Genomic DNA, 72089 nt, shown 5'->3' with positions numbered 1-72089 from the left:
CACATGTGTTCGTCCCATGCTGCAGGCCATTCTTTCGCATATGGCCCCTTGCCATGAGTCAGCAGCGGCGGTCAGAGGTTTCCACTCCTAGACACAACAGTCTGTCCGGGAAAAGCAACTCTCTGATGCCTCAGCCTTCCTATGTTGTCTGGGATGATTCCGAGTCAAGAGAGACTCATTGTTTGGACGTCTTTGTAGTGCAGGTCCATTGCAGCAGGAATGCGGGGATTTCCTCCCTCGTTTGTATTTTTAGATCTGTGTGTGAATTCAAGAAAGCTGTGCAGACGGCTGTGCAGTGTGGGGTCCAAGGGTGGGGTCCGTACTTCTATTCAAGTGTGGGAATCTGCTCATATGATAGCAACGCGGGTGTGTGAGTGAATGTGTTTTGGAAACCGGCGTACTGTTTTCCCCAGAAAACTATTGCGCCACCAGGCACAAGGACGGGGCATCGGTCTCCGATTAGTTCTGCCTGCATTTGAGCGTCACGTTCTGCCTCAGATCTGACAGCTCAACATTGGACTCAGTCGGAGAATCTGGTCTTAAAGGGGGCTCCGCTGGGTCACCTGGGGGTCTCTGACCTCCCAGGGTAATGTTCTTCTTCAGGTCCCCCCTCTTTGACACCGGTCAATGGGGGCTTCTGTGCAGGCGGGTGGATGGGGTGAAACTGGGGAATGGACGGGTCATATCCAGAAGGACCTGTCACCTCCGAATTTAAACTGAGTGGGATCTTCTTCCGGGTCTCACTCACATCCTGTCAACCCAGCTGACATCTCCTGATACTTTGGCCTGACCTATTCCCCGCAGAGTACACATGTGGTTGTAAGAATCACTGTGTGAATGCGTGGGGATATCTGTGTGCATGCGTGCGTGTGTGCGTGTGTGTGTGTGACTGGACATCTGTTGATTCCTTTTGAATCACACACACTGTGCCGTCACATCCTTTGTCAGGAGAAGCTACCATCTGATAGTTTAGGAAAAGAAAAATAAAGTCGCAGCAACATAATATTTTGTATTTTATTGGGATTTTATGCAAGGTAGAGAATAACTGTAAGACATAATTAACATACATGATTTTAAAAGGTTTCATAAATAAAAATCTTTAATGTGTTGAGTGTATTTTACCTTCGCCCTCCTTTTACTTTTATACAGTTAAATAAAAATACCAACTAAAATGATGATAGATTCAAAGATTTTGCACAGTTCTCACCAAACAGAGAAATCAAATAATAATAACTGTGCCATTTTGTATATGTTGACATGACAGCATTACTTTGATCAGCATTAGGCATAGTTTTTAATGGCATTCAAGCATTCATACAATATATAAAAAAGGAAAAAAGTGAAACTATGAAACTATCTTAAATACTGAATTACATTTTATTTAATGGCCCAACTGTCCTGTGTTGAAGTAATGAGTGTTTCCAGCGAGCCAGAGAAACTGTTTGAACACATCCGTCTTTCATGAACGACTAAATCTGAAGGCTTTAAGCCAATATCTGGCGAAGAAGTAACACTGCACATCATCTTTAATATATTGTTCCATGTTAGAACATGATGTTGGCAGCATTATTCTGTGGTGACGCTTTTATTCAGAAGGGAAAGGAAGCAGACAGGATGTTGTTGATGATGGATGGAGCTAAATAAAGAGCAATGCAGGAAGAAAACCTGTTAAGAGAGGGCAAAATGCCTTAGGCAGGGACAAGATATTCTTCTTCTGGCAGAATAATTCATAACACTCAGCCAGAGATATATTGGAGTGGTTTGGATCACAGCACATTTGAATGTTAGAAAGCTTCATAGATGTTTAATTAATGTTAAGATCTGCAAAGCTGCTGAGACACTTCCATAAATACTCGCATTAGTAATTTCTGCAACTATTGAATCAGGACGCTGAACACAAACCACCATCAAACTTTCCAAATATAATTGTTTGAAACAATGGATCATTTTCTTTACATTTCACAATTTAGCAGTCTTTTGATGTTCATCTATCAAACAAATCCTAGTAAAATAAAGTTCAAAACATGCTAATACTTTTGCAAAGCACAGGATAAAATTATTGGTAAATGTTGCTGTAATTTAGCAGAAAGATAGAGGATTAAGTAATGAGAGTTTTCAGCTTATTTCAGTTAAAGGTTTAAATTCGTAAACCTTTTACGAGTACATTTCATCTTTATAATTTTAGTAGGTATCTGTGTAATTTCTGAAAGATCTACATCCAGAGACCTTCACTAATACGAATGATTCACCGAATGCATCATTTGAAGAAATAATCACACGCATGTTTTAGCATAATTAGAGCGACTTTGCTTCAAGAAAAAGTCCCACCATGTGAAGCCTGTGATGACATCATCACATAGTTTAGCGGTGAGTAATGAAACAGATCAATTTTTAATCCCTTCCTCACACTGCTTCTGTTTTGAACTTTCTTCATCTGTTCTGTGAGATTTGATCAAATATCAATAAAAAGCTTAAAAATATTCTTTTTTTTTGTTTTTACCTAAATGCATCACTATTTTAGATCAAGATAATAACTCATCCGAGTTGAACGTGAGCATTAAGCCTAATCAGTTGCATGTTAGAAACATTTGGGGTTATGAAATGAATAAAAATGACTCTGTGTCGCAGTCTTTTTGGGTTTTTGCCCGAGTTCCTATCTGGTGGGCTGTTTATGTTCTGTCAGGTCTTGCCAGATTTTTTTCTGTTTATTGTTTTGAGGTTGCCATAGTACTTCATTCCTTTGTGCTAGTTTCTTCATCCTGTCCTTTGTTTCTTGTATTTTTGCATCCATTTTTCATAGATTGTTGTCAAGCAGTTTCCTTTCGGGTTTCTAGATTTTTGATTCTTGTTTTAGTTTTTTTTCTGTGTTTATTTTCCCTCTCCGCAGTTTCCTTGCTCATCAGATTTATTCATCCCACCTGTGCTTGACCTGATTGTCTCTCTGCTTGCCTCAGCTGCTCCACATTTCCACTGATTTATTTTGTCCCTTCCTAACTTTCCAGCCCTGCCTCGAGTTTTAATCTCCTAATTTTTTGTCGTTTGGTGCCGTATCCAACTGTTTTATGCCAAGGATTGATCTTATTCTCTCCGTTTTCTTTTATCATTCAAAGAGCAATCAGCAAGTTTACTTTACACCAAGTCAGTCAGTCTATTTTTATCTTTTTGTTGGAGTTCTGCCACGTCCACTCACAAGGACAATTTAAAATGTTTTTTTTGTTTTTCAACATAAAGATACAGTTAATTTTTCTTTTTTTAATCAACCTTTATCAAGTTAGACATACAGTGCAGTCAGTCTTTCACTTTGCCACTGCAAACGTGATGTTTTATTTTCTTTCTAATCACCTAAAATACTTTGAATTTTCTTTTCTCTCTGTTTCTTGTGAGAGAAGAGCGTCCTTTAATGTCCGTATTAATGGTGAAGCAGGTGGTAAAGAAGCTTTTGTTAATCACTTAATAATGAATTCCCCCATTTTACATGGTGGCTTTTTTCTCCCCCACCGATTCGTTTACTTCTCGTGCATGTGCTGCGGATACTTTATAAAAAGTTTATCTTACCATGAAATGAGTAAGCACGGATAAATGGCTAACGCAGGGTTTTGTCTGTCAATGCAGTCGACCTTTTTGGGGGTCCAGCGACTGGGCAGGTTCGGACCATATGTCACCATTCCGGCCCTTTGTGAGGGCGTGTCTCTGTGGCAACCGCATCAGCTGTGGCCATTGTGCGCAGGGACTCAATGGCCCATATATTCATTGCCGGCCTGGCTTGGGCCTCGCAACAGAAACAAATTGATACATACAAGCTCCCTGCCCCATTTGGCTTTGCATGACACATTTCAAATAGACAAAAAAAGAAAAAAAGAAAAAAGGACATTTTACTCTGCTGAAAATCTTGAGAAAAGCTTGGTTACCATAGTGGTCATGCAGTAAAAGCAGCCATGGGCCATTAAACTCCAATCAGATGTAAATTTGGGCTGCCCCCACACACACTGAAACAAAACCCACTGCACACAGCAGACACACATTAAACAGTTTGTTTGCCAATTCACATGTCAGCTTAATGAGTTTTTATTCGCTCGGCCTTTGTTTAAATGAAGAGAATTACAAACTGTCGTTGATTTATATCTCTGGCCACTCCAGTCGCCGCCGCGTCGCCTTTTCATTACTCACTTTGAGTCAGGTGGTTAAAGGACACAAGGGATTTATTTTTTTGTTTTAAACTTGGAAATTGATCGTCTTGGAGCTAGGAAACCATGTCTGACAACGACAGTAAAGCAAACGAGATACAATCTTAATGCAATTATCACAAACAAACGTATCTGTTCTTAACAGCAGATCCTGATTTGCTTGTTTTCTGTTCGCCGTCCCCCGTAGTTAATTTCTCATCTTAAGACGCACTGTTCTTCGCCTTCTCATGCTTTCCATTTCGGTGTTGTGAACAGTGAGCGTATTATGTGAGATCATACTGTTATTATTACCCCCCCATAAAAATGTCCTGGAGAACAGGAAACAAGTTCTAATGGAAAGCGAGGAGCCAGTGGGTGTCGCGTCTCCGGGACGGGAAGCAACGTGCCCATGTGATTTGGGCAGAGAAAATATTTTTGCCTCACTCGATGGCTGCAGGTCTGTCTGAGCTTGTCATGCCACGCGGCCCAGTTCAGTGGCGCATGTGGTGCTGGCTGTTGTTGTAATAATCAGAGGTATTGTGTTTAATGTTGCCTGGCCTCTGTTGAAGTGCAGGCAACCGGCGGCAAGAGGATGTGTCTCTAGAATGCCTTCATTTCTCAGGCCAACAATGTCAGTGTTTATTATTGTGGAAGGGGGAAAATCCTTCAATATACAATAATAGAAATTTCTCTGTGACAGCGAGTAGATTGTGTTTTATTGTTGCAACTTTCAGCTGTAATCAGGCCGCATCACACGAAAGGAAGAAAATCTAGAAAACTGGAAACGTGTTAATTAGAAGTTAGTGTTAATTTGCTCTGCTGTGACACCACCAGAAACGACAGACTGAAGAACGTAGTGGACAAACCGAAGCCTCGTGTTCACCAAACACTAGAAATGGTGATGCGTGGTGTTATGGCTCTCACTGCTGGGCTCTGCTTCTACTCTCAGGTACATGAGTTTGCATCATTTTGACAACAAACCATGACCAAACATATAACAGTACAAGAGCTGATACACCTCAGAGCTTTGGAGCTGATTAAGGAGCTAAAGCTACGCTAGTAAACAGAGCAGTCCATCTCTGTCCAGGTCTGACCACGTTATCCTGCTTAAAGTTTAAAAATGTATGCACAACCATGTTTGTAATGTCATATCCATTATTCAGATTATCTGTTATTCTGTTTGCTGTATAATCAACCTAGCATAGACAGGTTTGCTAAGGCTCTTAGGGAGTTTCAGCAACGTTCACTAACAAGATAATGCACATAATTAGTGCTTTATCTAATAGTTTTTTTTTATTTGTCTGGCACATGGTAATGACTATTTTAACAGTTTTCCCAGTTCAAAATGTCCAAAACATTGGTAACACTTTATTTGAAGGGGGGTGAATAAGACTGACATGACACTGTCGTAAACACGAATAAATCTTCATGAATATTTATGACTGTTGTCATAAAGCGTCATTTGGTAAATCATGACACCTTTAATACAAAGTTGACATTATTCAAAATGTCTTTGTTATGAAAACTTGACATTAAGCAAGAAATTATAACTTGTCATGAATGTCATAACAGGTGAATTTTAAAATGTTATCCTTGTAAGACAGCATTAACAAGTCATTTGTTGTTACACATACCTTTTGCGTCAACTTTGTATTAAAAGTGTCATGATTTACCAAACGACGCTTTATGATAACAGTCCTAAATATTCATGAAGATTTATTCATGTTCACGACAGGTGTTTATTACAGTGTCATGTCAGTCTTATTCACCCCCCTTCAAATAAAGTGTTACCAAAGCATTTTTTAAAACTTTTTAAAAATGTTCCCCATGTGAACTTTGGTGGTAAAGATGGTAATAATCAGGACCTAAACTTCCTGACTGGTGCAAATTATTTCTTCTTAGTTGTTTAGTGTGTTAGACGTTTTGGTAAAAAAAAAAAAAATTAAACCGCTAACGGGATATTACTTACTAATCTCGTATCAACTTGTCTCTACCGATGTTTCCCACTTTGACAACCAAATATTTAAAATATTTTTTATATTCCACTGTTAAGAAATGCTATTGTCTTGGTCCAATAAGTTATTTTGATCGGGGGTCAGAGTTTGTCCTATTTCATGAGCATGAACTGGCACAACCTGGGATCAGAAGCAAAATAAACATAATACAAGTTCCAACAAAATTTTGTGCAATAAAAAAAATGTGACATTTGAGTGGTTCTACAAATATTTATGTCTATAAGTTAATGTAATACAGCTTCAAAGAGGAGCTAAAGCGATGCTGAAATGCAGTGGCTTAGATAAAACTGGACAAAACAGTTTGATTACAAAATAAAAGGAACGAATTATGAATTCATGGACACAAAATGAGAGTATATATTGTTGGATGAACTGCTGAGCAGACACATGAAAAGCAAAACACGGCTTGATGCAGATTTACAAAAAGGTTCTCTGCTGCTGTCGAAGGTTTCGATACTTATTCTGTACTCTTTGCTCTGACACCAGCTGCCTTCGACTTACTCCCCCCCTGCTGCTGCCTTGCAATGAATCCGCAACAATTCAGGAAAAATCGTTTCAGCGAGAGTTAAAGAGTCAGGAGCAGAGATAAAGACCGAAAAGGAGGCAGGATGGCGTACTGTCTGGACGCCTGGTGTCCGCACACAAGTCTGCCTTGTCCACTGGTGGCTGTGGAGGATTCATTGCTCCATGTCCTCCCACTGCACATGAGTGACAGGTCCCTGCAGCTGGCGTCGCCCCTCTCTCCATCCCACACTCCTCTTCTACCACATCTGTCCGCCTGGATCTAACAAGGGCTGTCCTCCCCGTCATGTGGGCGCGAAGAAAGAAGAGAGGAGGGAAAAAGTTAAAGAGCGGAGTATCCCATCAGATTCTCTGTGGTGCATGGACTCCAATTATTCAGAGCTTATCTTTTCAGCTCGGCTGATCCCGAAATGAATAAAGTGCGGGGCACATTACTGCCGGCTCGGTGCACCTCTAAAAGGACTGAAGGAGGATCAGGGATGTGGGTTATAGTGTCAATCTGGCTCTGACCCCGAGGGTTAGGGAGGTGACGTTATGTAGTCGGAGCAGCGCGGCTTTCCCTCGCGGCGTATCCTTTTAAAACCGGTCTTGTGAAATGGGAAAGGGCAATCACATTAGAAGAGGTTTCTGTCTATTTTAAAGTGAAAACGGAGGGAGAAAAAGAAATCTCTAGACACAAAGTGAGTGACTCTTGACTTTAAAGTCAGCTCCTAGATCAGCGCTAACTCCGAGTCAGAGGGTTTAGCTGGCACACCAGGTTCCTGAAGAGCTGCGTGAAGTCGCCTCAGAGCAAAGCGACACCATTACTTTACTAATTCAGGTTTAATGAGAACATTTAGGATTTCTGGGTAATTCAGCAAAAGTTGCAAAAAAAAAATTTTATTAAAATGAGAAAATATGATGTTATATTTACCTTATTATGAAGCAGGTGCTTCACCAAAAAAAATCTAAATTAACCAGATTTTTGGTTTAAACTTAATCTTTATGTTTCCAGTTAGAAACTTTACAGAGATATTAGAGGATCTTTATCATTTTAAGAAATTAAAACATACCAACTTGAACATACCTCAGTAATATGAGGCAGTATTTTCTCCCTGTTCAATTTCTGTTGTTTTCCTCTCTTTTTGTCACACTTGAATGATCATTAAACTAACAAGACGACTTGAGTCAATAACAAAAGCATCAGTCAAATAATGACAATTCATTCGGAGAAAAAAAGCTAAAAACCTTTTTGTTGAAATTCAGCTGCAGTGCCAAGTCATGTCTTTGTGAGCTGAACATCTTGTTGAAGGACTTTAACATAGTTAGACTTATTTATAGACTTATAAGTTCATACATAGATGTATAAACTTATTCCTAACGTCTCACACATCGTGAGAAGAAACAGTTTGCTGGGAATGTTAAACACCTTCTTTTCTGACTACCTTTACTTGCTAGCTGTGCTGCAGTCCTCACATAATCCTAAGCACCTACAAATGGTAAAGATTTGATTTCTAGTTTGAGATCTAATTTTGTTGCCTTTTGCTTCCTGCTGACAGGCAACGTTCATCAGCTCTGCTCGTCAAAAATACACAATTTACATAAAGCTACAGTTGCTACATGCCCTTCGTCTTTGACAGTTGCGCAAGCTAAATGTGACTGAAAGAATGATTCAATACTGTTTTTTTTTTTTTTTAATAATAGCAGAAATGTGACCAAACGAAATGAAAGCCGCAGATAATTTGTTCAGTGTGATGGAAAGCTTCCAAAATTACAGATTTGTTTGGCTTCCTTTTTCATATCTAGTTCAGAGATAAACATAAATCTGGCACGGTCGAGGCTTGAGGCTGGTGGTCCTCTGGCTGTGAGAAACCCTTCTACTCCTCAGACTCTTAGATCTGCCGACAAGTGTTACTGATCCTCCTTTTTTCTCTTGCCCTCATGGAGATGGCTGGGAGATTCTCATGCCACCGCACAATACCTACACAAGCTGGTATGTCTAATTCAATTAAGTCCGCAGGGCTGTGCCAAGTGGGCCTGGTCCTGTTTGACGGGGATAATGAGCAGGCAGAGATGAGGAGGAGGAGGAGGCAGAGAAGGAGGAGGAGGAGGAGGAGGAGGAGGAGGGCTCGTCCGGGTTTAAGATGGAGTTCTGGACTCTTTCAGATGTTTGCACCTCATTCCTTTTGTTTTCTGCTCCTACACTCTAATTTTTCCAGATGACCCGGCTTATTTGTTGTTGAATGGAATATGTTGCATTCCAAAAATGGCTAAGGAGACGGGAACAAAGAGGAAGGGGACTCTGATAAATGTGACCCCTGAATTCCAGAAATTCAACTCTTAGAAATGTTTCCAAATCTGCATTCTTTCCCAGCTGCTGAGAATAAAAATGTCACGTTGAGGTTGAAAGCAGTAAACCTAAAGACCTGACTCACCAGCTCGTCATGTACGAATTAAGTGAATACAGGCTTAAAGAGTAAATGTTCCACTAAATACTTTATTGTGCAACATGTAGAGAACAAGTGGACAACTGGAAACCATCGTCAGTCTTGATTACTGTTCTTGACTCACAGCAGTACTGATTTGATATTTTTGTCACATGCACTATATCAGTTGTTATAAATACTCCATGTTTTTACTTGTTACCTGCCTCTTCTCTTTTTAAAATAGTAATTTTGCCTCTACTATAACTTCAACTAAACCAAAAACCATCTCAGTATTTAGTATCGTACGACTACAGAGTTCTCCAGACAAATTAATGATTTGTACTTTAGGCATTGTACTTTGTTAGAGTATTTTACTCCCTCTTGACTTCTTTCATTTTTGCTCTTTTTATTTGTCACACTTGAATTGTTCAGATGATCAGTCTTTCTACACAAAAATGCGACTGCTAAAAAGATGTTTTTATTTCAAATGGTTTATGGTTTACTTCTTTTTTTCAAACATAAACTCTTACTTTCAGAGCTAACTAAAGTATTAGGACTTTTTTTTTTAGCTTACACAGCATCTCTGCTGTAATTTTATGTTCCACTCCATCACAACTGAACAAAAAACAATTTTATATATAAAAAAAAGTCTGGCTTTTGTAGGATTGGCTTATGGGAGTTTTGCTGCTCTTGTAAATTCCTTCAGCAACTAGCTGTGCTGCAGTGCTAATGTTTGGACCTTAAACCAATTAGTGGACATTTTATTTTGTGCTGGTTTATTTCATTTAGGTTCTCCTCGATAATTGTATCACAGTTTACAAAATGTGCATATTTGCATTCAAATAAACTTTTTTTCTGACTTTATTTGGTTTTTTAAATAAACTTTTTTAAGCAGTGGCCATTTCTAGCTTTCTTTAGCATATATATATGCTTTCAGTGCTGACATTAGCTTGCATTTCTACTGTCATGTCATTATTGTGTTCCTTATTGTAGTACCATAGTAAACAAAATACCTAATAAGAAAAGCAAATCAAACTCATTTTTGTTTTAAACTCGGTTCTGTTTTACTTCTTTCGCTTCAGTGCTACCGTTGGCTTGTGGATAAAAATAACTGATTACAGACTTACTCTGAGACTTATTATATTCATATAATTTAGCATTTTCAGACAGTCTGTGTGGTTATTTGATTTTAATTGGGTTTTTTTTATTTTCTCCCCATAGCAGTGCCAAAGTTAATGCATATGAAAATTATGCAATGTTTGTTACTGCAAGTGTAAAGTTAAAAGTGAAGCTGTCAAGACCGTCCGCATCAACAGTCTAAAAGTTTCATGAAAGAATTTCAGAAATAAGTAAGTTTTTTTAAAGACTTAAAGATTTTTTTTCAATAAAGCAAACATATCTCTATGTATTTGTTTTGTTTTGCTCCATTTGTTTTAAAAATTGAGGTGTGTGTGTGTGTGTGTGTGTGTGGGGGTGTGCGTGTGTGTGTGTGTGTGTGTGAAAGGCTTAACGACATCCACTTATCCAGTGTCAGGCGAGAAAGTTGCTAAATGGGACGGCAGTCATGGTTGACAAAAAGTCAGATGCTGCTTCAGAAAACCTGCTTTTCTACAACTTTGACACTTTTTTTGATTTCAGCTGGGAAACTATCTCAGACCTGAGAGGCCTTTATTTCCACTGAAGCCTCTGCTGGACCCCTGCTGCTCCTCCAGGACCCTTGTCCCCTGACCAGCACACACAAAAAAAGCCCCTTAAACGTTTGACTTTCTCACAGAAACAGCTTGCTAAATGGTATTTCTGTAATGGACTCCTGCTAGGGTTCATATGCGTTGTATAGCTACGTCGCACAAGTTGAGTCAACACAATTACCATGAGAAAGCTCCCAAAGAAATCCACCAAAAAGAGGGTTTTTTTGAATAAAATCTGAAACTATAGAATTCTTTGTTTTCCCATGAAAAAGATGAAAATCAAAGACATAGATGGTCATTTTTTTCTATTGCCAACGTGCTGCCGAGTGAATGTCTTATTTACATGCCAAAAGAAACGGCCGTCGTTCTGAAGGGATGGGAAATCGGGGGCCCTCCATTATGGCCGAGCAGGTTGGAGAGGCAGAGGCGGCGGCTGCAGCCTCCCTGCCAGGGAGCGGTTAACAAGGCCTCGGCTGAATTAGAGAATGGCAATGAGTTTTTAATTGGTGACACATTATATTTATCAAGCTGACAGCGGAGTGACTGCGCCGTAGCCTTTCTTGTTTTGTCCTTGTGTGCGCATTACTTCCCCCAAGTTGCCCCTGTATGATACCCCCCGTCTGCCGGGGTCCCTCGCATTTGAAGACAGAAGAAAAACATAATAATTGAGCATCAAGTTGAATGATAACACTGAATTATTCATCAGGGTTTCTTAAAAGTGCTGGATAAAACAACCCCACCCTCCCCTCTTCTAGTTTTTTTTTTTTTACAAAAGCTCCTTTTTGTCCCTCCGTCCAATCACACCAGTTTAGGGCTTCACATAAAAGCAAATCCTTTTCAGTCCATTTTGTCCGTCGTGACAGAAGTTCTGCTGCCGGGCTGGAAAAGCCATTAACAAGTGTTTAATATTTGGATGGGAGTGTTTGGTCACCTCTTGTATGGTGGTGTTGATGTGTGGGCTTACATGTATATTTAGCACTTTATAACTCTCTCCGTTGCTGTTTGATCATGTCACTATCATGTTTAAAATTCAATCAAGATTAAGGCTAACACAATCAATACTCTTAAGAAGCCATGGTGACGTTTTTACAGCCATGATAAAAGGGAAATGTGTAAAGTTTTATTTCTAGGGTAATACTAATTGTGGACACATCTTAGTTTTTTCTCTTTTTTTGAGTGTACTATATTTTGTAGGTTACCACATTTAATGTTTTTTTTCCCCTGGTGTTGTTTAAACTCATACAATTGTTTAAATATGCAGCAGAATTTTCTACACATACCTTCAGATGTACAGCCTATGAAAAAGCCTCAGAACGATCATTTCATGTCCATATTCTGCTGAAAAGCTGCTACATCTACTGTAAAGACTGTCAAAGAGAAAAAGAGAGAGGAGTCACAACTGATTTCAAACCATAAGTAGTAGTTATATGTGCTGTCAATTCTTACAGGGATGTAAACTGCTGGAAACATGATGTGAAAGGCTCCTACATGCAGCACTTTTACTCCACAGCTGTGCAATTCAAGGAGTCCATTTGTGTTAGCTGTTAGCAATTAATCATGCAGCTACCTTACTCTGTGTATGAACATGAGATTGATAGTACATTACTATTTTAGTACACCATAGTACAATACAATAGTGGCATTTGTAAAAAATGTGTTTAACAAGTTTTATTAGCCTCTATTAGCACCATTAGTATGCTAACTGTGATAGCTGCCTGTTCTTTTTTTTCTGTATTTCTATTCCTGTCAAAGCCTTCTGACAGGCTGCCAACATCCTTTAAGCTTGTGACGTAGTCCTAGATGATAAATATAACCTGAAAGCTCAAAACAAACTTTAGGTAATCAACTTAGCCTTCCTGTTGTCCCCTGAATCCACTTGTTGCTTCTCTAAAGAGCTCCAAAGGTTTCACCTAAGTTATTTTTGAGTTGAGAAGGAGAAAAGACAGAAAAAAAACATTTTGAGCACTTAAAGTTGTGCTGGACTGTTAGAATAATTTTATCTCCACAGAAGGTGATGATGGGCATCAGAGTAGCAGGAAAACTAACAGGTATCTGCAAAAAGCTCTATCCATTTAGATTTAATGCCAAAAAACAAAACAATTACCCACAAATAATTATTTTAAAGTCAACCAAAAGCTAACCTGTGGAAAAATAAGACCATCGAGTCTGAGTATTGGGTCCAGGACTGATACCGGTCTCTGGTGTTTGCTAACTTTTAGATCATGGCTACGTTTTTAAGAAATTCATAATTACAATGTTGACTCATGGTGATTGTTTAAGTGAACTTGAGTTTAGATTTGTAAACAAAATTAGAGCGTGGAAAAGAACAGATTAATTTTGCTTGAACCGACAGCGTGGGAAAGGTTTTTTTTATGGCTATATGGCAACAGTACGTTAGCCATATTTCAACAGAGATGCCAATCTTAGTTAGGTGTATAAAGTACCTCACATACAAGATTGGATGATTATTTAAAAGCATTGTGATTAAAAATGGACTCATTTTGTGAGTTTGTTCAACTTTAATATTCAAATGTAAAGCAGGTAGAAAGCATCTTCTGGAACATTACCTTCTGTAACAAGATCTGAAATACAACCAGAGTTATCCAAAAAAGACATTTTAACAGCAAAATGTTGTCATAGAAATATGCAGAAACAGTTTAATTCAACTTTAATGTGTCCTTAATGCCTGGAACCAACCTACTGATTTCTGCTCCATTATAACAAATCAAATTCAGAAGCTTAGCGCGATGGAAGAAAGACGGCTCCATTGTTTGGCATTAAACAGTGCTTGTTTGTGTGCAACAGCAGGTCCCCAGAAGTTTCAGAAGAAACCTTTTGTCGTCTTCGGGGCGTAACTACAGCAGACTGGAGGTCCTGGCGATGCTCTTCAAATGGCGGTGAAAGAGGGAGTTTGGGGCGAAGGAGGCCTAATGAAATATTTAAGATTTAGGCTAAATAGGAACTCTGAAAAACTTCTCAACAAAAGGGGTCGGCCGAGGGCCCCCATTGTCCCTGGGACCCGGCGGAAGCAGGGGCCAGGCGGCTACAGATGTGAGGGGAGTCCGTATTGAGTCGGGACGTGTAGGCTCTGCTCACAGCTGTGTTGCCGCGCTCCCGCCCCAGCCACCAGCCCCCTGCCTTTGTCCGCCTTTGTGAGGGTCGATTTTACACCGAGCTGATTGCACGGCAACGGCTTTGTGTCAGCAACAAGAAGGCCCGGCCCATTGCTGACCATCGGCCGTCGCTCCCGCAGCATCGCAGGTTCACACATTCATCCAGATCCCGTCAGGCCGTGGGTTCCTCGGAGCTCCTTATTATCTCAGGATGACAAGGTGATGAATCCCGTTTGTGCCAGCTGATATGAGCTGGCTGAGAGAGTGGAAGGTATGGGATGGAGAGACGGGGGTCGGGGGGGGGGGGTCTTCTCTTAAAGGATCTGCCTGTTTAGCACTTAATAGCGTTTGATTAATGGAGAGCCCATTCCTGCAAACATATGTCATTCTCTGGAGCCAAAACAAGAGGACGGCATTTACTCATTTCTTGAATAATGATGTCACAAGGTCACAGTGAGCAGTTCATGCTCAGAATGGGCAAAGTTAGTCTTTTCCTTTGGTTAAAAAAAAAGAAGAAAGGAAAACATCTGGTGAGAAAACTTCTTAATGCTTGGATTTAGTTAGAAAAACAACAACTTTGATTTGACTTTCAAACAGATTCTACATTAAACAGATTTATTTAATCACAGCACATTCAGGCATAACTACAAACATGAGATGAGAGCGAAGTGATTCCAATTTGATCCTTCATCTGTGTAAAATATGCACCAACAGGCATTAGAGGAGTGGTCTGAAACTTTTACATTTGTCCCTTGTCCTACACACTTGAATTAAATGGCTAAACTGCCTCATTAGCATAAAGTCAAGCTCTGCTAATGAGCTAATATTAGAGCCAGGTGTGTTGAAGCAGAAAGACATCTAAATGGTGCAGGAGACCGACCCTGGAGGGCTGGAGTTTGAGACCGTTGCATTAGCACCTTCACTGGTTGATTTAAGGTGAATTAGCAGCAAGAGGAAAAGTTATTCATGCCTTGGGGAAACGTGGAAATATTTAAGTATTAAAAAAAAATCACATTAAGTTGGTTCCTTCATGTAATACAAATGTTCCTTTAAGGATGTAAGATTTTTTATTTTGATCCCTCTAATTAGAGCAAGACTCAAACCTTTGTATTTAAATCCTCTGGTGTCAGTCGGAGCCAAAAAAGCAAGTTCAGGCCTGAGCACAAAAAAAGGGCACAGTAGCTAAACACCAGCCTTAACCCATGACTCACTACTTCTAGGCTAAAGTCTTTTTAAAGACTAATGTGAATAACAATGTAGACATGCCCTGAGGGGGAATGATTGAGTCAGGGACTTAGAATAATGCCGCTTATTTGAAACAAATCAGGGGATATCTTAGACCAGGGGTGGGCAATCCTGGTCCTCGAGGGCCGGTCTCCTGTAACTCTTAGGTTTCCCTGGTCCAACACGCTTGAATCAAGAGTCCTGCTATAACGACCTCATTATTTGACTAAGGTGTGTTGAAGCAGAGATGCACCTAAATGTTGCAGGAGACCGGCCCTCGAGGCCTGGAGTTGCCCACCCCTGTCTTAGACACTAAGGCAAAGCCTTTAATTGCTTCTGCAGGCATCTCCTGAATCTTAGGGTGCAGCTATCTTGACACCGATGGGAAGATTCTCTATTGTGCTCAATTGTGATTCAGTATTTGTCAATCATTATTTTTACAATTTCATCTTCATTCCTCCCAGACGTGACGAAATCCCTTTTCGAGTCGTTAGCATTCTGCAACAACCATTAAATGTCTTGTATGAAATAATACCAACTTATTAAGGTATTCATAAAACAGTCACAGCCAAAAGGTCCTCTGACTCAGTTTCTGTTCAGATCTGCGCTGCCAGACTTTCAAATACTCACTCAACAGGGATTCCTAATCGGCCCTAATAGGTCTGAAGCTGGTTGAGCGAGTCGGACTGCACAGGGAGCCTGACAGAAACCAGACGTGAGGATAACTAACCTGTTAGTCTCCTTCCTATTTAATCAGGGGGTAGCCAACCACACTTCTCTCAGAGTTTGTCTCTCTCTTTCCGTTCTTCCCAAAGACCTGTCAGGTTTAATGGCCTGTTGGCTGAGTGGGCTTCTGTGGCCCCGCTTTTAAAGAAGGCCCAAAGAAGAAAGACGCATGGTCAGCTAATGAAGCTTAATATTCTTTAAAAAGGTTTGGGGAGGGGGCGGGGGTGGCAATTAGGAGAGTGTTTCCCATGGTTCTCCCCCCAGCGGTTCGCGGTCGCCGGTGCATCAGCTTGTCTGTTTGATGGCGTCTGAATGTGTCTTATTGATGGGGGTCAGAGCTTAGAGGGGAGCTGTGTGAGGGGAGGAGAATGAAAAGAGGATCCCACACTGCAGCCTCAGTGCGACTCAGACGCACACAAATAACCACTAGCAGCTCTTCCACTTGTCTGCCTGAATCATATTCAACAGAATTGAATGACTCCCTGAGTGCTGCATGACCTCTCGCGGCGATTCACACGTTCTTCTAATTTTATTTTATCCCCTCTCTCCCCCCCCCCTCATGTTTTGATCCAGTGATTACAGACTGCTGAAAACTATCCTGGGGCCATTTACCTAAAGCCGCCCATCTCCCCCGAAAAAAGCAAAACCGCTTGGTGTGAAGATCTTGATACACATGCATGTGTCCTCACACGGTGCCATGTGGGTCACCTTGCGGGAAGAGCAACGCTCTGGTAAGCGATCGCTGTGCAGATGCCACATGTGTGAACTCGTCGGGTCACGACCTCGAAAGCAGAACTGCGCGATGCCATGCTGCGCGCAGAGAAGCCGCAGGTTTCTGACAGCAAAACGGAAACGAAAAGGCGGCCGAGCAAAATATCAACATTAGAGCCCGCCATTGTGCGAACGCACCTGTGAGAACCGTGTCGCCATGACAACTTGCATTGGGTTGTTGTCTTTGAAGAGGTGTATTTCTGCTCTTTCTTAATAATGACAGCATAAAAACTTATAAACATAATTGCATGCAATTTACAGAGTAAGGGAAGTGGTTTAGCACTAACCACTTTCCTGTTTGTGTAGGTATTTACAGAAACATACCAATTTCCAGGTACCCATATAGCTTACCAAAGCACTGCTTCATTTCACCTGCAAGCCAAATCAGGTGAAAAGCTGCTGTTTAATGTACACATGCCTGCATTTACTATATCCATCTTCTAAACCCTCCTGGTCCTTGCAGAGTTGCCAGGGGGGTCAACGCATAACATCAGTCACTGGGTGGGCGGGACAAGCAACACATTGACACACAACTAAGAGTATTTGAGAGTTGTCAATTATCCTGCAAGTTCTTGAACTGTGGGAGGAAGTCGGACCTTGCTGCATGGTAACAACATTGCCACTAAGAAGCCCTCCGTTATATTTAATTTAGACAACAAAATTGTCAAAATATGCAATTTGTTGTTTATTATACAACAGCATGCTAAAATAGTATGGACAGGTTTGTTGGTATCCCTAAAGAGACAATTGTCCTTGCATTTTATAGTCATGTTACAAACTCAATATTCGACTTCGATTAGTATTGCTGGAAACCTTCAAGCTCGTCATCATCCAATCTATTTAAAGCTGAAGTATGTAACTTTTAGAAACACTATGTTCATGTTGTGACAGTTTAACAAATAACCTGAGAACAAAAATCCAGCTCATGTGCAGACATACAGCACTACATCAGTGTTTTGGTTTTGCTGCAGATTTTCACTTGGATTTAGTTGCAGACTTTGACAGAGACTTTTAAACATCCAGCTGGAAACTAGTCATCCATCCATGTCTCAAGTGGTTCTTTTCCAGGATTTGTACTGTATTTAGCTTCCGCCAATATTCCCATCAACTCTGACCGGCTTGTTTGTCCTTGCTGAAGAAAGGCTTCAACACAGCATCATGCTGCCACCGCCATACATCACATTGGGGGATGCTGTCATATCGCCTAACCTTGCTTTAAACTTCTCCACAACTTTCTACCTCATGTGTCTGGTGAGTTATTTGGTCTTCTTGGTTCTGTTTGTTCACCAATGTTCTCCAGAAGAGGGATTCACAGAACAGCTGGATTCATAGCGACATTATTTTAGACACAGGACTTTATGCAGTTTGACTGGATTTGAAGAGAAAAGACAGCTGGGTACAAATTAATGCCTGACGTTGCATCTTCTTCCTTTAAACTTCACAATTATGAGTTACATTTTGTTGATTGATCACGTAAAAACCAAGTAACATACATCAGTTTATAGTGGAAGAGATCTTTGTTAAATTGCACAATATATTTGCAAGACAAATACCCAAAATATCAGACAATTTCAATTTTCCAAGTTGTTACGTCTGGTACCGAGTTGTATGCCATAAAGTGTTGTGGCGGCATGTCGAGATGCTTATCTATAGGTTAGTCCAGCAACGTCTGAATCGGGCCGTGCAGGGGCAATTAGGGATGTGTTTTGGGTCAAGGGGAGAGCACGGGTTTTGTTTGCAACCAGCTCATGACTGAATGGACATGTATAGGTGCATGAAGGAAAAGGAGCCAATTAAGGGAGGGCCGGGTTGATTTTTTTGTCCTATGTTGTAATTAGTGACAATCTCTAAAAAAAAAAAAAAAAAGAAAAAACTTCAAGTATCATTTAGGTTGTTTTGTTGGCCATATCATTAAGACCAAATGTTCCACCCAGGTGCTCCCTGTCTGAATATGTCCATGTGAGGAAAAACTGCAGCCCACAATCTCTCAAGCCCTTCCCGTCTCATGTGGGGACGCCCAGAGTGGAGTCCTCAAATTGTCCCGGTCCAGCCAGCTTTAACAATAAACGATATGCTTTATGTAGGGAGAGGACGAGGACTCTATGTGCAACCGGGATACAACACAGAGTCCGTTCACGAAGAGTAATTATTTGAGTTCCTCTGAAGCTTTCAAAGGCACTCGAGGGCTTTGGTCCCCTTTGATGCCGCGGAGCCAGGAAATGAATCACACGCCGTGGTTTTGTGCAGCCTCCCTCACACACCAGAGCCAATAAATTAAACAATTTCCGACTCTCTGAAATAAAAGTTATTTGTTGTATTGCGTATGAACCCGATTTCCTGGTGTGTTTCTGCTTGTCGCTCGCTGTCGACGAATCTACAGTATTTCACAGACGGGGAAATCCCCTGCTGTGTCAAGTGATTTGATGACTCTCCCCAAACCAGAGCAGACCAAACAGGAACCATAGGCATGCATAGCCGACCAATTAATCGGACACCGTGACCCCATAAAATCCCCTCCCTATGACATACACGCATTCAAGCGTACACACACACACACACACACACGCACGCACACACCCTGCTTCCTGACTCTGGGAAACCCGGAGTCCGGCAGCTGCTGTCGGAGTGGGCGGTGCAGAGAAGGATAAACGAGGGGCATGGGAAGGATTCGAGTGTGCCATGTTAATAACTCACCCATGATCACTTTGTCATTAATGTGCCACCACGCTCCTGGCATCTGACCCAGGCATGCATTCCTACTGTAACGGCCAGCAGCTGGAGCGAGGTTTCCTGGAGGACAGCTGAGAGCGAGGAGGAGTGAGAGCAGCATCAGAGCTGCCGTCATCCTGCTGGTAGTCACACTCAACAGTCATCCAAACAGTGAAATGATTCCCCTAGTGTATTTACATAGATTAAAACAAGACGTAAAGGTGGCTATTTTAAGTAAATTGACGTATTACAGTTCGTCTATTAGGATAAAAATACCAAGTTGAGTTATTTAAAGGGGCAGAATTATGCTTTTTCCAGGAATGTGGTGCCACTTTACAGCACAATCAAGTACTAGTTGCTAGAAAAATGCAGTATATGTGAAACAGAAAGAAATTTGACTTTACATTTTAACACCTTGAAATTGGAGCTGTCTCTTAAGGAAGCTCCTGCTCTTTCTGACACGCCGCCTTTCGCAAGTCACCGCAGCAACATTCCTCCACTAACCCATTACAGCCGTTCTTAGGAGCATTGGACCGAGAAGTAGTTTGTAGCATAAGCTCAGCAGACGTGTTTGCTGGGTGAGCCGAGGTGGAGGGATTAAATAAATGAGTAATCAACAGGCTTCTGCAATCATTTAAATAAGCTGAGGAAGGACACGTTTAAAACATGCAGGACAGTGGATCCTGATGACCTGGGCTGGGGATCGCTGCTTTTATAGTATTAGTTTGAGGTACTGAAGAATCACTGCAGTTTTTATTTCAAACACTAGATAACATAGCAGATAAAATTGTTTGTAGAAGAAGATATACAACTCTAGCTACACAATTTGACTGTGTAGGATTGACTTTTTGTCATGATTTGTGGTGTAGTTGGTGAGGGTAGACGCAGTGGACCCAGGTAGTTGAGTAAATGATAGTTTAACGATGAAATACACAAAAGTCCAGGCAGCACATGTGAGCAGAGGCAAGGAGCTCAAACACTGGTAGCAGCTTGAAAACAGGACAAAGACAACAACATGTGACACGACAGAACAGATGAGGAAACACAGACACAAGTGGCATTAAATACACAAGGAAGTAATCAAGGAAACAGCACACAGCTGGGATCAATCAAGGGGAAGACGGGACAACACAGAGACTCAGCTGAACACAGAAATCTAAATAAGCACACAGAAAACCCAAATCCTCACACTTTTAGCTGGCTTTTAGCATGTGTAACATGCAATATTCCTACAGCGTGAAAATGGACGTGCTTCGAGACAGTTTTCTTGTTTCATTTTTTTTTATCATGCACAAAAAATTGCTAAAATGAGGCTGTGCACGACAATACTAACGCTAGAGTTTCAGTCAAGCAGTGACATTCGTGTGACAGCGAATAAAAAATTCAGTCAACGTGTAAGTGCTATAGTACAGTTTTGCAAGCCATTTGCAAGAAAACAAACTGATTGTTACAAAATACTAAGCTTACTTGTGTTGATTATTATTGTAATTAGAATATTAGTAATTTTAATACCTGCATGACCTAATGTGTTCCTGAGACATCATGGGTGCAGGACAAAGTTTACCTTTGAAATCACAGTAAGTTGTGACAATGCAACAAGTTCACGTCTGGGTAAAGATTCACATTCCAACAGAAAGAAAAAAAAAAAACAGCAAAGATTTTTATTTTGTCCAAGAAAACCCTTTGTCCACAAACCTACAGCCTAGAAAACCGGCCCAAAGTATATAAAAGTCCAATAGTGGTTGAGCTAGTTTTCCTGCAGTGTATATGTTCCAAAGCGCCGTCTCTCGGTACGCATGTGTACATAAGGAGTGGGGGCCGACACGCAGACCTCCACCTTGGCTGACGACCAGTGGCCGGAGCAGCGTTGGCAGAAAGATCGTGAGAAACAGGGGGGCGACACCCAAATGTCATCACAGCTGCAAAACTGCTGAGCACAAAAAGGGCAAATTACAGAAATATGCACCCGGAGGCTTCCCGACAATGAAAACAGAGGCGCGTTTGAGCGGCTGCCGCATGAGTTAGGCGGAGAAGTGGAAGTTGTTCTCCTTTATGTTTTGTGGGATTCACTTTGAGGAAGAAAGCCCAGAACCCACAGCTGCTGGCAGACTTCAGGGAGCAGCACCGGGAGCAGTGTGGGAAATCAGACGGGCTCGGGCTTGCTTGTGTCATGTTCCTGTTGTTCGTCAAGCCCGGTGCCCAATGAATGGGGCTGTTCGCACACTGTGAATGAAGGAGGGTCATGCTGATTTATGCAGGCAGTCATCCTAATAACATGGGTGCTTTGATTCCCAGTGCATCTTAACCGCTGGTGTTTCCATACTAATGAAAGCAGCAGCTATCAAAGTGCCGTTTCGCCTTGTGGTTGAACCTACAATCATGTTTGCACATCGACTCGGGCTGGAAAACTTTGAGGTGTTTGGAGTGCATGTAGAGTCCAAACACCTTCATATTAAAACAAGACTCTTAATGCCTACAGTTCTAACCGGCTCACTCTTTGTGAAAACAAATTGCACATTATTGTTTGGCAAAAGTAACAAGCAGTTATTGCAACTTACAGGCATTTCATAGTTATCAAAATTATATTCGGCTGTTTTTTTTTTAAGCGCATTGGGCTCATTTTGATAAAATGAAACAATAAAATCAATATTATTTTAACTTTTCCTTTATTCATATCATTCATCATCTCATTTTTATCAAGAGAAAGATGAAAGTGGCACCATTCGATTCCTACTTCATCAGTGGTTTTATTTCAATTTCACGTAAAATTGAAATAAAAATCCATTTTAGGCAGAGCATAAAAGACTGAGACACATTCACTTGTGAAAATATCCTTCTTACATTGTTTCACATTTTGTCTCATAGTTACAAGTACCTACGTGTTTTATTTAAGTCGTATGCAACAGACCAACAGAACTTGGTGAAAAATTGTGAAAAAAGAATGACGATGATTCAGGAGTTCACGTTTTCTCACAAATTAAAATCACAAATGTTGCTTGCATGTGTTATCATCCCCAGTCACTTTGATGCTTTAGACAAAATCCAGTCCAAATAATTATCAAATAAAAACATGTAGGTTGGAACATTATGGTGGCAGCTGTTGTTCCACTCCCTTGAAGGACAGTGAAGAAACTCAGAGCTGATGGGAAAATGGGTGAAACGACAGAACATACAGGACTGGAGAAAACCTGTTGACGGCAGCAAACAGCAACCGTAACCCTCTGCACTGGAATGATTTAGAGCAAACCTTATTTTTTTATCAGAATCTCCAAAGAAGTTGGAGCCACTTGATGTGTAAAGCTGGTGGAGACAAACCTCAAAAGACCTGCAGGTGTGAAAAGAGGCACTAAACGTATCGAAGGTGGCAGAATTTAGCTGTTCGTGTTACTTTTTCAATTCATTAATTTTTTTCTGATTTCCGGTTTCTGATTGTTAAAAAAAAAATCTAATCATGAATCGCTTTCTCTTACATATTCAACCAAAACAAAAATACATATCATACCTTCTACTTACTTGTTTGACTCTTCAATGCATAAAGTTATGGCTAGTTTGACTTTAAAAATAGACTCCGAAAGGTATAAAAAAAAAAAAAACTACTTTTAATTTCCGTGATGTGTCGCAAGAGATAGAAATCTCAAATACTTCTTTGGCTACCGTACATAATCTCTCAAAGATCCTCCCTTTCAAAGAAAAAACAGACATGTGTGTATGCTTACACATACACAAGATGTGTGTCTGCAGATTTGTGTGCACAACTTTACAGTAGCAATACAACTCCTGGTTTATTTGTGTCTTTGAGAGCAATGGGGAAAAAAAAAACATCTGAGGAGAGCAGGAGCAGGTCAGCTGGGTCCAGGTCGACCGGCGGTCCGGGGTGGGTTTTTCGGGCTGGGAGCGAGTTCGCTGTGTGAGCTTAAGGAAGTGGATGAAGAAAAGGAGTGTGCAGGGGAGCAGCAGAGAGGCCTCTGTGCTTGTTCCTTTCAAGGTGTGTTATTTGTTCAAGGCTGTCCAAACATTTACAGAGCGCTGGCAGCCCTGGAATGCAGAGGCAGGGCCGAGAGCGAGAGCAGCAGCCGTGGGAAACCGCTGCTCTCCTCAACCTCTGCAGGCTCGTTCCCCCTCAGGCAGAGTGTCAACACAGACAGTGCCAGAGATGTGTGGGCCTGATAGTGACAGCTCCCGTCAGCAGCAATGCACGTAGACACACACACACACACGCTTGCGCAGAGACACACGCGCGCCCGTGCTGTTCCAGCAGGCACGCAGCCGGGCCCATTGCCTCGCTTGCCGACTGACACACATTAACTGACAGAGGCAGAAGCCAAACCCACACATACACATGCACAGAATATTTCATGTACACACCCACTCACAAATTCACATACATTACTGTTTACACCTTAGAGAGGAAATAGTTTTCGTTCAGATTTGAATTCCGGCAACTTTTCTTTGAGCAAAACAAAAATATTCTAAGGCATCAGAATCCAGTGACAATGCTACGACATCTATCATGAGCTGCTAGATGAGATTATATATTCTGAGTCAGAATATATAAGCGTACTGTCTTGGCTGGCAAAGCACAACGTAAACGTTTCGGTGTGCACGTTTGAGCGACGGCGAGGACGATTCCAGGTGAGGACGTTCCCGTGGCGACCATGGGAAACATGCCCTCTTGAAAGCCGTACCAGGAAGTCAGCTGTCACAGTGCGCCGCCGAAGTGATATCCTGTGATAAGAGCTGATTTCAGGAAGCCACTCAGAGGTTCATGGCATGCCCGGGTGCAGAGCGAGTTCACTGATATCTCGGCGTATCTGCTCTAAATTCAGACACAAACACCAGCCTCGGCGGAGATAATGCATGACTGACTTGTTGAACCTCAAGCACATTTCCTAGAAGTATTTGGAAATTTGAGAATATGGATTAAAAAAAAAAAAAAAAAAAAAACACAACTCTTTTGTTAGGAGGAACTTGTCAAACAGAAGGTTCCTAACAATGGGACAAAGTTTTACACTAACAAAATAAGTCAACACAAAGAAAAAAAAACAAAAAACTTTTGTTAAATTTAGTTTTTTTTTTTTTTTTTTTACATATTGTCGTCTTTAAGCTAAAATTCTGGTGTTTTATTTGGGTATCATGTGACAGAAAAACACAAAGTAGTGCATAATTGTGAAGTGGAAAGAGAATGATTCATGATTGTAAACTCTTTTTCACAAAAGAACCCCTGAAACACATTAGTATTCAAGATTCAACACTGTAGACTCCACTTTTTGAACAAGTATGCTGCAAGTATTTTTGTATTTCTCCACCAGTTTTGCATTTGAAGCTGAAAACTTTGCATTCGACTCTTTTATGAAGGTCAAGTTCACAGAGTTCAACACTTATTGTCCTGTCAGCAGGTTGACCCACCAGAGCTTTGGATCTCTGCAGCTCCTCCAGTCTCACCATGGCAACCTCACAATGGTCTCCCTGCTCATTCTGCCAGCTAAGGGGGACGGTTATGTCTGAATGAATGTCATTTAATGCACTAAGGGCTTGAAGCAGCTTTCAATATCATAGATTATGAATAACAACTACATCAACAGATTGCTCCTTAACTAATTTAAAAAAAAAACTGCTTGTCTTCCTACAGAGGAGATCAGAAAATGTAAAGAAACAAAAACAATGTTGTTCGGGTTCCCATACACCGAATACACATACACGTGTTTCTACATTCTAGTTTGAGAAGATGTATATGAAACAATGAGCCTAAGGCTGTTCCAGTTGGTGACAATCAGAAAATGCTCTGCTGCGCCTAAAACCTGCAGAAAACAGACGATGAAGACGCGTCCAGAAAATGGGCCTGGAGTTTTTTTTGGAGGAAATTCCAACTGTTTTCTGTTTATACAGGAAACAAGAAATGAGGTTAAAAAAATAAAAAAAAGCAACTCCTTGTAAACATGACATGCACTAAACAAATCAGCTTGAAAAAAACTGAAAAAATATCATTGAGGCTTGTGATTGTGGGAACCACCATCATTTGATTAAAAAGGCTCATTTGCCTATGTATTGGCAAAATACCCTGTGTTTGTGTACACATGACTCCAGGCTGATGAAGCAGCTGCTGAACACAAAGAGAAACTGGGCGCAACCACACACACACACACACACACACAGTCAGGCTGAGCTACACCTTACAAGTGTGATACTCATTGCATCTGACGGTATGATAAAGCTGAGCGAAACTTTCTCATCCTCCTCCTCTTTGAACGTCTCTTTGTCCTCGTGTCTGGCACACACTTCCCTGCGCTCCCTCTGCCCTGCAGCTCTCTACACCTGCCTACACCGCCGCAGGAGTGTCATGTTTCAGCAATGAGGCAACTTTGCACCAATGAGCTGCGGTGAGAACGGTTAGGGAGCGTGGTGGGAACTCTCCTCCCATCACTTGCCTCTCTCTACCTGGGAACCGAGGCGGCCTCAGGGAGGGGCCGCCCGCTGTCTGAATGAGCGGCAAACAAACAAAAAAAAACTCTCACCAACAGGTGAGTTACACGAGTCCATGTTGGTTTTGCTCCTGTCTATTCATTTTCAGCCCCCCCTCCCCTCTCTGCCTCCCTGCCGTCTTTGTTTTTCATTCATGGCTGGCGTGCTGCTTTGCATTTTGGCAGGAGGGAGAAAAAGGACACAGAGAAACAAAACAGTCAAAGTGTGGGAACTTTTGCCTGCTCTGTTTTTCTCTCTCTCTCGTGAGCTTTTATCAGCATTAACTCTGCTTGCACAGGTATTTGTGCACCTGTGGTACCGGATTAGTGGGTCGGCTCCTTCATTGTTTGCAGAAAAAGGCACTGTGAATATTTTTTTTTCTCACAGGTTTCTGCCTGAAGACACATGTAATCCCGTGCTGAACAGCTGTCAAAGCTTAGATTTTTAAAGCAAACTGTGCTCCTGATTCACCCAGAGCATCAAAGCACGAATCGAGGAAGTGCTTATGGGCACCCAGTGTGTTCATTGTTGAAAAAAAATTTATTGCATTATGACTAAACACATAATGATCTCGGTCCCACCACAGGTTGCTCTTTATGATCCTTTAAAAGACGTTTTTCCCTCACAAATTATCTTGTCTTTTAGTTGCAGCTATCAATACCTCATACAATGCCTCCGTTAGGAAGGAAAAGAGCAAGCCCTTGGCGAAACAACATCCGGCTTTTAGTCTACGCAGGTTATTACATGTAATGTATGTCAGTAGCAGCCAGTGTGTGTGTGCAGTCAATCAAATTGGAACAAGAGCATCTGTAACTGGACTTTGACTTTAACACGTGACTATGACGTGATCTAAACCCATGATTCTCAAACTGTGATTTAAATGCGTCTGATAGTTCCCGAGCTAATTTTAGAAATAGTCAGAAGAACTCTGGGGTTAGAGTGAAATCTGATCGAATTAGCAAGAGCAGCCAGAACAATCAATTTATCTTTGCTTTATCAGAAACATCTTTAAAAAAAAAATAAGTAAAGTGGAGAAAGTTCTCCCAGAACAATCTGAATTTCATGACGTTGAACGTCTCTGATGGTACTTTGAAAACTTGGGTTTTACTGAAGTGATACCTTTTCTGAACCATTTGGCTCAAACTCCCCTTGCTGTATAACATGTTTTATCTCATGTGGAACAATGAGTTCAGAATATTACGCAATCCGAGATTTCCACCACACAATGCATTTCGAATGGGTGCCAAAAAGGCACTTGTGAATTTTTGGTACATTCACAATCTTAGCTACATTTGCCTGTCCTGTAAAGACCCGGAGGTCACTATATCCAGGATCCTCGTACATTTTTTTTTACATGTCTCTGCAAAATGATACAAAATCACTGTGTGCACACATTACAAAGGTAGCCCACACCATTACAGATCATAAAACAATATAACAAAAAATAATAACATTGTCTGATATATTTGAGGTTAGATATATGTTCTGGTAAACACAAGAACAATTAACTGATGAGCTTTGTTTTTTTAACAGAGACGATGTATATCCTAGAAGCAGCAGAACAACCTATAAAGTTGGGATAGGAGTAATTTTCTAATTGCCTAAAATATTCAACGTGATATGTTAAATAAACTGCAGTTATGGTTTTATGTCAGTAAGCGGGAGAGCTGCGTTGTATAGTTGGATTGGATAATAAAAAGAAACATGGGCGGCAGGAGTGTCATTGGATTAAATCCCAGCAGGGATTTTTCTTATGGGTTCTGTCCTTGAACTCCGACTTCCTCCAACAGTCAAAAATCATCCAGGTTAGAATAAACTGGCCTTGCTAAAAGTGTCCTTTATGTTTCGTATGTCTTGACAACATGGCGGGACAACACCAACACAAAATCACAATCACACAAGCAAAAAGACCCTTTATGTCAGGAGCATGGGGAGAAACAGGTTCTACAGAATGTTTAACTGCATTCTACAACTTCACCACTAGGTGTCATTAAATTCCTTGAGTCATTTAAATTATGCTCAAAGCTATTTTTAGCTAGTCATACTGAAACAAATGTTTCATGCAAATGTCTAAGTTGAAAATTATCATCAACTAAAAGAGTGAATAACATTTACTGAACATTAATACTCTCCCAGATTGTTTAGCCAGAAGAGAGACGTGTGTATTGTTGTGTGTGTCTTGAAATAAACTCTTCATTTTTCCCCAACCCTACAACTGTAACTTGTAACAGGCCTGACAACAAGGTGTGGACGAATCCTCCGTCCTCCTTTACTGCTGGACCATCAATTTGACAGCTTAATAAAAAAAAGTAAATAGCTGATGTTGCACTTCATTTAAAACTCCGTGCCCTTCACACCACCTCCTGCCTCTGCCATTGTCACCCACTGGGGCATTGTTGAGAGGTTCATGTAGACCATAAACCAAAACTACAACAATAATAGGCGGGCAGCTGTTTCCTGGGCAAGCAGCAACAGGTGCTTTCTCATGATGTCACTTTGTAAAAGTAGCTAAAGTTACAAGATGACTGAGGTTGTCTCAGTTTACAGCTTTTCAGCTGGACTAAATGAAGTAGGGCCAATTTGTTTTCTAGCAAAACTGTTGGCAAAAAAAACAGGAGAACGCGGTTTTCACGAGAGCCGAGATGAAAGTGAAAGCCTGTCAAATGAGTTCATTTGTCCAGAGTGGGGAGGATGTCCGCTGTTCGGGGGATCATTCACAGAGAGGTGTGAGGATCGGGGGTTTTGTCCCGCGGCGTCCAGACGCAGGATCACAGCTTTATCCCAAAACTGCCTGATTTGCGTTAATCCTTTTCAATGAGAACTGTTCCCTTATTTCTGTGGCATCTTCTTTTTATTTATTTGAAAATATTTCCTATTTGTGTCTTTTTCTGTTCCGCTGTTTTGCTGGTTTGCATCAGTAGCAGTGAAGTCTAACAGTGGGATCCCCCTAGTTTAAATTGCTTTCAGCTTGCTTTTCTTTGACTTTTTTGACCACTCTCTTCCCCTCTTTTGTTCGTCACCTTTTTACAGCAGCTCTACACGGGAGAGGAAGATGTTTGTCCATGCTCTCGACAGAAGACAGCCGGTTAAAGACAATCACAATGAGCAAATATTATCTAGAGGTTGTGTGCCGTGACCGCATGCATCTTCCTTCCTTTTTTGAATTTCCTTGACATGTGCACTCTCACCGTGGTGGCAGAGGCCTTTCTCTGAAGTCAGTGTGGCTTTGACAGGAGCTACTACCAGCACTAGAGTCAAACTCAATTCTCACAATTTATAGCAATTTCACTATGCAATGAGAGCAAGGTTCTACTGCAACTTCTGCACTTATTCAGTCGTTTAAGATGTCACGCTGCGAAAAAAAAAAAGGTTTCTATGAATCTCCCGACTTTATTTTGAGATTTTTAAAACTGAAGTTAAAAGTGGTACAGTCATTGTAGCACTCTCAAGTTCTCTAAAAAATAAACGCAACTTGGGCATTTCTAAAATTCATATCTTACAGTTTTACAGCGATTTCTACATAGCAATCCATGATTGCCTGTTTCTCTGGGGTGTAAATATGATGTCGCACAAAGTCAGTCCAGAAGTGATTAAGAAGACGTTTCACACATGAAGACGTGTGTGAACTTCTTTGAGTGAGCAGCTGACTAACGATGACGCAGACATGTGTTATCATTGGCAGCCATTTTGCTTTGTGAGGAAGTTTATGTGTTCATTTCACATATACTTGGCAATTCATTTTTATGTCATATCTTTATGTGTGCAGGCTTCATTATTTATTTCCACATGCTAACGTAAACAAACGAAGTTGAGTGGCCTGGAGCAGCAGTGGTATTTGCAGCATATTTTGAAACTATCTCCTTTTTCATTAAAAATCTAACAGGAACAGGTTGGAAAATGTTCTTCATTGTTACTTGTGGAGTTGAACGGAGCTGTTTAGGCGGCCATCTTGAAACACAACACTCCTTCCTACTTAATGTTCATTTACTGGGTAACAGGACAGATTAGTTCCTCTATTAGGGGAGTTGTAACATGTTTGTTTGCCTGACGTGGATTTGAATCAACGGGTTGCTGCTTCGGCATCAGATGCGATAGTTACTGATCAGTTTATGTGTATTTATATTATTCCTAAATGCTCTGACACAAAACTGGCATAAAAACATTTCAGCAAACCAAAGAACAAGCAAAGTAAAATTAAATAATCTTGCTGATGGAAATGAAAAGAAAAATAATAATCACAACTCCTTCATACGTCTCGCTGAGCTAGCAAGCGTTTAAAAATATACTTTTGAAACCTTCATTTTATTTTCTCATTTATATTTGTTTTATGTTGAAAAATAAATATCTGGGAGAAAACCTTGCAAGCTAAAACGCTGCGTCCTTTTATGTTCTTCATTGTTGCTCCTGTCCCTCCCTGTTTCCATGAGGAGGAAGTGGCTGGTTGAACCAACACAAAAGTCTACCACCCTATAAAGTTAAAGTTAGGGTTAAGCGGGAGGGGGAGAAAGCAAACAGGGAAAAGGGAGGGAAACAATCCAGAATAAGAAGTTTATGGCTTGGCATTGATTAAAATAAAGAATAGTTTTTTTCCTGAAGGAAACCAAATAGAGCCGAGAAGAGGAAGGACACTGTAAAACAGCTGTCCCTTACTTTTACCATTCTGAACAACATGCATGGAAAATCTGCATTTGTAAAGATCATAGGATGTATAAGATGCAAAGAAGCAGTTCTAAAAGCAAACGGTTGCTGCTGCTTGACTTTTATAAAACCTAAAAATAGTCCAATAAATTGGTTTCATTATTTTGTAGATGCAATCCTTTAGCTCGGCCACTTTTAAGCCAGATCAGATCCACTATCTCTAGGTTTTGCTCGGTGAATCTCCTGCTGGAAGCTGGTCTCTAAGACAAAGCCCTGTTTACACTAATGGCTCACTAGGCTCTTTGCCATAGAAACAAATAGCAGTAGGGGGATGTCAATAGAATTTAACATTTTGACATTTTTCCTCCGGCTCTCAAAACCAATATTGACCAGGCTCCCCTGCATGACTCTCTTTAGTGGAGAACCTCGGCATACAAATCAAGCCGATGCGGCCAGAGCCGCAGGCTGCCGGCCGAGGGTTGAGGCCAACAATGGGCAGCCCAGGATGGGGCTCTCCCACAGGGCAGGTGGAGCGGCTACTGTCCCTGGTTTCAAGCTGGTCCGCAGAGGCCCAATGTATGAAAGAGCTCATGCTATCCCGCCCGCTTTAATGATTCCATGCGAGGGGACCAATTGTGTCTGTGCTCCAGGAACTGCTGGTGAGTGAGGTGCAGAAGAAGAAGGGACAGTGGGGGCACTCGCATGTTCTGAACAACCCCATAGTGGGTCGGCACTTCTCAAAGGCCAGATTACAATCAATTAGACCCTAATGAGCGGAAAGCTGGACTTGTAACCTGTTGCAGGAGGGTGGCTGTTTAGAAAGCTCCCAGTTGGCAGACACATCAATAACCTCTGAAATAGCTCCGGACTGAAAGCAAGACGCAGCAGGAAGCGCCTGAGAGTGTGGCCCATCTATGTCTGCCGCCTTGCCCGACATAACTGGGTTGTAGCCCGATGGCGACGAAAGACAAGGAGACAAGCAGCAATATCATTTCCACTGAATGTACTATTAATGTTTGCACATCAACAAGTTTTAATCTTGTATGTTGCTAAATTTAACGGGAGGACCTACGCTTCCGCAAGAGAAAAGAAAAGTGTGTGAGTGTGTTTGTCTTCGCCCAGCAGGAAAGCTCGTCCTCAGGCTGCTCTAACCTGTGGAAACCTTTTCTCCATACAAAAGGGTTTTGTTTTTTTTTTTTATATGGCAGGTTGGTTCACTGCAGGAGAGCAGGCGATGGTCATATAAGGGAAGGTGAAACAGCAGGAAAAGACGCACGACAGCCTGAGGGAAACTCAGGAGGGAGTCGACTTATGGACACAAGAGAAGTCCTCCAACAGGTTCTCCAGCTGCTGCTCATCCACATGTAACTCACAACAGCTAAACATGAGCTGAGAAGATATAAGTAGATCGGCCATCGGAAATTATACTTAACTATTCACACTTGACAGGGCCTTCCGAATTATTCATGGATTTTTTTTTTCATTTTGTCACAATATTAACAAATTCTACTGTATTTTTCACAAAGAAATGCACAACTTTGAGGAAGGACATAAAGAACTGAAAAGTGTGGCAAACATTTATATCCAGCCCTCTTTACTCTGACATCCTCCGATAAAATAAAATTTAACTTTCCTCAGAAGTTACCTGTTGAGTAAATGGAGTTCAGATGTGCGTAATTTTTATCTGAGTATTAATCGGCTCTTCTGTGATTGTCTTGTGACACTTTTGCAAAATATTTTTAGACATATCTGGCCAGGCGGAGCGAGGGGAGCATAACAGAAGAAACCATTAAACCTACTATAGCTGCAGAGATCCACAGCTCATACAGGAGGATCTGATGAAATGAAAGCTGTTAGTCATACGCTCCTCTCTTTTGGAAGAGAGACCTTTGAAAGTAAAAGTAAAGCCCATAAGAAGTCCCATTTGCATTTGGAAGACTTTGCTCTGGTCTCTTGAAACTAAAATTTGACTTTAAGATCAATTTGCAAAACACTATCAGTTGCAGAAAACTATCACCACACATCATGTCTAACACCATTTGAATGGTGAAACATGGTGGTGGCAGCATCATGCTGTGGACGTGCTGTTCTTTAGCAGGCAGAGAAAAACTGGTAAGTACTGACTGCGAGATGGACGGAGCCAAACGCTGAAACAAAACATTGAGATTGGAACCAACCTGAGGTCGGTTCTAAGGCTTCTGTTATCTTAAAAAACTTACTTTAAAAGTACTTTAACTCCGTAACCCCAATCTTACAATCATAATTTTTATTCAGTTGTATTTTGGCATTTTTATTTATATACATTATAAATTCTCATGTCCTCAGAGGCTTCTAAGACGTACCCTGAGGCACAGAAACGCAACAAAAGTGAAAGAAAACCATCGTTTTTAAGGCTGAATCTAAAAAGCTTACTTTCTTTGTTGAATAATGTTGCAGCTATATTCATTTAGGATTAGATGGAGAACCTCACTTACATAGAATCTCAAGTGCATTAAAATTTACACTAGATTTTTATATTGAGCATTATTTGTGATAAAATATTTGAATATGTACTTCTGTTGGCTTTGTAAATCACACATGCAGCTTATTTCATTTGTTTATCTGCATGGGATTATTTGATGCTTTGATGATAATAATAACTGCTTTGTTTCCTTTGATGTAAAGTAATTCACATAACTTTTTGTCAGATCAGGACTTCACTGTAAGCCTCAACTCGAAACTGACAGTCAGTCAGAAACCAAACTAACGTTTTAACGTTACCTTTGGCCCACATACTCCACTGGAGTTGCAGAAACAACCAAACTGAATTTTATGAAACCGAGTGGAAGTTTAGACAATAAACAAAGGAAGAGTAAGCATGCACATTGGGACCTGGCCAACATGTGCAGCCATATTAGTACAACTCAGGGTTCAGGTGCTCCACAGCAATAAGGAGTCTGCAGTTTAACAGAGTTCTGTCTGATGAAGTGCAATACTGTTATGAATATGAACTCAATAAATCCAACTAGCTCCATCTATCCGGTAGCCAAAATGAAAACAGCCTCATGATGTCTGTCTCTTTCTCCACATGCTGGCCTTCTCGTGTTCTGATTGCTGTGGGAACATTCAGCAGCCCCAGCTTATCGTTTTAATATATGATGCTGTTAGTTTCCCCACGCCAAGCAGTTGGGCAGCAGTGCTCACCGCTGTGCCGAAACACTTTTAATCAACCGGAGCCCACTGTGAGATCCCGAGCCTCGCCCGGCTCCCCGCCCGCAGCGACTGAGCATTTCACCTCAGCAACCTCAAGGCAGCGGCTAGCATTTAAGTAATATCACGAAGCCGTCCAGCAGCTTCGGCCATAATGTAGCCGCTGACAGCAGAAACCTCTCGCAGTCCTGCAACCCCCTCTTCCAAGGTTATATTACAACACAGCAGGAGCTCATGAAGTGGACGGGACGGGAAGCAGAGATTGGAAGTTCCCAAGACAAGCCGGCATGTTCCCAGGCTGCGGTGGGGGATGGACTCCCAGCATGCAATGCTCTCTGTAGTTACATTAAAAGTAAAGCAGGTTGCTCAAGTTTGGGGGGTTTTTGTTGGCCCATTTTGTTACTCCTCTCGAGTTAAATCAAAGCTTAACGCAGTTCTTGGTTTTCAACAACCATTTATTGTGGACACGTCTTTCAAAGTCCCCAAAAACTGCCGTCAGAACTACAAAAAAAGGTAACGCAAACCTAAATCAGTTCACAATAAATGGCGTATTTACATAAATAAAAGATACAAATAAACAAAACTGTACCTCTTTAGCCGCATTGACTCCAGAGGAATAAAGCTTAATTTCTTCAGTTTAAATGCCCCATGTGGCTCTAAGTGTGCCAGCCATTGCTTCCCTGGGCAACACATGGTCTGCGGAACAAAACAAAAGTTCCCCCTCCACATTTGAATGTACACTTAACATAAATTCAATAAAATTACCTCACAGTTGAACTTAATGTTTTATATTAAATAAAATCTAACTACTGCCACCTTAAGCCAAAAAACAACAAAACAATAAAAAATAAACCAGATGCAGTTGTCTTGGCAGCAGCTCATTACCTCAGATTCTGGGGAGCAGCCTTAAAAACAGTCCTCTTCACCCTCAGGATAACCTGAGAGGTTTTTTTCATGAGTTTTCTAAGAAACATGTTGTAGGCGACACTACTCATATCATTGTTTCATTCTGATAAAACAATGAAAAGTGATCACAACCACTGAAAACCTTGTCCAATGTTTCTATTTCACCAAACGTCTACGGTGGTTTAACAATCACAGAAGATGAGGGGGGGAAACTCTGGGTGCATTTCTTGCCTTTTTTTTTTTTTTTTTATTGTTTCCTTTTGAATTGTAGGGCATCTCTCATGTCTGACCGAGAGTGTAATTTTGTTTTTGCACTCTAGTAGTACTCTTAACAACAATTTCTAATTCAAGATTGAAACCAAAAAAATTAGTCAGTTACAAACAGATTAAAGGGGGGAAAATGAGATAACCAACTCACTAATCCTAAATACCAAGCAACAGGAAATCTGTTGACATTTTTTTAAGTGAAAAAAATATTCTTTCATTCGTAAGAGATCAAAAAAAACTTGGAAACTCAGCAACTCAGTCAGAAAATCAGTAGTGGTATGAGTTCCCGCCCAGATCAACTTTCTTTTTTTACTGATAAATTGTCTACATAGATTACAGTCAAATGGGTAAAGATATGTCAGATTGAGGCCTGATTGTCACTCAATGTGAGTTCACCACATTGAGTGGCAATCAATGTCACTCAATGTGGCATTGAGTGACAATCAGACGCCTCTTTATTAGGCTTAATAAACAACATCTGGATTCATTGCTTTCAAATGGTACAAGAGTGCAAGGAACATGACGCAGCCTTCTTCCAATGGGTCGGCCACTGTGGAGCTTTGGAAAATAATGCCAAAGCGAATGTGTGCAAAACTTAAAGTGGTCCAATAAGCCGCCCCGCCCAACCAGCATCTAAACTAAAATCAGCACCCCCACTAAGGCAAGTTTTGTAATATGGCTTTCTCCTTAGAAGTTGAGAATCCCAACACTTCTCCACTCCAAGTCATCCGCCGTACTCCATATATTATCAGAGGCTATTGTTGTCTTCATCTGACCAAAAAAAAAACCCTCCATGGTGGAACCAAAATTTAACCTTTATCTTCTTCCAGCAGCAAATCTATCAAAAACAGATTCACTAAAAACATTTTTGGCATTTTCTATCTCCTAATGACTGTGTATTTTAGAAGCTAGCCATGGAAATGCCCACCTATGACCATCTTTCTTTATCCTACCTTTTTAAAATGAAGAGCACACCAGCCATTGCTTCCTTTTACCCTTTCAGCTGTGGCAACAACTAAGCAAATAGCTTCAACTTGCCTCTTGTTACCCAGACCCTCTGTTTGGCCTCTGGTCTTGTATAAGTGAAGGATGTCTTTTTTTTTTTAAAGAGCTGCATTCTCCGAGACCCAATCGGACCCAAGAGCACTCATCGGGGACCTCCTGGATTGTAGCGTGAATGGTGTGGCCTCAATGCAAACCCTTACACACTCTCAAGTAGCGAAGGCCAGCACTGACTGGCAGGCTCTGGTAATTTAACTGTCTTTCGAGTCCTACTTTATTCACAGTCTTGTAGACCTCGGTGGCAATAGAGTTAATATCATCCAGCGTCAGTGCAAGATGGGACATTCGGCGTCGAAGCAAAGCATCGTTACTAAATGTTAAGCGACAAACAACTCGGGCCATCAGAGACATGCTTTTCATTCATGGTTGGAGAAATTGTTCCCTCAGGCATTCTGCACAGAAACCAAGATACATGGAGGTTTGCACAGAGGTTGCTTACAGGGGACGGCCCATGCCCACAGCAGGTCAACACCCACTGCGGCTGAGTCAGATCCAGAGGGCAAGCAGGGTACAACAAACACACACATTCACGCACTCTCACACACACACACACACACACTGTTTCACTCCAGTTGATGCATTGCAATATGAGGCGCTGCAGTCCAGTTGTGATTTACAAGCTACAGACGGAGCTATTTGCATCTTTTTCTTTTGCAGAGTAAATACACTAGATACAGGCTTTGTGTTTGCTTTTCTGCTTTCAAGATTTATTGTATTTCATACAATCAATGTCTGAGAATAGAATTAGGTTTTAAACTTCGTTATGTGATTAGGGCTTTCCAGGATTTCCACATCGCTCTGTCTGCTAACTTCCAAGTAAAAGTGATGGTAGGGAATTTTTCATTCTGAATTTCTAAAAAAAAAAAAAAAAAAGTGCAGTAAGTTGAATTCTTCCATCACCAGTCTGTCCCACTCTAAGTGCAAAATAAAAATCAGCGCAAGTTGGTAAATTTTTGCTTCCGCTGTTGTTTTATTTCTTTGTTTAGGAAACATAACGTCTTACTAGGTAAATGAATACCTCACAGTTTAAAGCTAAATACACACTTTTAACCCTAAACAGAAATTAAACTTTGTTGTGCTATCAAGTAAATTATGGAAGCTTTTCTGAATGGACCAAACAACACTGTTGCTGTGTTTCACATCAATGCAGTTGTGTCCTGTTACTTTGTGCCCACATTAGATCCATTCCACTAATTTATTGATCGTTCAGATTAAAATCAGTTCATCTTTTTACTGTCCCTCTGCTTTCACTGCAAAACAATAGATGACACAAACGTGTGTTGACAAAGCAATGCATTCTTGTTTTCTATCCTGTCAGCCTGATATTTGTGGGTTTATGTTTTTGCTTTTCATTCAGTTTTTATTTAATGTGCAGTGGAATGCAGTTTGCTCCCTTACACTTCTGTATCATCGAACGATGTTAAAATCAGGTAAAATTAAACAAAAAAAAAAATTTTAAAAATGCTGTTTTCAAATGGCTAAAAGCCACCCAAACTAAAAAGTAATTTCCCTCTAAACATAATCATAGCATAAAGTTGTGAACTGAAGCTGTATGTTCTCCTGGTTGCCATGAAGCAGCAAAAGCAGGCATCTCGTCTGTCCATAGAATATTTTCACAAAAGATTATCAAGATATGTTTTGGTAAATGCTTAAATTATGTTCTGTTTTTGGTAAGCAGTGGTTTTCTCTTTTCAGCTCTGCCTGCACGGCATTGTTTCATATTTTTCTCTCTTTGTGAATTGTGGCTCTCTGTGTGATTCACTGGAGTCCTAAACTATTAGGAACTGCGCTGTAATCCTCTCCAAACTGATAGAAGTAAATAATGTTGTTAGATCGAGAGAAGATGCTTCACGCTTTTTGAGATTTTCCTCAACATACTTCATGTTGTCGGGCAGGTTCTAGACGAGTGACTTCCTGATTCAGCAGATCGTGTATGTATCTACTCTGGATCTGTCTGGAAAAACTCACTAACAAAACATTCACAGTATTTTAACCACAGGTATGTAAATTACATACCTGTATACATACCTGTACTTTTACATAATGTTAACGCTTAAAGTACATACCTGTACTTTTACATCCCTGTAAAATGTGGCTAACAGTCAGTTTTAACACAAACAGACTAACGCAGGTCAGTTTGTGTTATTCTAATGAAGTATGTCCATCTGTACATAACCAGAACTCCACATAATTAAGAAGTAGGATATCTGCACTTTTTTCACACAAAAAATAGCAAGAACAATTTAAGATGGGGGGAAAAACAGAGAGAAAACCTAAAGTTAACACTTAACTTTAGGTTAAGTTAAATAATGAAAGTAGTAGAAGAAGAAAGTTGCACAGAGTGGAAAAGTGGTCAGTTTGCCCTTCAGCATCCAAAGCCTTTTGCAGCATAACTACAGAGATAGTTCAGGAAAACCCAACACCTAAATCTCCATATTAAGTTGATTCTTAGACAATGATCATAAACAAACAAACAAACAAAAACAACACATAATTTAAAATTTTTAACAAATGAAGCATCTGACGGTTTACCTTTTTTAAATCGATGCCCTCTCCTTTCCTGACTAGTTAACAACCAAGTCCCACTGTACCCTAACCCAAACAACACCTGATCGGCCAGGTGTTGTTTGGTCATCACTGTGCTTTTTGAGAAGTCTAAGAGGTACTGCAGGAAGCCATTTCTCTATCCTGCCAGTAAAATCTGACATCCACCCTTCGTCTCCCAATGATTTAGATTTTTCTCTGCAGGTTTCTGTGGAGACTTTCTGAGGAAGCGCTGACACCAAGTGATGATTGCCAGCGACCTAATGAGAAGGGCAAAAGAGCGCTGCATGACAGGTGACTCGCTCGTGGTGGTGTTGACAGCTCCACGGATCCGTGTGCTTGTGCAATCAGCGAGGCCAGTGGGCAGACGGCTCTATTTCCCAGCAGCATTCACACGGAGGCGAGCGATGTGCTGCGCCTTGATTGGTCTCACCACTTCCTATTGTTCCCCCTGTCACTGATAACCCCAACGACCCGAGCTGAAGGAAGGACGGCCACCGCTTGGCTTGTGGCGCTGGGCAATGTCAGCTCTTTGTCCTCCAGTAACTTATTAACCAGCAGGGTCCTCCAAGAGAAGAAAGATTCCTCTCATCGCTCTCCTTATGCTTAACTAAGAGTAAACAGCTCAACAGACGCCTCGCTACGGAGAGGAAAGAGGCTTTTGCGAGGAAGGCAGATTGAATGTAAACTTACAGACAAAGAAATAAAGCTTTAATTTAGCTTGTATCATCTGAATGAACTCTGAAATGAACTCAACGGTTTAATTTTCATAAACTGAGGCGATGGGACATGGTCACACTTCACACCTCGCAGGCACTCAGTCACTGTCATGTGTCTGCTGCCATAGATGTGCCTTGACGAACGGAAGCATCATAGTCCGGCTGGCATTACAGTTATTTCTGTTGTTTTGCTTTAGAGCAAAAAAAAAAACAAAAAAAAAAAACAGATAAAACCATTGTGCATACAAGTGGTTCTGACTGCCTGAAGTTTCAGAGAAGAATTCAGTTTTCTGTCTGCAGATTTAAAAATATCCAAAGTCTGGCTGCTGCGTGATGATGCGGTCGTACGGCGAATGGAAAACAGGGAGGAGCGATACCCATCAATCCTTCACACTGATTATAAATACATCAGAGAATGACACTGCATACTTTAAAAGAAATTACATGAAAATCCCCAAGTGTCAGGAAGAGTGCAGAAATAAAAGCGTGTGCTAATCCAAATGTGTCTTTTAATGTACAAAACATTTTTATTGTTAAACATAAACCCTAAACACAGCTGGGAAATAAAAAGTGGTGTCTGTGAATAGAAAATTGATGGACAAACATGAAATATGCTTACATTGGCATCTTATTTTAATGCTGATTCTATTGGATTCTATATACTTTGATTTGAATTCTCACCTGAAGCCTCTAGGAAGTAACTGCTTCATTAAAAAAAACGGTGCCACGTAAAACATTTGTTGTTTTATTGAGGTGGTTATACTTACGCTTCATTTCAAACTTCAGATTTGCTAATTGATTCCCAAACATAGCAACTTGCAAAAGTATTCATACATTTTGAACTTTTTTATGTCTATCGCATTATAACCGCAAACTTTGCTGGATTTTGTTGAGGTAAGTGGCACAGAAGCGTATGTGGACGGACACTGATGCAGACATAATCAACAAATTGGAAAACACTTGAAAAGCTTCAATTTTTTCAGTAACTCGGCTCATTTAGTAAAACCGTTTTTATAGATCAATCACGCAGACTCATGTTTTCAAGCTTTCAATTTCTAATAATGATGATTTTCTGCTTACAACTAACGAAAAAAAAGTAAATAAAATCTGAATATTACATTAGACCAATAAAAACATTTTAATGCAGAAATGTCAACTTATTGAAAAGCATGTTTACTACCTGCTTAATGATCATTTAATCTCACAAAAGCATTGTAGTCATATAGCTTTCCCCAGAAAAAAAACAAAAATGAAATTCTGATAAATTGAAATGACAAAACATGAATAAGGTTGTGAGTGTGAATAAGTGTAAGACCTTACAAATTAATAAAGTAATTCTTATGAAACAGTGTGAGCGATGCGTCTCTTTTTGTCCCCCGTCCATCCAAATGAAAGCAGATGAAGTTTAGCTGGTGAAGAGAAAACAACGGATGCTTTTCCATCGGTTGTGAGATAAAAGTTTCTTCTGCTTGTCTGAGATCTACAGAAATGACTAACCCCCATTCCTGATAGGCGCATGGCCCGCTGACGAGGTTCAGTGCCCTTTCTGCTTGTGACATGCGTACCCACATCCAGTTTGTCATGTTTCTAGAAGTGACTAATCTTCATTACATTAAACTTCCACAACAATGTGTTGTGAACATGCGACAGCCGTTGTGTGTTTGTCAAACTCGTGCTTCTCAAGCTCCTTCAAGTAAATTCCCCCGGTGATTGTCGAGCTGCACACATTCATTTCGAACTTCCCATTGCATAAATACAGCTTTTGGTTTCTGTGTTTACAGCAATAACACAAAGAGTTACAGTTATGCAAATTGTGCAACTAATAATCCTCGATTTCATTTCCAGTTTGACATGAAGCGCGTCGTTTTAAGTTTGTACTACTTGCTAAAAACCTAGAATTATAGTCTTTATAAAGTCCACCTTTGATGGCACATCACTGTCAGTCAATGAATTTGATGCTGGGACAAATACAATGAAATCAAAGTTTGAATAATCTTGTTAAAGGTTTTTTCTGTAGCTAACAGATGCTATTTAAGCTGTAGTGAGCCTCTCATTTAGTGGTTGAGTGTTGCCATCTTGTGCTGAATGTTATGTACTGCAGTACTGACAAAAAAAAAAAACCCTCAAAACACTTGCTTCTGGTGTAGCATTATTAGCTAACAGTTCCTGCCACACAATGCCATTCTGCATGCTAGAGTAAAATAAAACGACTAAAATAATCTAAATGCCTAGCAAAGAAATGTAATTACTGCAAAACCAGGAGGTTTTCAATACAATCTGGTATATTTTACCATCATTGAATTCACTGCAAAAACACAAAATCTTACCAGGTATTTTTGTCAAGTTTTTAGTGTAAATCTCTACATATACTTGATATAAAATAAAATTAGTTTACAAAGAACTTTTTCTACTAGATGTGGGAGCTTGTTTAGAGCCAATAACTCCTGATTATTGATTTTAAAAAGTTGTAATCGTCCTTGAAATGCTTTCACTGATAACATGGGGGAAATGTCTTGTATTGAAAGAAGATTGGACAATGGAAAAAGTAATTATTTTATCAATATTCAAGAATTATTGCAGAAAACTTCCATGCAAGCTAGACTGATCTTATTTCAAGTGTATGTAGACATGTACACTAGAAACTAGACAAAAATACTTGCTAATATTTTGTGTTTTTGCAGTGTGTCAACAGTCTGCAGATCTAAATCCTATTGAAAACCTGGAGGATAACACAGCAGGAGACAGAACTCCAGATTCTGGACAAGCTTGAGCCATTAGGTAAGTGGATTGTCTGTATGCTCTGACTTTGAGAAAAGAAAAGATTATTCCTTTCAGCATAGATGCAAAGAAATGTGTTTAACATGATTTTTCTCCTTTGATAAATCAGAGAACTTCAAGGTTTTTTTTCCAATACTCTTTATCCAAACTAAGCAACTGCAATGAAAGCTTCATACATCAGTAACTTGTCTAGAAACTGTTTTTTTATCTTTACCACCAAAGACTCAGAGGCCAAATCTTTGAAATGTGATTATTTTCTTTAATGAAGACTTTCTGGCCGGTTTCATGCAGCAGATGCCACCAACAGAGGATGCTTGGTAACAGGACCCCGGTACAAACTCCTTTCTGTTTAAACACGGCGTCGGCGAGCTGCTGCTGAATACCCATGTTTACTGGTTCTTGTTTGCTGCTGAATTACTGTCCTTGACATGGCAAAAAAAAAAAAAAAAAAAAAAAAGCCAAAACAGATCCTAATCTTTAGTCACTCATAAGAGTCTAATCCTGATGATGGAAACAGAATCCCACCCATGTCCAGGCAGCCCACCGCCCCAGGTGCAGCAGCCACACACACAGGTTCTGGCTTGTCCCTTTTTATCAGTGTTGATAAATGGAAATACCCTCCTGGGCAGGCAGCCCAGCAGTGGCTCTGCTAATTAGAGGACCTGTTTCCTCGTAAATAACTGAAGCGAATAAAATCAGCCAGAATGGTTTGTAGTTTCAGCCTATAAAGCGAAGAAAAAAAATGAAATCATTTTAACGCTTAAACATGACGCTTCATCAGCAGCAGATAGGCCACTATAAGACGGCAACTAACTGAGAGTGAAGTTACAGTGAATTGTTGTGTTATTTTTTAAGTAATCAGCCGCGATCCATTAGCATTTAGCATTTAGTTAAGGAGAATAATGCATGTGGTAACAGCAGCTTAACAGCTCACAACAAGATCAGAACTGATTTAGTGCCGTCTTTGTGTCCCTCTGATGACTGTAAACAAAGGCTCCTCCTCAGAAAGATAACCCCGACATTTCAGCCTCAACTCACTAGATTATTTAAGAGCTTAAATCTAACGATTCATACATCTCATAAATATGACTCGTGTACTCACATAATGAGCTGAAGATGCTTTTAACCAAGGATGTAACTTTGCTAAAAACAATGTTTCTTAATCTTTATTTTAGTCGTTTTCTCTGTTATCCTTTTTGTTTCTTGATGTGTCATCAGGAAGTTTCTAAATTAGTATGTCAGAGGGATAGTCGATGGTTTTATCAATTAAAGGAAAAAGCATGTAAAATAATGTTTTATTTAAGACGAAGTCTGTGTTATTAAAAACTGCCTTAAAGTAACAAATATTGAGAAAGCCGTTAAAACGAAATACAAAAATGCATTTGAGCCAAACAAATATGTAAACTTCCTTCAAATCTGACTAACAAATAAATAAACAAAATCAACATTAGGCGATTAAGGAAACACAAAAATGTTGGAAAAAAGTCCAGACTGAAGCAAATGTATTTGAATATGAACACGACTACGTTACACCTAACAATGTGAGGAAATATAACATTGTGATGGATCTGGCTTCTGACCATATATCATTCGAAAGCAAAACCTTATTTTGCCAACTTAATGTGATGAATAAACAATGTAAACCTAATTGTTTGACGTTCTGCCTGTCCTATAATACATCCGCCATTCCTTTTCTCTGACTCCGAGGTTGTATCTGGAAACATTAGGATGGAAAGACTTGAATCTTCTCTGCAACCATCACGTCACTTTGTTACCAGCTGACCGACACACACTTTCACATGATCCTGCTGTTCTACAGTTACTGTCAGGCTACTGCTCCCTCTGCTGGACTTCAACTCTTTTGATGAGCAATCGTAGCGCGCAAGTGATTAAAAAATAAAAATAAAAACCTCCCGAAATGAATTCGTACATCATTTCAGAGGTCAGCAACAGGTCGGCGCACTAAAATTGCATTCAAAACCACAGCGTTACCACTGAATCTGTGTGCTGGTGGAAAATCTATTTAAAGTTATGAAATGTTATACCTCTGTCAGACACGGCTGCCTGTAAGAACACTGCGTGTATTACGTGATCTAAAGCACCGCTCTATATTTAACAAATCATGGGGCTTGCTGCACCGCTTGCTGCTGCCGAGGAGACGCCCACCAGAAAGAGAACGACATGGCTCTGCAGGCTCTACCTCCACCTCTGAACTGTGCGGACCGAGGTCACGGCTGAAGCAGGACAGGTAGGAACCTGTGGAAGTGTGGAAATGTATGTGTTGAATAACCAAAATAAAACTATAAAAGGACTTCCTGTTTTTGTAACACTTTCATTTACATAAACCTCATTGAAAGAGGACACATTTCTGAGTTTACTTGCATGATCAGCAAACGCTTCCAAATTCTCCTCAGATGAGATAATATGATTGTTTTTTTTTATTATTGATGGCTGTATTAGTGTGCCAGTTTAGTTGACCTTGTCACATTCAAGCTTAATATTTACGCTAATAGAGAAAGTAGTTACTTCTACGTGATAATAATAATGATAATAAAAACAACTACCATAAGACATTTTCTGTATTACAAAACGTCTTCAATTAAAACTGAACTAACCTGCATATTTATCAGCACATTTTGTGAATATGTGTAAAAGAAATGTAAAATGATTTCATCTGTTACTGCTGGAGCACAGCCCTACGCGAAAATATTTAGAAAAAAAAATCAATCTTGTTTTTTATTCTGCATTTAAAAAGAGAATTCATTTTAAACAAAATCAACCTACAGATCTAAGACAAGTCCAAATCATCAATCACTGCTTAGAAGATCCTTTCTTAATGTTTTCCACTCATAAAAAGATGTTCAAACTGTAGAAAGACGGACTCCCAGTGGTTCCTACCTTTAACTTGCCCTCCTAGTGTCTGTAGTAAGTATAGCATGCTTAGTGTTTGTAAAGTCTTTTATATTTTTAATAAATTGAAATTAGTGAGGTTTACTGTCGCATATGAACATTTTTTCAGGAAAGGATCCAGATCATTTCTTGTTCGGTCTTCATGCAGAAAATATGAAAACACTGGAACTTAAAAACTTGCAATATGTTTGTCACAACTGCAGTATGTAGCTTTTATTAAAATATCTTTATGACACATTTCATAAAACTTTCATTATGTTGTCACAGTATAACATGAAACAAATAATCGCTCTGGAGTTCCTACTGCCAACTGGAGAAACACACAGCACTGTCAGAAACAACCAGTCAGAGCCAGGAGGAGGGTCTTATGGCTGTCAATCACACTCATGTACCTGCAAATAAATATGCTAATTGCAAACAGAAAAACTGTTTGTCTGTTGTCATCTTTGGCCATGCTAACTATCCTCCACATTCACTGCAGGCTTTGTTGTGCGGAAGGAGTTGCAGCGTAGCAAAGAACAAGGAAGAGGGTGTGAGCAGTGCATACACAAACATGATTGACGGAGCTGAGACCCTCCTCTTGGCTCTGATTGATTGTCTCTGACCAAGCTGTATGTTTCTGCAGGTGGCAGTAAAACTACAGGGAGAAGGAAGAAATTATCTGCATCATATTTTACTGTCATAACAAGGTGACAATTTTAGCAAATATGTAAAAAAATATATATTTTTTAATAAGTCACCTACTTCAACTTTAAAATTTATTGACTTGGGTTCTTTGTCACTGACGTCTAAACTAGATCAACAAAAAGAAGAAGAAAAAATGTTTGGACAGTCTGTACAACCCTGCTTATACATTCTACAGAATATATATATATATATATATATATATATATATATATATATATATATATATATATATATATATATATATATATATATATATATATATATATATATATATATATATATATATATATATATATATATATATATATATATATATATATATATATATATTTTTTTTTTTTTTTTTTTTTACATCTAACAATGTCGAAATCATCTTAAAGTAACACATATGCTTTTACATCACAGGTTCTGTTGAGCCCAGAGCCAGATGGATGACTTTGAATACAGCTTGGAGATCAGCGACCGAGACTGGGAGTGCTTCTTTGCGGAGTGTGAGGAGTGCAACCTACTTCCTCCTTCAATAGCACATGTGGACGACTCGGGGATGAGTGATTTTGATGACACTCTTCTCACCCAGAGAGCTGGAAGAGTTTACCAAACGCTGGGCTCCCCAGTGAACAACCACCCAGTCGGCAGCCCCCCAAAGCGCGGTGACTCTCCTCCTGTGGCGCAATGCTTTGAGGCAAACGAGAGCAGCAGATTTGACAGTGTCCTCTCTGGCAGTGAGGAGGACATACACCTGCAGTCTGTCAACATATTTTTTGAGAGGCTTAAAGGTCTAAATGAGACTGAGCCAGTCCAAGAGAGGGCTGGAAACAACAGAGAGGCAAAACAAGGGGAGCACCAAGTCATTGGAAGCACTCTGCCAAAAAGCAGCGCAAAGTGGAGCACGCTGCCTGATGGGGTGGAAAAAGCATTTGGCAAAGAGAGCCAGAGGCCTGTCGACCCCATCTGGAACATCAACACGATGAAAACTGACACGGACGAGGCCAACTTATTCTCAGACCCTGAAACCTGCAGCACCACTCCCCTGAGCTTTTGCAATTCACCTGAAACAGAGTTATACATAACAGAGGGTGACTTCACCGACAGCGTGGCGGATGAGGAAGCGGGGCGCAATCCACTCCATGACTCAACAGAGAGCGTCGCTGGCTCAGACTCAGGAGCTCAGCCCTGCAGAATGGATATGTGGAGAAGCATGGACGACGTCAAGCAAGATACATTGACAAGTCCGGAAAGTTTCTGCACAAAGTGGAGCTACAGAGAAGAGAAGATGTCGTCTCCTGAGGAGTCCCAGCTAGTCTCCCTGAGGAGGAAGCGGAGACGGAAGAGACGACTCAGTCTGGAGGCAGGTGAAGGTGGACATCCGTGTGAGAGGCACTCAAAGGAGGACCACTTGACGGTAAAAGAAGGAAGACGTCTGTTTTTATCGACGGAGACACTCGATTTGAAAGAGCATAAAAATCTCACGTATGTTCTCACTCCAAATCCCACCACCATCAAGTTCCCAGAGAATTTTTCTGCCCAGGAGATAAAAATTGAGCTCTCCCTCTCTGTTTCCCCAAGTGACACTCAGTGCCAACCACTGCAACAGAAAGCATGCACAGGCAGCAATTATATAACCAACCACACACCCAGAACCCCTCTGAGTCAAAGTGATGACACGACTAACGATGCAGCAAATTCACAACCAAACGGTGAGTTTCGGGTTACAGAATCCCCCGGTTTGACTGGAAATCATCCCTGCTGGCCAGTTTCAGCTGCTAAAGTGGAAACAGAAAAGTCAAAGGGTCAGAGGCAGGAAGCGAAATCTGCCAATCTTCCGCCGTCTGATGATAGAAATGTGTCAACCGGTGACTGTAAAAATGAGCAATATGCAAAACATTCAACAGCACAGGTCAAATTGGTCACCCGTTTACCGTGTGCAGAGTCATGTGCTCCTGCCATGGAAGTCGTCCAAAACGACAAACCATCCACTGCTAAGTCAGACCTGGCGGCGGAGGCTGGAAATTCTGGCCCAGAGAAACGTACGGTGTGTCAAAGTGACTCTGAAAGTCAAGAACAGCTGGAAAGTGATGGTCACAACACAAATCAAAGTGGCACTACCCTGGAAGAGACTCCCGTTTCTGTGAACACAACTGGAGGGATTGCTTCTGAGCCAGGGGCATTCCAAGATGAGACTTTGGATGAAGTTATCAGCACTTATCTAACATCAGAGCTCATTAATAAGTCAGCTAATCAAAGCTACTTGTCTGGAAGCGTTTCTGGCTTAGATATAGATCGACAAACAGATTCTTTAGAGGATCCAACGTCAAATGTTTTCTCAGAGAAACACAAAAATGTCCAAATGACACCGATTTCAAACTTAACGAGGGACATTCAGACAGAAAACTTACAAACAACTCCTCCAGATATCACACATGTGTCTTGTCGTCCCACTCTGGACTCTGAACCAGCCCTTTCACTTCCCAGTGACAACAAGTTTCCAGGTTTTTGTTCAGATGCTAATGAGCATGAATCTGTTCAAGTAGAAAAAGAGCAGCCAAACCTCTTGGCTGATCAGGAAGCAAACCATACGTCTTCTGGATCCAAAAACCAAGAAGAATCAAAGTCTGGCTTTGCATGTGAAGAGAATGAAGTCGTCACTGCATCCAAAGATGTGGACGAACCAGGCAGGATGCTGAATTCTGTGTTTGCAATGTCATCATTCTGGAGGGAGATGGAGAAGCTGACGATAAATGACATATTGGGCTTACGAAATGCAGACGAACCTGTTCTACACGGTTTGCTTCCAGCTGTAACGGAAAGCGAGGAGACAGTGGTCGATTCAGGCATTTTTACTGAAGAGGATGAGCCCAAGCCAGAGGAAGCCACTGAAGAAGTCCGTGAGGTTGTTTCCTCATCTTCACGATCTGTTACCTGGCAGAGTGATCCTGTGCTAGTCAGCCAAAATCCAGATTCAGGTCCGGAGAGCATGATGTTGGAATGTGAGACTGATTCCCAACCCGTGCTCACTGAGAGGCTTCAGAAATGCCTTAAAAAGATATCGAAAACAGTCAGCGTGCACAATTTGCCAGCCTTGGAATCAGATTTGTACAGCTACACAGGCAAAGGCGATGGATTACAAGTCTTAGAAGAACAAGAAACAGAAAACCTGACCTTTTTCGCTGAGAGTGGCACATCAAAGAAAGACACAACTTTACCTTCGTCCTCTACAAACACCTACAGGATCTCCTTCACGGACATATTTCAGTACTTCTTTGGAGGAAAACAGTCTATTTCCAGCCAGCCAGCAAGAGAAGATACAACCACGCTCTACGCCAGTGGAAACTCTGTCCCTGAAACTTACGATCATTTCTTTTCAGAGTTTGACAACGAGACCTTCTTCTACCCTCTCTTAACAGCAGCAGAGAAAAACAAAGGCAAGCCAGTTCCTATATTCTCATACTCTCGCTCAACTTGCAGAAACTTCCAGTTCCCAGAGGCCTATGAACACTTCTTTGCATCCTCCTCATCTGACGATTCATCTGGGGAGTCTGACGAAGAGGAAAACTTCCGCCCAGTGAAAGTGGTGACCAGGTTCAGCCGTAAACTCAGCTCCAGGCAGATTACCAATGATGTGTACGAGAATTTCTTCACAGACAGCGACATCACAGAGAATCTCTTCTCTCTGAGTTCGCTCTCCTTCAGGAAGGTTAGCTTCACAGCTCCTGCAGCCCAGGAGGAGGGGACAGACTTGCTTGTGCCCGTGAGGCAAAGCTCCGGTCATCAGTTTCAGAAGATTGGTTTCCCTGTCAACACGCTGGGCAGCCCAGATGTGATGTTTCCCGACCCACTGCTGTACCACCTGGAGGAAAGGATCTCCAGACAGCTCGCACTGCAGCCGTGCAGATACGAGGGGATGGAGGTGGCTGTTTCTGATCCAAGTAAGCTAAATTATTTACAGTGCACACAACAAACAAGAGGGAAAACCTTACTAGGCTCTTATAGTTAGGGTTGCCACAAACCCATTTGTTGTAATTGCATAAAAGTACTTCGGAAATGACTTTATTGCTTACAATGTCTACCATTCTTGGACCCTCAACCATAAAAACATATTTCTTGAGCTGATAGGAAGTTCAATTGCCAAGGTGTACATTAAACAAAAAGAACTTGAGGGTCCTCAAGACTTAAATCCTCTTTTATTTTGTTAAGAAGGGTTATGGGGTCAAAAGTATAGCCTAGTGGGCACAACATGATAATTGAAACCAATATGTTTTATGGATAATGAAGCTCAGAAAGGTAACCAAAGATAAGGGACAAACTGGATGATTAAAAAATGTTTTAGGGCATATTATGGCTTATTTGATGCACAGGTCAAAACACACACATTCAAATAACAGTAATAGAAAATTAATATAAGAGGAAAAAATAATTAAAAACTCTTAACCTTTTCTCTTCTTTGTCTGACATTAAATCAGAGTAAATATTCCCCATTTAAGCTCAATTAGGATTACTAAGTTTATTCCTATTGGATATACGGCAAAATAACAACAGAGAGAAGTTTTTATTTGAAGTTTTTGGAGAGAAGAGCTTGCAACTTGAGAACACCATCCCGAATGTGAAGTAAGGCGGTGGCAGCATCATGAGACGGGGCTGTTTTGCTGTAGGACAAAGTGGTGCATTTCGTGCAATAGAAGGCATCATTAGGAAAGAATAAAGTGTGGAAATCTTGAAGCAGCATCTCAGTACATCAGTCAGGAAATTGAAGTCTTCCAACAGGGTCATACCAATGGTGAAATACCTTAATCATACACCCAGATTACAAAGTGGCTCATAAGAAAGAGAGTCAATGGTTTGGACTGGCCATCTCAAAGCCCTGATCTAGGTCCCAAAAAAATAAACAATTGTGGACGGAGCTGAAAACTGTGTGTGAGCAAGTTGGTCTACAAACCAAACTAAGTTACACCAGTCAAGACAGGAGAAACTGATTAAAAGTCCAGCAGACAATTGTGAGAAACTTGTGGAAGAAAACCCTAAGCATTCAACACAAAACATACAGTTTAAAAAGCAATAGTTGCGTTTTTGTCTTATCTGACAATCAAACTTTTCTCCAAATTGCATTGATGTATTTGGTCAGTCCATGTGGGCAGCTCCAAAGTTCAGTCCAGTTTGAAGGTGCTGATGCTCAAAGAGGGGCTTTGTTCTTGTTTAGCAGCCTCTTAGTCCTTAGACAATTAAAAGTATCTTAACTATGGACAATGACCACAGTGTTCAACAGCTTTAGCTTTGTGATTGGCTCAAGCCCTGATGCTTCCTGGGTCTTTCCTGAACTTCTCAATCATTTTTTTCTCAGCTGTGGGGGTCAGATTGGGACCGAAGGTTACAACCTGGTCACAGTTGGTTTTTCCAACAGGTCAATGATCCCACACATGAAAACTAGCTTTCTGGAAAGAGAACGGTTTAAATAAATCATCAAAGGGCAGAAATTAATACTCCATTATTGCCACTGAGAAGTGTTTGTAAACTTCTCACCAGAACTGTTTATGAGTACATGCAACCTAAGCCGGATCAAATTTAGTTCTGTCCTCTGGACAACACAATAGTAACTCATCTGACCTTTTCAGTCCGTCTCTCTTTGTCCGTCTCACATGTTGGTGTTTGTGGTGTAGAAATGTCACCCACTCTACCCTAACATTTGAGGCCGGGACAGATTCTCTTTCCCCAGCTGTCAGATGACACTGAGAGAACGCCATGCTAGAGCCAAGAGGCATGGTCCTACGTGATAACTCGACTTCACTCAATGAGAGTCTCCTCTAAGCTGCCAAGAGCGCAGAGATTTATGCTTGGAGGGGAAGTTGAACTACCTGCTGCAAGAGTCGTTTTTGGAAATCTCTCTTTTTCAAAATGCAATTGCCTTTAATTCATTTCCTTATGTTTTTTTTTGTTGTTGTTTCTTTTAATTATATATTTGGCTGAACAGTTTAGTTTCATCGTTATGGCATTAGTGCAGGTTTTATGAACTTCTCAGTTGAAAACAATGTCCTGTCCTGGCATTATGAGTAGTTTTCTACAATCCCATGTGGCGTAGTTGCATGCGTGCACTTATTTAAAATTATTCCTGTTATTTCAGGGTTAGATGCCCCCCTCCTGCCTCTGAAACAATCGGATATGTGCTTGGTTTGTATTGCGTTTGCTTCATGGGTGCTGAAGACTGCTAATCCTGAAGCTGGTGATGCCTGGAAGGCCGGTGGGTGTATTACTACTGTGTGAAGCACCAATAAGCCTTAATGCAGTGAGAGAGCTTGCAAGCACTGCTTTTTAACTTAAAGTTTTTTTATATATATATATACATATTCTGACATTAAAATGAAAAATATACAGCTCAGGAGAAACTGTAAGGACTTTTAGTATCACTCTTAGGCTATGTCGTGTGATTTCTTAAACATACAAACTGAAACTAAACTATTTTAAAATAAAGTCTGATTTTAGAACAGCAAGATTGACAAGAATAAGGAAAATGAAAATGTCCAATCTCCTGCGAGTATTGTCATGACTCTCATTTGGTTTCTGCTTTCTCTAGTCCTCCTGGCAAATGTGAGTGCCCTGTCTGCCATCAGATACCTGCGTAAGTACGTCAAGGTGGAGCCTGCAACCAGTGAGACGAAGCCCCACTATCCTGCCTTAACGGAGTCCTGATCTTTCTGCATCTAAGCAATTTTCAATTTTCTGTAAATCTCTCTGGGCCTCTAAAGGACATCAGTCCTTAGAAGAAACAAGAGTTTCATTGACCTCTCCAGACATTCATTTTCAGCTTCAGATTGTTTTAATTTTTGTTAAGCTTTTTCAATTCTTGGTCCCTTAAAACCTGAGAGCATTCTTGTGAGGTTTAAAACGACCAAAGGTAAGAAAAGAAGGTTTGAGAAATTTGTATATAAAGACGAGAGATGAGCCTCAGGTTTTCTCTGAGCTGGACAGACTTGAGATGACATGACAGATGAATGTGTGATAAATAAATGTGAATTTGAGGCACTTTAACAATTCAGGGGGGAAGTCTCTGACCCTAAACGAGAATTTTATGTGTCAGATGTTTTTATTCCAGTATGTAAAATATTCTTATCACCAACTACTTGTCGAGTTTGAGGAAGCGGGGTTCAATGTTATATTAAACATGGCAGTTTAGCGAAAGAATGTTTTATTTTAAGGACAGCATTTTGTGCCAGTATCAATCATGTAATAAATTACTTGAAGGGCATTTTTGTTCCTGATAGATGATCTGTAAAATCCTGAGCGATGTTTTGTTGCTGTGTATGTTAAACTGAGCCGCTGGTTGATTTAAAAGAAGAAAAAAAGGAATCTCTGATTTGTGTTCTGGTTCTTGTTCAAGAAGTACTCAAACATGTCGCGGCTTAGACACTAGGGGGCGACTCCTGTTCTAAGAAGACTAACCTCACTTGACAAGTCAATTCGGTTGAAGAATTCAGATCATGAAATAAATGTAAATATTAGAAAAAAATATTATTGGTAAATACAGAAAGCAGTTTTTAAACCTGGCCTTGCATGGGAAACTAATTCCTCCCTTGTGATTGTTGGATCCAACTTGGTAATGACTGCCATAAAACATTTGGGACACTAGAGTCTGTTACATCACTGTAGAGATTTCAGTCCACTGTTCTTTACACGATTTCTTTAATTTATTCATTTTTGTTGGTTTTTGAAGGTCCAGCAATTCCAAAATTGAGCTTCCGGCCACAAATGTTTTGTTAGCGTAGAATTCATTTTTCTATCACCTAAGGTAAGTTTGCTGGTCCTGAAGCAACAAAGCCACCAAATTGTGTTTCTTTTTTTTTTTTTTTAGATGTTTTTTCTACTTCGTGTTGTCAAACAGGTTCTTGTCGAGTGATTGTTTGAATCTACATGCATGATTTATTAAGACGCAATTATGTTTTCACACCGGGCCAGGTTGGATTGGATATCCCTTGTTCCTTTCTTAAATCATAATTTAAAACACAGTTGTTGTTGTTTTTTTGTATTCTCACAAGTTATCTTTGTATGATATTAAAATTTATTTGACAATGTAAAATATTGACAGAAAAAAAACAAAAATAAATCTGTAATTGAAATTTTTTAGACCTAAATCTAGAGTTTGAAATACTAATTAACTCAATTAACTAAATTATACAGTCCAACAGTCACACTCAGTATTCAGGAAAACAATTTTTCTCCAGCAGATGGCAAACTTGTTCCACCCAAACTTTGATCTATTTAGTTTCAAGTGAGTGAATTTACTTTGAAAGGTTCGTAATTCAACTACCCGAGTTGATTTATTTTTTGAAAAGAAATATAATCAAATCAATCCAATACGATCCTGTAGGCAAGTCTAAATTCCCTCACTCTGAGTTAAATACAATTGAGTCAAGATCAGTTCATCGGAGCCACAACTGACTATATCAAGTCAATGACTCCAGCAATCCCTCCTTCTGAGGAAGGATGTGAACGGTCAATTGCAATTTTAATGAGTAATATTTGATGCAGAAATGTGTCAAGGTGAGACATCTTTCTTAGGAACGATAAGGATTTCAAAGCTACAAATGTAAGTTATACAGAATCAAGTGCAAGTCGTAGCATCCCTCACATATCATCACCTTAATACTCACAAAAGCTGATTTTCTTTTCATTCTTTGGAAGTTTCTCTGAACATTTATGAAAATGAAAAAAATGAAATGAGTGACAATGTAGAATCTGCCTTAGGTTATGATGAACAAACAGTGTAATGAAAACAGGAGGAAAACATTCTTTGTACACTAAGTCCTTTGTTTTCTATACCAGCCTTTGCCAGCAGTCACCGTGTGAGAGGAATGAGACACATTGGACAGATAGTCCATCATAGAGACACGCAGGACATAAAAACACAGACAGAAACAGAATTAGAAAAACAAAGCTATACACAATGACAACATGCAAAGTATGATCCCAGATGTAAAACCAGAACTAAGTTAACAAATATGCTCATTAAGCTAACTTCTGTCTCTGAAATCTGAACAATTAGAATCTGACAATATAATTAAGAATGCATTTTTTTCATAAAATATTTCAAGTACTTTTTTATGTTTTATGTTTAGCATTTATTTTTCACCTCAGTAAAACAGTTTCTAAATCATTTCAAAGATCATCCTACAACTTTGCCACACGAAAATGTTCAAAATAAAGAGACAAACCTGTGGGTATATTTTCCGCTCTTTTATTTTCAAATATTAATAATAAAAAACACACCAAACAGAAATAGAAAAGTCACTCATTTACATTGCATGAGTTTTTTTTTATATACAACGTTAGCACCTTTACGACAATCGGTTCAAGCCACATCTTTTTCCATTAACAATGCGGCTTATTAAATTTACAACATTTACAAACAAAATAATCACATACTTTGTAACAAGTCATGCTGTAATGGAATGCTTTTACTGATTTAATTCAGAAACAAAATGAAACAGTAGAAGAGAGAATCATAAAGATAATGCAAATGAAATGGCAACAATGGAGTTAAATAATACATCAAATAATTATTATTATTATTATAAAGTTACATACAACGCACTGTATGTGCTCATTTTAAATGCTACATATGAACCAGACAATTGAAATATGTCTGTTGCGCTGTTTTATTTTTTTCCCCACCTCTCCTGACATCTGACAAAGCACTTCCTCAGATTTGTTACTTCACACTGTACACACCAGCAGACGCTCCAGCCACAACCGTTGGCTTTTATTATCCCTGTGATAGTGATCTGATGTTTGCGCACGTCCAGACGAGTGCCGGGCCTTTTGTTTTGTTTTATGACCATCTCTGCCGAGTTGCCATGGGACCAAGGCCCTGGGCCCCAAAGTCTAATCCTGTCCACTGTGTCGAAATTCCACACGCCGGCTGAATCATCCCAGTCTCACCGTCGTACTCCCAAATGTTGTCATAGTCCACTTCCTGGTCATCTGGCTCCGTGGGTTCGAGGTAAGAATGGCGATCTGTAGGTGAGAGAAGATTCCCATGCGATTAGTTTCAAACAAACTTTTTTATGATTGTACGAACTTGGACAAAGTCCCAGAGCGGGCGTGTCTTTGTCTTGTTTCACACTACAGCTGCAGAGTAAATCCTGAGGAGTAGCATGCCGCAAAAAAACTCATTGTTACTCTTCTAAATGAAATGACATGTCAACAACCTGCCAAAGAATGTCTTTGTAACAAATTTCTATCAGACGGTTCTGTTGTGTGCTGTCAGTCACAAAGAAGATGTATATCCTGTCTGAACGATGATCCTCTTAATTATGGGACGTCACACGAATAGGCCACGCTCCAGAGGCACGTTTTGAACACTTGATGCACCTTCACTTCTGTTACATTTCAACCATCTGTCATATTGCTGAGAGCTCAAACAATCCAACCTGAGTACATCCAGTGTTAAATTAGCCATTTAGTTGTGTCGAAGTTCCATAAATCACATTTATCACAGGTCTAGATTTAAAGGGTGCCAATTATTGTGCCTGTTTTTCCAGCCAATCATCAAACGCAGCATCCTTGTCACGATTAGAGGCACTTACTGCATGCATGTAGTGCCTTGCAGAAGTATTCACACCTCTTGACCCTTTTCACCTTTTGTGCTGTTACCACAGATTTTACGTGATAGACCAGTGTTTCTCAACCCTGGTCCTCACCGCCCCCATGTCCTGCATGTTTTAGGTATTTCCCTTCTGCCACACACCTGAATTGTATCTCTGGGTGATTAACAGGCTTCTGCAGCACTTGATGGTCATGCAATCATTTGAATCAGCTGTTCTGGAATAGAGGCACATCTAAAACATGCAGAGCAGGGGGGCTGTGAGGACCAGGGTTGAGAAACACTGTGATAGACCAACCTTGAACCAGGTTGTTATCCCGGTTTTAAGCTCATGGCGTGATATCCTTTAATCACGGAACAACATCAGGGTGTATGAGGATTTTTAAAATATGTTAAAAACATCAACAAAAATTACTTCAAAAGTAAATGAGATTTAATGTTCAAAAACTTAAAAAGTGGCATGCATAGAACTGACGGAGATTTGGTTGGATTTTCTTCATTTTATAAAGAAGCTTAACCAGGCATAACCAATGCTTAGGTAGATAGATTATACAACAAAACAACCACTGTCAATGTCAGTGTTTAGACATTTTGAAATAAGACTGTGTCCATATTTGAGAATAAAACACTTTCAAATCAATTTGGAGTTGTTTTGCTATTTTGATAACCTAGTTTCCCAGCTGCACCTGAACGCAGCACAACTGTTGGGTAAATTCGGTCTCGTCAACGGACGCTACAGGTAGCTATTTGGACTTTTCTCCAGAATCTGGAATATTAATATTCAGCCTGACGTTGTTATAAGTGAGTAATTCAGTAAAGTGCAGAACAGCTACATAACTTCAAAATGTTGCCGTAGATTCTGCGTGTGTCTGCGTGATTCTGCGTGGTTGGAAATAGCGCTGAATTCGCCCGATACATGAGCGTACCCGAACCGGCAGAGCTGTACCGGTGATACCTCGATTCGTGATCGCTCGGGATATTACCACTACAGCATGAGAATTGCTGAATTTATACTGAGATTAACACCAATGGACATCATGTCTTTAATAGGTGCTTTTTGAAAGCATGTTGATTTCCTCGATTTGAATTAAGAGCATCGAACAAAAAGGGGACTGAGTACAATTGGACACTTTTCTTATATTTGTTTGTGAAAAATATTTTAATCCACATCTTTTTTCCTCCCACTTTGCATTTGTGGTTCACTTTGTGTTTGTCTATTTCATGAAATGCCAATAAATTGAAGCTTGCTTGTGTAATTGTACAAAATGGGTAAAAGTTAAAGAGATATGAAGACTTTTTTTATGAGCACACCTTAACCCTGGAGTTAAAACAGAAATCAATGAGTACAAAGGAGTTTTTCATAAATTCTTACCTAGTGAGTAGCTGTAAGGCGCATGAGAAGTGTTCATCACAGAGCTCGATGGGAGATGCATCTGTCAGCAGATGTGAAAACAGGAAAAAAATCAACAAACAATCACCATGTTCCAAAGCGTGCCTTTCACTAGCAGCATCTGTTTAAATATCCCCTTCAGCACAAGTATATAAACTAGCTCTCCTTCCTCATAGTGCCCTGGTATTTCTCTTTGAAGCCTAGCATTCCAGAAACTGGAGCATCCCGTTTCCTGCCTCACCTGCTCTTGGACGTGACCAGGCATCGGCAGGAGCTTCAGCCTCGACACGGCCTCTGCTCTCTGCTCTGCTTGGCTTTGATGCATTTCCACATCTCGGCCTGACGCCTGTGCCTGGGTGTTGGCCAGGACCAGGTTTCTCCCTGTGCGTCTGCCCATGGGGGGAGTGCGTAGCTGGAAAGACGAGGGTAGGAGATGGGCGTCCTGATGGTTGTGTTGGATTGGTTTGTTCCAGCTCTTCTGCTGAAAGAGAGAGAGAGAGACAAAAAAATCTAAATATTTGAAATAAATGCGTTTCTGTGCCTGTAACAAGGCTCGTCTTCTAGAAACAAGGCTGCCTACAGTTTTATCTGGCTTCACATTATTTTTGTGAAACATCCTCAGAATAAATAATTCCAGCATTAACAATGTCCTTGAGTTTGTTGGTGTGCACTGCTTGATATCAGACAGTCTCTTCAGGTGTAAACTGAAACTAACGATCCAGTGTCATTGACCCACTTACCACTGGCCTGGCCTCCTCCAGGCTGAAGATCTCTGGGGTGCAAGGCTCATCGTACAGGGGAGACAAGGGCTGACGCAGAGCGCACAGGTCAGAGTGGCGTTGGCTAGCGCTCAAAGAGTAGTTCAGGGATGTCTGTGGTGTGCTCCAGCTGTTAGACTGATCCAAACAGAATCAAATGTGAGCCAAGGAAGCAAAAATTAGTGCAATTTCCTCAGGTGCAGTATGTTTTTAAGTAAACATTTTGGATAATCTCAGATGAATATCTGAAGCAGAAGGGCAGTAAAAACACCTTGTTTATGAATCATAATAGATGTTAAATTATATGCTTGATTAAACTGATTGATCTTTCAACCCCAGTCTGTATTTCCCCCATCTGTTAACCCCATGAGATGAACCCTCCCACGATCTGGCTACCGACCGTTTCTATTTCAGTTCCTGCACGCATGGTATGTAAAGTGAGCCAACAGTCTCAAAGGGAATATTTGGTTATGGAGCTCGACGCCAGACCGACTTACCTTGACCAGCGGGGCTTTGTCCAGCCGCTGAGGGCTGACATGGTGCAGGGCGGAGTAGGGAGTGCTGTAGATCTGAGACAGCGGGGCGCTCTCCGCAGGCTGCAGGTAGGAGCCGTGCTGCGGCGAGGAGTAGCGCAGCGACAAAGGTCTCGGGTCGCGGTCCGGCCTGGTTTGGGAGGACATGCTGTTGGTCCTGCTGCCCAGTCGGGCCGTCTCGACAGAGGAGGGGCGACTGGAGCTGTACTGTAGGGAGCAGGAGTCACATTCAGGAGGGAAAGTCAGCCATGCGAGTTTTCTTGACACCCCATAGACTTGACTCAGTGGTGTCATATTCTGTTTTTAGTTAACAAAGTCATTTGAGAGTTGGAGAAAAACATCTCCATCAAATTAATTGGAAGAGTGGTGGTTAAGGTCAAAAGTTTAGCAGCAACATTACTTCTGGGCACTCAGCCCTCTTTTTAAGCTAATTGGACGGGCAGGGAGGATGCAAACTCCTCGTCTGGGGGAGTTTGGTCAGAGGTCCTGATAATGCAGGGAGCCTCTGGACTTCAAAAGAACACAGAAGTTTACAATCAAACTTTTTCTGCCGACTCAGCACTTTGAGAAGTGCATCTGAAGGTGATTTTGTCGTTTTGTTCTCCGTGTTATGGCTCACCACCTGAACAGTAGTAACAGGAGTACCTTTGGGCTTAGCCCGTGCTTAATCATTTATTTGATGAAAGGTGTCGCTCAGTCTCTGAAATGCGTGCCGGTGACACGAGGACAACTAACTCCAACCATATTAATTGTTGTTTGTTTAATTAGTTTAAAACTTTAAAAGGGATAGTTAAGGATTTTACAAGCAAGCAATTAGTATTTAACGTGGAACAGATGGCTCTCTTGGATTCTTCATTTAGATTGAATCCAGATTAGTCGAGCTTGCTGAGAGAAAGACTGACAGGGTCCAAGACCAACGTGGACCTCTAACATCTTAAAACAACTACAATATCAAAAGTATTGTTGTGGTTTAAACCCTAAAACTGCTTTCATATATGCACTGGGCAGATCTAAAAGCAGAAGCACCTTTAAAGGCAGGAAATAGAGGAAGGCTTTTCTGTTCAGAGTAACATAAAATGGGAAGATTGTTGGTGAAACACCACCTCCATTCTCCACTTCCCCTGCAAATAGACATCAGCTTGTCTACAATAACTATAAAAGGAAACCATAATGGTACTTTGAAGGTTAACAAAATAGAGTTTTTCATAAATTGCCATGATGTTTTTAGGATTACACCTGTTTTAAGAAAACAGAAATCTACTTCGGTTTTGGCCACTCTTGGACTATAACGTCTGCTTCAACCCATGGAAACCAGCTAATCTGGACTTTTGCAAAAACTCACTTCAATAATTACTGATCTATTGTTTGAATGAGCAGGACAAGGTTGACTTACACAGAGAGGCTCAGCGTATCCCGGAGACATCAGGTTTTCCTCATGAACTGGTACCTGAAGGTTCAAGGACCCACGCCCGCTTGGCGGCTGGCTGTATTTGAGCGACTCCGCTCTTCCTTGGCTGTTTCCACTCCATCTATCGAACTTTGTCGCTTGCTGGAGATGAAAGAATGCAATGTATTACTACCTAGTAATACAAAAACATGGTGCAATTATTTTCCCTAAATACTTTTCAGGGCCCATGCTTTCCCCACCACGTGGCTCTTATTCCTGCTCTACCAGTTTGGCGGATGTATTTGCTCTTTAAATTCGCCATCAGCTGTAGACGGCACCATCATGCTTCTCTGACCGTGACAGGGAGCAGGCCTCACCTCTTTGTTTGTTGGCGTGTATATGATGTCATACACGGGGGGTGGGGGGCTGAGAACAGGGACGTCAGCGGCTTTGAACTGCTGGATCCAGTCACAGAACTCTGTCCTGTCCAGACAGGACACCACTATGGGGTTGATCAGCTTGCCTGTGAAGAGCGGACAGAGAAACAAAGACCGTCATTCGGTCTGCTTGCTCACTGGAATGTGCTACAGCCAGAACATTATTCACCAAGCGTAACAAACCCCCCGACCCCCCCTCTCTCATTCATCGAGGGGTTACGCTCTGTGACGCAAGACATTTCAAGAGCTAGCCACTTAGCATAAAACACATAATGTTCCCTTATCAACGCTCCAGTGCTACTGATTCAGCGCACCTACCTTCGATCATAAAGGTGTTGGGCTTGACGTCCTGACAGGGAGTGGTTACTGTAATCATGTTGAGTGGAAGCTTGCCCTGTAATCAGAAGGAGACTTTAGAACAAGTCCTTTATGCAAACACATAGACTAATAGGAGCACAATCTTTAAGTGGAAGAGTATAAGGAGGTGAACATTACCTTATAGAAGAGCCCGTCGCTCTCCTCTGATAAGATGATCAGGGTGGAAGGGTACATCACCAGCAATCTGTCACTTTGTTCCTGTGAAAATATGGCAGTAATGAAGCACTTTTTCCTTTTCTCTTGGCAATGATTTTATCATGTAGTAAACGTTCAACTTTCAGTAGCTTCAAGGTTTTGTTTAAAGGTTAAACCGTGAACACAGTAGACAATTCAGTTGTCGTTCTCTTACATACAGAAGCTAATGGCTATGACATTCTAGCTCATTATTTTAATACGGTAGAAATAAACTTTGGTTTTGGTGCGTCTCAGACTAGCTGTTATCTTTAGCCTGTTGGACCAGCTAGTCTGGATTAATACCAAATGAGGGCTCCAATTGAGTTATTTACTGCATGTAAATATGAAGTGTGTGAAATCTCTCTAACCTCTAATATTTATTTTAAAAAGTATCATTAGCATAAACTGGTGCCATAAAACAACATTTTATAGTTGTTTTATGACAGAAGTCAACTTTGCTTCAAGATCAACTAAAACAAGATTTAGTTGATCAAAACAGTTTTTTGTTTTGCATGTAAGATATTAAATGCCTGCAATCTTTTGACAGAACCTCTAGAAAGTCTAGGGATTAAAAAAAAGATAGTGTTGGCATAAGTTGATGGCGATTTCTGACATAGTCCATCTTGGACTTGACTCTCCTATCAGACCACCGTTTAGCTTCTGGGAACAACTAACCAGGATTATTACGAAATGAAGATGCCAAAAGAGTGATCTTCTGCAAGAAAAAACATTAGGTGCCTATGACATTTTAACAGGACTCCGTTTAAAAAAAGTCTAAAACTACACCCTTAAGGTTCTGAAAAATAAACGGGCATCTAAATTATTCATGAGGCAAGAAGGCAAACCCTGAGAACTCGAGGAGAGAAAAGACAGTGAGATCTGGTGCAAAGAATAACAAATGACAAACTTCATGCTTTAATTCTCCTTTTAGAAGTTCCCCGTAAGATCTCGGGTCGAACCAGTTCATGGGGCATTGAAAGGTGTGGCAGACTGACAGAGTTTATGTTTCCTCTCTCTTGGAGAGGGCGTGTCTCTGGACAGACAGCTGACATTCCAGCTGTGAGGTGAGTCGAGTCGCTCTGCGAGCCGAGCAAATGCCAATCTCACGCCCAGGCCCTAAATCACATCAATGGAGCTGCTGCTGCTTCCCATGAAGAATTAACGGATATTCATGCCAGACATGTCAGAACTTCTGCTTTGATTAGCTGCTGTGCGAAGCTGCTGTAGCAATATTTATAGAGCTCTTATCTGATTCTCTTCACTGATAGGTCTTGCCATCTGGTGAAATGCTGCCAAATCTGAGGTGCGCTTCTAAGGAACAGAATGCTGCATATTTAGACTGTAGGAAAAATATGGACTCCTCCCGTTTAATTCGCCCTTTGCATTGTGTTGAGGTAATGCAGAGTGTTGCGCAATTTGAAAACTATGAGTCACCTGTCTTCAGAGCTGATGTTATCCTGCTTTTATTCAGCATGAGAAGAAATTCCCACACTTTGGAAACATATTTGTGTCATGAATTACACTCAGCTGTACTTCACCGTGTGTTTCCAGAAACATGCGAGTTTCTGACCATCAGCGGTGATTCACTCCTGATAAGGAGCGGTAGAGTCATACCTGGCAGGGCAGATGCTGCAGTCGGACTTTGGTGACGTAGGTGATGGGGCCGAGGCTGTCCCTCTGAGAGCCCTCCCACTCATAGATGGGCTCTCTGTTGATGGAGTTCCTCAGCTCCTCTCTTCCTTCAGATTTGTTCTGGTTTAGCTGCAGAAAGGTAAATTGAAGTGGGATTATCAAGTGTGAATGATCACAATCTGATTTCTGTTCTTGGAATAGAAAAAGCCTATTTAAACATCTACTACACTAGTGAGATGTGTTTAGAATAAATTCATTTTAAAGTAAACTCACTTTTCTTTAAGTGAGTGAGTTTGGGAGGGTTTCTTTTAACCCCCTAATCTTTCTGTTCATGGTGCATTGCAGCAAAATAAAGTTGGTTCTTTGTGACTCTTCAAATGTTTTGGTTATTGCTTTTATGGGCAAGTTTAGGCGAGTAGCAGTTATGTTGTTGCTCAGTATGGACCATTTGCACGTACCAGGATAAACCAAATTTTTAAAAATGCAGCAGTTTGAAGTAACACAAACATTTCATCACATTAATCCCAAGATTTTAACTGTTTTTTAATGAGATGCGAGTGAAAGTGCAGGAGTAACAGACATGTTTTCAGGCTGTGTTGTGCCCCTCTAACAACTGTTGCTGCTCACTACCAGTCAGCTGGCTAAAATAAGGTCCTCATGTATATATTGTTTGCAAGCTGTGATTCGACTGCACTTATTGTGCTCTTTGCAACTTATTACTATGTTTTAAGCCTCTTTACATGTCTTTACCAAGGGTGCTGATTATACTATATGGTGCTTTACTTTTGTTGTTTTGTTCTCTTATGACACATCCAGGCTTGCGTGTTTCATCAACCTCCTGTGAGGTTGGGGTCAGCATTTAAAACCCGTTCAGTTTAAAGTAGGTCGTAATGCGGTCCAAGCCTCTCCCTGTTGTGCAGGGCTTCAAGGAAATCCAGCAGCGGCCTTAAGTGACTCACTGTATTTGCACACTCACACATCCTGTTTTATCAGGAGTGGCTGGAAACAAAAGCTGAGGTAGATTAAAATATACAGTCAAGCAGTGCCTTTGAATTCGGAAATAACATTCAGAAGGAAAAGTAACTTTTTCCTTCTGTGACTTACTCTCACTCTGGTGTAATTTTCAGGTTGGATGGCAGTGCCTCCGTTCTGCTCGATGCTCTCCTTGAGGAGGCCAAACCACATGTCCATTTCTTCTTGACTGGCGCAGTAGACGATGATGTGGTTCAGGCTGACACCTGACGGAGGGGATTGAGAAGAAAACGAGTCATTCAGGTGCGCCTTTCAGTCACGTTAGCATAAACAAGAAGGAAATCACTCTCCAACTTTGTTTACTGCAGGTTACGCAACAAATGCAGGAAAAGTTAACACATGCAGACCACATGTAAGCTCCTGAAAGCCCCCGTTGACCTGCTGTGTTTGGTATTTTAAAGATTGGAGCAAGAGCTCCCTCCCACAGACTGCTCTTACCCAGAGGGGGCGAACAGTGCCGGGATGATCCAAGCTGCAATCCCCCTCTACCTATCAGTCCTGCACATACCACAGATAACCACCAGAGATATTTTGTTTCATTTCAGCCTGTGGCTTTGTACTCTAATAGTGGAACCGAACCGCTGAACGTTGACCGCTCCGCGATAAGCAGTAGCTTGGCTGGGAGTTGTTTTTCTTTTTCTGGCTTTAAATTAAGGGGCCTTTGCTGGCAAAACTTGAACTGTTTCACTCTTTTAAAGGTTTTTTTTCCCCTACTAAATTCCAGCAAGATGTGAGTATTTAAACCATCGGTTAGTTTACAGAAGTTACAAGCTGTTGTTACAAGCAATTATCCGTCATTAGCCAACTTTCACAGCCACATTAATTTAAACTATGCAGGGTCTTCCGGGAACTCTTCAGCATCCTCCGGAGTTGCGTTTGCTTCGTCACCTCCTAACAAGCCAACATTCATCTCGCAGAGCAACTCTACGTCAGGTCTTTCCTTTGACTCAGAACTTATCCTTACTTCCTTCTTCATGTTTCCTGTCAGCGAGGCCTCCCAAATGGAAAGAAAAAGGGTTCATACCAAAGAATCTGAGTGCTGAAACACAACACTGGAATGTGGGAAGTCTGATCTGAGAAACTGCAGGGCTAATTTACGATAAAAGGAACACCAAGGAGTTTATATATTTTGACAGCAAAGACTTTAGGCGGATGGAAATGATGAGGAGCTACAATAACAGAAACCTTACACTGTCACGACTGAGGAAGATTATCCCAAAGTGGTTTTCGTTTGCTCGTTTTCTCAAAAGGAAAGCAGCAAATTTATATTTCCAGCAGATATTGATCTGCAGTTTTTGGCCTGCGTCATAGATCATGTGAAGTGACAAGGTTAAGAGCGGTAGCCGGGCTTTTCAGCACGACAGCTGGGCTGACTGAGGTGCACCTGTTGTCTAACAAGCAAGGCTTTTAAGACCAGTTTATTCCCAACCCCCCACCCTCGCCTGACCGATGGGTGAAGGGGTCCTGGCTCTAGTTAGTCTGGAGTTTGACTGGAGGTGAAGAGGTGAGGAGGGTCACGGCACCTTTGAATCACTGAAACAGGATAAAACGGGGGAGGCTGAAACCTGAAAATAGTGTGTTTTAAACCGATAAGAAAAAAAAAATTTGAAAAGGTGTTGAAATCTCACTGTAACTTCTAAACCCTCTGGATTTTTATTGAGAGTGATAACCAATAAAACACAACCGATGATTATAACATACCAGCGCTCTGTGCCAACACCTGCCTGGATTGTTTCTCACAAAGACAGACTTACCGTTTATTTGGAAGGCATATTCCTCTGGTTGGCTGTGATTACAGTTCTGCTGCAGGTTGCAGATAGAAAGCTCCTTCAATGGTAGAGTTCCCTGTGCAACGTAACGAGAGAATATCTTAAACACAAAGCCACAAACAAAAGCAGCTGCCCGACATATTCTGCATTTATGCAGGTGGAGTGACTGTGTGGAAATGAAACAATGCTGAAGCATGACCCAGTTAACAAGTGGTATAAAAATACATTTTCTGGAAAGTACGGGGAGAAAGAAGGGTGTTGATTGGCTGTTATAAACCACCATTTATATACCACAGATGAAAATGCATGAGTCCATGCATGCTTTGTGTATTTTGGCTTACAAATAGAGCACTAATACCACTACTAATGATAATAATTTTAACATATACAAAATAAAGCCTCATTATCATCATAGACGTTAAACAAAAATGGACAAAGATGTTCCTGCTTTTATCAGGGTGGTCCTCGAACTTTCTAGAAAAAAAAAACACCACAGTAAATACAATGTTATCCAATTACCACCACATAGAATATAACAGTAGGAGCTACAACAGGACTTGAAACTGGCAATGCAGGATTGGTGGAAGGATACAGTGTAACTAGGGGTTCCAGTTTTATTTAGATGTTTAATTTTCCAAGTTTGAAGTTGGGGGGGAGGGGAGAATCTGAAAAGTCTTTAGAAACTTACATGTGGAACGGAAAAGATTTTCACCTCTTCCGATTTCAAAATGTACAGATGTATTGTTTCTGCCTGTGATTCTAACAGTGGTTAACTTCGTCAGCGAACATTCAGAAACTAAACAGCTTTTTAACTCGGAGCTGAAACATGATTGTGTTTTAGGTCAGAATAGCTAATAAATTTGTGTTTACCTTGCACATTTTCCACTGAGTAAAACTAAGGGCACCCCAAGCAGCACCAGTGGTTCTGGTACCACAGTTTGAACTAACACTTTTCCCTGCTCTGTTTGTCATGTCATTCGGATCAGATTTTTACAACATTGAGGGACAAATCACCATGTTACTGAGGTCAGCCTGTGTAAATCAGTGATGAATCCCTGTCTGTCTTCTTTCTGAGCTCGTCTGCAGTCTGACTAACGCTGCACGCAGGTGCGTAGCCGTCTCTCTTCGGCAGGGGGTTGAGTTCCCAGCATGCACAGTAAGCGGATGATTAATGGCCGCAGTCGCTTTACGAGACAGCTGAAGTAACTTAATCATACTTTCTGTTTACCAACAACGTGCTGGTTGCCCAGTGGGGGTACGCATCGAAATTTATGAATTCATAAAATCAAACTTGTAAAAGTTAGAAAGATTTACATAGCTGAGACACCGCGTATTTGAAAAGTCCTCACCTGATAGGTTAGCCCGGTTGTGTTGTTGGAGACGAAATGAAGATATGATTCAAAGAGATCCAGGTAGCAGTCGTGTATGTCCTGCAGAGGAGTTGGAACGCCATTAATTAATCAATTTAAAACATAGGATGAGAGAGAAATGTTTTAAATGAATCATAATATACAAAACTTAAACCAAAAAAACTGTTACAGTTAGTTCATTCAGCATTGGATGACTCACAAAATGTTCAAGTTGGACATTTCTCTGTTAAAGTTTGTTAAAATACATTGTGTTCCTTTGCCATTGTGACGCGATTCCTGTAATCAATCTCTGGTCCTACGCTTCTGACAATGTTGTGACACAGCTCTGAAAAATCACATTTCCCACCGCAAGCAGCCGGCGTGTCCTCTATCAGCCCCTGTGATCAGAACAACTCTCTCTACCCCGAGGTCCTAACTGTGTCGAGGAGGTTTCACAACTGCGGCAGGTGAGAGCATGTCCAAACACAGGCTTGCAATCTTGCTTGATTGGCACCGAGTGGATTATTCACAACCCAGCCACCACGTCAAAACCTAAGGGTGGTCTCAAAAACTGTAGAGCAGGGGTGCCCAAAGTCGGTTCTTGAGGGCCGGCATCCTGCATGTCTTAGTTCTCTCCCTGGTTTAACGCACCTGGAATCAAATGATGGCTCGTTAGAAGGCCTCAGAGGAACACTGACAAGCTGAAAGGTTGTTACTACCACCAGGGAGAGAACTAAAACATGCAGGATGCCGGCCCTCGAGGACCGACTTTGGGCATCCCTGCTGTAGTGCAACCTTGTTACTTTCCACCTGTTTTGTTCAAATCTGGATTTCCCAGGCTTCGAACGGATGACTGGGATGATGTGTCATTCTGGGTTCGGTCGATGTCACAAACCGCATTGAGGAGTTGGAGGTGATGTTTGTTTTGTCTTTTGTTGTTGCTTTCCTGACATTTCATCATGCAGTCATTGCTAAATGATTTTGTTCCGCTCACCTGGCAGTGCAGGAAGCGGAATCGAACTTTGGAGCTGTGAATCATCCGTCCGAAATTCTTCACATTGATGCTGCTCTTCTTCCATCCGCTGGCCGGATCATAGGCGAACGGAGGGTCCCATTTTATGTTCTCTATCGTCTGTAGATCTTTAGGAGACATTTCCTGCAACCAGTCACGGAAACATAAACATCCAGAAACTGTTTTAATAGTAAAAGTTGGGGGTAAAATCACTAAGGAATGTTTGTATGTCGAACATTTTTTTTTTTATGTCAAATGGATGATTTATTGCTGTGTTATTGCTGTGTTATTGCTGTGTCGGGGGAGATGAAGGAGTTTCTTACCTTCCTTGGAGTGACTGTGCACAGGATATTTATGATGCTGTTGGATTTCTCCTGTCCCTCTTGGGGATTCTTCTTGCGAAACAGACGACTGCTGCACGAAAGACAAGAATGCAATTTGTTAATGCTCACAAATAAATGTTCACCATGATTAGAGATTCACAGAAAAATTGGCTTATTACTGGGTTAATCTTCAGATTGTCTGGCGTGTTGTACTTTCAAAGACTTTTTCCTACCAATGAAAGCAGCATATCTTCTCACGGTAACAATACCCCTGGTTTGAGTGTGGTTACTGAGTAATTAGACTCATAAAGTTAGCTAATTTCAGTGTGTAAATTATGTCAGAGGAAGCACGAAGATGAAACTAGCTGTTTCACATAAAACTATGATTCACTCAAGCTGCAGGAAAGTGAGAGAGAGCAAGCAGCAGAAAACAGGAAGTCAGAACAGAGTACGGCTACGTTGCTTTGTTTTAGCAAAAGATGAAAGAAACATTAGCTGTGGATGAACACCGTCATTGTCATGACTATAGCCAGACTTAGAAGTGTCTTAAAGTTTTTTCTAAGTTTGAAGGTGAAAACTTTGTGAACACCTGCTCAACGAAAAACTCGGAGATGCTGTTTTTTTATGCTAACTTCGCTAACCATGCTAATTGCAAATAAATAATAACTGAAATATTTTACAATTATATATAAAACATTTGTTTTTCTGTTTAGTTAGAAAATTTTAAAAAATTACACATAATTTCACATAACTCCAACCAGTAGATGGCGCTCTTCTGATGCCGTCCTTGGTAAATTTGGAATATGCATTAACTGTGATTAACAAACACTTACACCCAAAATGGTTCAAGGTAACTTCACATCAAAGTCTGCAAGGAAGTTAAAATATCAACTCAAGAATCATTTATTTTTTTTGTGTGTGTTAAAATAATCGTCTGAACTCCATAATGGCTGAAGTGGATTTCTATTGTTCACAGTTGGGAAAGATCATTTCCTGCTCTTGGTGGAGACAATACATGTAAATAAAAAACTGATTAAGTCTGATTAAGCTTTGCTGCAGCTCAATGACTGATAATCATGTTTTTTTTCCCTTCCCTTTTACAAATTAATCAAAGTCACTTCCATTGCATTTACTCCATCAACCACAGGCATTTAAAAGGACAATAGGGTCTTGTGCCTCTGATGGTGAGCATATGCATAGGGAAATCAGCACTCAATGCCCCCCTTTGTTTTGCATGCAGTTCATCTGTTACCATTACTGTCACATTTTTATAAGGAAGCACGCTCGCTGCAGAGATAAAACCGTGGTGCTACTTTTTTTACGGTGTCAGCTCGTACTTTATCTGCTTTGTCTGTGCACATGTGTGCCAGTGTCCTCGCCGTGCAACAACGCAGCCTTTTGTTTGTGTGTTGAGAACCAAGGTCTGTCTGCTCAGGAAGTCCAGCATCCAGCATTAATCATTCACGGGTGTCAAGAGAGTGATAGTGTTCACTTTATTTTTTTTTTAAGATCTCTTTTTATTTTGAATTGACTCGCACACAAAGGAAAGTATGAAAGCCTCACACTGTCATGCAATCTTGCAGTTGTAAAGCTAAAGAGGTATGCATTGAACATAATAGACAGGTAATCGTTTTGCACACCCAACATTCCCCAAGTCACTGCTGTGGCATTCAGCAGAGCTCGTCCTCATTCTCTTTGGGGAATACCTGAGCCTCACCTGATACAATGTCACAAAGAGAGAGAAGGCTACAGGAAACATGAATCCCATTTAGAAGCTCGCTGTTCCCGTTTCACTTGTTGAGCTACAACCTTTTCTGCCCTTTTAAGAAAATATTATTATTTATCTAAAATGTGGTGAATCAGATATTTTAAGGTCACTCAGCATAGGATTAAAAACTGCATCCACAATAAGCTAATCACAGTCAGATGTGACGGTGCTGCAGAGCTGGGACATGCCCAGGCATTTAATCCAAGAAGGGTGCAGGAAACTATATAGAAAACAAAATATAATCCACTTATGTGTCCAACAAGTCTAAAGTCATCAGAGTTGGTCACTCCCCACAAGGAGTTATCTTATATCAGTGGCACAACAAAACTAAAAATTTTACGTTATTGTAATGTTTTTTATGAATAAATAAGGTCCAGCTCTATGTTTTCTTAAATAGAAAAGTGGATTTGCTGACAGCCGAGAGGTTACCTCAGAAGCGAAAAGAATGGTAACTGGATCATTGACACTTGTGCCCGGGCACGACTTGGTGTCCATCCAGTATCACCACCTGATCCACAACCACGTCTGGTAACATTCACAACCTTCAGCTCAAACTCTCGACAGATACCATGAATTCCTCCCAGCTGAAACACTGAGTCTAAAACAACAAAGCATGACATGTGCTGGGAGAATACAGCAACACAAGTTTGGGAAACCTGGGTGAGGTGAGCTCTTCTTACCTGTTTCTGCGAATGAAACTCTTGCTGGAGTACCTGAAGTTATGTTGGGGGACACATGAAATGCTGCTCCCCATGCTGCTCTGACCTGTGGGGCTTAGCGCTGCTCTGAAGGCCAAAAACAAAAAAAACAAAAAAAACAACAAATGTACCGTCCCGTCTGTGATGGATGAGCACCGTTCAGAGAGAACCTTGTGCTCCCTGCAAAAGTCAGACTTGTTCTGTGTGAGGGCTGGGCAGGGAGAGCGTAGATGAAGTCAGAGTGTGTGAGTGTGTTGTGCGTAAAAGGGGGTGGAGTTCAGGACTGTGTCACAGGCTGGCTGCCTGGTGAATAAGCAGAAGGATTCTGTGAAGCTGCCTCTGTATGCTAAAACCGGTCCCCACAACAAAGGCAAGGGGGACTCGGGCAGAAGTGAGCCATTTCACACCTTCGGTGAGCCAAATGGAACTTACTGTCGGGCGTTCAGTGCTACCGGGAGCTCACTTGTTGGTCTGTGTCAATCAAAGGGGGGATAGAGGGACTTACCAATGGCATGCCCAGACATGAAAACACATACACACTCGGGCTTTCTATTTATTACCGGCCTTCATCACACAAGTGTCATTTTGAAACCGAGTATCTGGGGAGTTTCGTTCTACTTCAGGGCATTTTGTTTTCCCCTGAAGATGTGCCTCATAAATATGTTTGCATTCCATGAACACACATTTCTGTGTTTTACAGCAGTATCTTAACAGTGAAACAGAAGTAAAGGGATACATGGACATTAAAAACCTGTCTTGCAGCTTTTTAATTAGATTTTGGTCGAGACGTTAAATGGGTTATTCTGACGCATTAGCATACATTGAGTCTGGAGTCTAAACTCCAGCCTCCAGCACGTTTTTTTTGTCAGGAGTTTGGTCTTTTGCTTCACCCATCTTCTCATTCACCCAAACATTTCTCAGTAATATTTAGCATTTTTCCATATTTCCACATTATAATGCTGCCACTACAATGTTTCACCATGTAAAAACATTCTGTGAGCAATTAGTGTTTTGCATGTATGCCAGGAATATCAGCTTTGCTTACCTTCCTCCCACAGTTTTTGTACATTTTTATTTGGAGCTCTTATGATTTTCTCTTTCAATGCCTTTATTCTTCTAAGCTCTTCATAATAGCCATGTTTATGGAGTGCACAGTTATTTGTCTCCTATCAACAAAATTTCCCACCTGAGTTGCAGCTAACCTAAAGCTACCACAGGTTTCTTGGCTGCTTCTGACATTAATGTTTTCCCTGTACAAAGAAGTGAGACTGTTATCGTTCTAAGTTCCCAGGTTTATTGTTTTTCAGAGGTGTTAAACCTGAAATGCTAAATGCTTGCACAGTTTAATAACCTCACCCTGCTTAAA

At 40.8% G+C, this 72089-nt stretch overlaps 2 protein-coding genes across 4 annotated transcripts; one reads left to right on the top strand and one right to left on the bottom strand.

The window, feature by feature from the left end:
- Positions 1–43486: 43486 nt before the first annotated feature.
- Positions 43487–52830, top strand: perm1a (PPARGC1 and ESRR induced regulator, muscle 1a). The gene is made up of 4 exons (XM_014985858.2): positions 43487–44146; positions 45901–49421; positions 51608–51724; positions 52058–52830. The coding sequence occupies exons 2-4, from the start codon at positions 45923–45925 to the stop codon at positions 52171–52173; spliced, it is 3732 nt and encodes a 1243-aa protein (XP_014841344.2). The 5' UTR covers positions 43487–44146; positions 45901–45922; the 3' UTR covers positions 52174–52830.
- Positions 52831–54699: 1869 nt separating this feature from the next.
- On the bottom strand, positions 54700–71100 carry plekhn1 (pleckstrin homology domain containing N1). Of its 3 annotated transcripts, none has more exons than XM_014985857.2 (16): positions 70706–71100; positions 68258–68348; positions 67917–68078; positions 66923–67003; positions 65559–65649; positions 63877–64010; positions 62755–62901; positions 61084–61164; positions 60907–60982; positions 60529–60674; positions 60158–60313; positions 58729–58971; positions 58214–58369; positions 57715–57951; positions 57456–57516; positions 54700–55494 (listed from the first exon to the last, which is right to left on the bottom strand). In XM_014985857.2, the coding sequence occupies exons 1-16, from the start codon at positions 70777–70779 to the stop codon at positions 55310–55312; spliced, it is 2121 nt and encodes a 706-aa protein (XP_014841343.1). In that variant the 5' UTR covers positions 70780–71100; the 3' UTR covers positions 54700–55309. The 3 variants fall into 3 exon arrangements, with proteins under 3 accessions (XP_014841343.1, XP_014841342.1, XP_014841341.1); XM_014985856.2 differs by having other exon boundaries at positions 57715–57954; positions 68258–68345; positions 70706–70957; XM_014985855.2 differs by having other exon boundaries at positions 57715–57954; positions 70706–70946.
- Positions 71101–72089: the final 989 nt, after the last annotated feature.

This window comes from Poecilia mexicana, unplaced genomic scaffold (genome assembly GCF_051168715.1).
Source record: "Poecilia mexicana isolate PSO_F unplaced genomic scaffold, ASM5116871v1 scaffold_7, whole genome shotgun sequence".
In the NCBI taxonomy this organism is placed as follows: domain Eukaryota; kingdom Metazoa; phylum Chordata; class Actinopteri; order Cyprinodontiformes; family Poeciliidae; genus Poecilia; species Poecilia mexicana.
The sequence above is the reverse complement of the archived record's forward strand: the minus strand, read 5'-3'. Positions and strand labels throughout refer to the sequence as shown.

Bases quoted from the DNA above. Each gene is read 5' to 3' on its own strand.
- plekhn1 (XM_014985855.2), bottom strand. From the start codon at position 70,779: ATGGGGAGCAGCATTTCATGTGTCCCCCAACATAACTTCAGGTACTCC. The intron at 62,902-63,876 runs GTAAGTCACAGA...ACCTTTCTGCAG, and splicing joins AAAATTACACCAGAGTGAGA to CTAAACCAGAACAAATCTGA. The intron at 55,495-57,455 runs GTAAGAATTTAT...TCTCACCTACAG, and splicing joins GCCTTACAGCTACTCACTAG to ATCGCCATTCTTACCTCGAA.
- perm1a (XM_014985858.2), top strand. From the start codon at position 45,923: ATGGATGACTTTGAATACAGCTTGGAGATCAGCGACCGAGACTGGGAG. The intron at 49,422-51,607 runs GTAAGCTAAATT...CTGTTATTTCAG, and splicing joins GGTGGCTGTTTCTGATCCAA to GGTTAGATGCCCCCCTCCTG. The intron at 51,725-52,057 runs GTGGGTGTATTA...TGCTTTCTCTAG, and splicing joins TGGTGATGCCTGGAAGGCCG to TCCTCCTGGCAAATGTGAGT.